Source organism: Aquarana catesbeiana, linkage group LG05, assembly GCF_042186555.1.
Source record: "Aquarana catesbeiana isolate 2022-GZ linkage group LG05, ASM4218655v1, whole genome shotgun sequence".
Lineage (NCBI taxonomy): Eukaryota > Metazoa > Chordata > Amphibia > Anura > Ranidae > Aquarana > Aquarana catesbeiana.
In genome coordinates this window covers 549373347-549445435 of record NC_133328.1, presented here as the reverse complement: position 1 = coordinate 549445435, position 72089 = coordinate 549373347, and positions in this window count along the sequence as shown.

The following is a 72089-nucleotide window of genomic DNA, read 5'->3' as shown; positions in this document are numbered from 1 at the left end:
CATCCGCCGCTCCATAGACCTGCATGGAGCGTCCGTTCAGATCCGCCTAAAAAACTGACAGGTGGACCTGAACGGTCCGCATGTGTGAAAGGGGCTTAAGAGGGAAGTTTAAGGAAAAAAAAATTTTTAATAAGGAAATGTGAAGCAAAATAAGGATCAGTGCACATCAATGCAGCCTAACCAGTGCCCATCTGCAGCCTCAGTATTGCCATGAATGCAGCCTCACCATTGCCATGAATGCAGCCTCTGAATGCAGACTCACTATTGACATGAATGCAGCCTCTGAATGCAGCCTTACCATTGCCATCAGTGCAGCTTGATCGATGCCCATCTGCAGCCTCGGAGGGGACAGAGAGGGGGGTGGGACGAGTGCCAACAGATTACATACAGGAGAATCTCCTGTTTACTCGGCGGCCTCTTTAATACAAAGTCCCGCCTCCTATGATAGACAGAACAGTCGTCCAATGCCAGCCCAGGAGACGGGACTTCCTATTACATTCTCCTGTATGTAATCTGACAGCACTAGTCCCACCCCCTCCCTGTCCCCACTGAGGCTTCCAGAACGATAAATATGGTATATATCCTTTCATTGGGGGCCACAAAAGATATATATATATCCAAATTACCAGTGGGGCCGCATTAAACCGGAACGCGGGCCACAATTGGCACGCAGGCCAAACTTTGGACATGCCTGACATAGGGGGTCATCCTCATCACCCCAAAATGAGGAGCTACACTTCCCTCCTTCCTTTCTTTCTTTCTTTCTTTCTTTTTTTCTTTCTTTCTTTCTTTCTTTCTTTCTTTCTTTCTTTCTTTCTTTCTTTCCTTCCTTTCTATCCTTCTGTCTTCATTACATGTGATTCATTCACCCAATATGCTTAATAATAATTTATAATTACTATTGGGAAAATGGTAGACATTAATAGAGACTGCCCTACCCTCATAAACTTTGTTCAGCATAAAAAGTGTTCTACACAAGCTGTAAATGAACAAGCTGAAAAGCGCTATCTCAGTCATGCAATATAAAGGAAGCTGTTACAAATTCTCAGTTTATGATCTAATTGCTCACATTATACAGCTAATGATCTAAGGGAATGCATACAGAATTCAAAAGCTATATACACTGGAATGAAATGCTGAGAAAAAAAACTGATATCTAAAGATGTTGTATGTGAAAGCTAAACACTTTTCTATGGTTTATTGAGTTATTTGGTCATTCATCAGTTGGAAGCTATTGATTTACTGCAGATGGACCGTCTCCAGCTAGTATTACTGTAATAATATACAGTCACAACCCCTGCTCCAAAGTGCACATTTAACATGTTAAGACATATCAAGAGATAATTAGATGTAATTCTTTTCGTCCGTGAGGCGATTTGATAGATTGTATTTTTCACGGCAAATTAATTTCCACAGTGGTGGGTTCTAATCCTCCAAGTCCTGTAAATTTGACAACTGAAATAAAAAAATCAGTTATTTTATTCCAGAGCTCTTTAAAATATTCAAGATTTTATCCTTTTTTTATACCCTTTTTAATGGCTTCCACCTACCTGTAAATTCTTTTTAATTATGTTTGTTTAATTTTCACTTACTTCCTGTCTGGTGTATCCATTATCACTGGTACAGTAAGTGAGATCAAACCTATTTAACTGAGTCCCAAAAAGCAAACGACAACTATTTTATTTGGCCCCACTCTTACCCCCCCCAAAAGTTCATACAGTACACTTGTTTATTAGTAAAACATGTGTGTGTATATATATATATATATATATATATATATATATATATATATATACAGTTGTGCTCATAAGTTTACATACCCTGGCAGAATTTATGATTTTTTGCTCATTTTTCAGAGAATATGAATGATAACACAAAATGACCCTCAAAGGTTTACATACCCCAGTTCTTAATACCGTGTATTGCCCCCTTTAACATCAATGACAGCTTGAAGTCTTTTGTGGTATTTGTAGATGAGGCTCTTTATCTTCTCAGATGGTAAAGCTGCCCATTCCTCTTGGCAAAAAGCCTCCAGTTCCTGGAAATTCTTGGGCTGTCTTGCATGAACTGCACTGGGAACTGAGTGGCTCAATAATACTGAGGTCAGGAGACTGAGATGGCCACTCCAGAACCTTCACTTTATTCTGCTGTAGCCAATGACAGGTCGACTTGGCCTTGTGTTTTGGATCATTGTCATGTTGGAATGTCCAAGTACGTCCCATGCGCAGCTTCCTGGCTGATGAACGCAAATGTTCCTCCAGTATTTTTTGATAACATACTACATTCATCTTGCCTACAATTTTAACCAAATTTCCTGTGCCTTTGTAGCTCACGCATCTCCAAAACATTAGTGATCCACCTCCGTGTTTCACAGTAGGAATGGTGTACCTTTTATCATAGGCCTTGTTGACTCTCCAAATTAAGCATTTATGGTTGTGGCCAAAAAGCTCAATTTTGGTCTCATCACTCCAAATGATTTTGTGCCAGAAGGTTTGAGGCCCATCTCTGTGCTGTTTGGCGTATTGTAAGCGGCATACTTTGTAGCATTTGCGTACTAATGGCTTTCTTCTGGTGACTCGACCATGCAGCCCATCTTTCTTCAGGTGCCTCCTTATTGTGCATCTTGAAACAGCCACACCACATGTTGTCAGAGAGTCCTGTATTTCACCTGAAGTTATTTGTGGTTTTTTCTTTGCATCCCGAACAATTTTTCTACCTGACTGTGGTTTGGTTTCAACAAAAGCCCTAATTTTCCACTTGATTAGAGTTTAAACACTGCTGATTGGCATTCTCAATTCTTTGGATATCTTTTTATATCCATTTCCTGTTTTATACAGTTCAACTACCTTTTCCCGCAGCTCCTTTGACAATTCTTTTGCTTTCCTCATGACTCAGAATCCAGAAACGTCAGTGCAGTACAAGGGCCTGTCAGGAGTCTAGAAACTCATTGACCTTTTACACACACACACATTAATTCCAAGCAAACAGATCACAGGTGAGGTTGGTTACCTTTAATAGCCATTCAAACCCCTTTGTGTCAACTTGTGTGCATGTTATCAGGCCAAAATCACCGGGGTATGTAAACTTTTGATCAGTGTCATTTGGGTAGTTTCTGTTGTGATTATGATTTAACCACTTACCGACCGGCTCCTGTACATATACATCGGCACTTTGAAGATGGATATATCGGTAACGGCAGCAGCTGCTGCCACAACCGAGGTATCCATCTTTACAGGAGCCGGTTCTGTGTACGATAATGGTGGTCTCTGCGGCGGGTTCACCGCGAGATCACCGTTATCGGCGGTGGGAGAGGTGCCACCCCCCCTCCCACCGCTCTTCCGCACCCTCCGCCGCTTACCGGAGCCGTCGGTAGTGGCGGAAGCAATCGGACCTTCCTGTGCCTGGGTATGGAGACGAGTGAGGCTAAGATGGCTGCCACCCATCTCCATACCATTGGACGGCTGAAGCGACGTCATTACGTCAGCTCCGCCCACTTTTCTTAAAGGCATATTTTTTTTATGTCATTTTTTTCAAATGACTTTTTTTTTTTTTTTTTTTGCATTTTGTCCAAATATGAGATCTGAGGACTTTTTGACCCCAGATCTCATATTTAAGAGGACCTGTCATGCTTTTTTCTATTACAAGGGATGTTCTAAAGGAATGTACATTGTACAAGGGATGTACATTCCTTGTAATTCCTTGTAATAGGAATAAAAGTGACACCATTTTTTTTTAAACAGTGTCAAAATAAATAAAATATTGTAAAATAAATAATAATAAAAAAAAAAATTTAAACCCCCCCGTCCCGACGAGCTTGCGCGCAGAAGCGAACGCATACGCGAGTAGCGCCCGCATATGAAAACGGTGGTCAAACCACACATGTGAGGCATCGCCGCGACAGGTAGAGCGAGAGCAATAATTCTAGCCCTAGACCTCCTCTATAGCGCAAAACAATTAACCTGTAGAATTTTTTAAACGTCGCCCATGGAGATTTTTAAGGGTAAAAGTTTGACGCAATTCCACGAGCGGGCGCAATTTTGAAGCGTGACATGTTGGGTATGAATTTACTTGGCGTAACATTATATTTCACAATCTAAAAAAAAATTGGGCTAACTTTACTGTTGTCTTATTTTTTTATTCAAAAAAGTGAATTTTTTCAAAAAAAATAAGACCGCTGCGTAAATACGGTGCAAAAAAAAGTATTTCAATGACTGCCATTTTATTCTCTAGGGTGTTAGAAAAAAAAAAACAATATATAATGTTTGGGGGCTCTAAGTAATTTTCTAGCAAAAAAAACTGTTTTAAACATGTAAACACCTAAAATCCAAAACGAGGCTGGTCCTTAAGTGGTTAAAAAGAGTAAACGCAGTTGACTGATAATAAATGGCTACAGCCAAACACTAACCATGAGAGAAAGAAAAGCTTTTGTGTTATCATTCATTTTCTCTGAAAAATGGCCAGGAAATCATACAATTCTGCCAGGGTCTGTAAACTTATGAGCACAGCTGTATATATAAGCAATTTTAACAATTATAAAATGTCAGTTTAAAAATTTTCAAACTAAAAAATGTAAATAACATTGACCCATTTGATCCAGTTTCATTTAGAGGTTTCAGTTCATTCCCCAGTTATTCACTATCCTTTTTTTCCCCTAAACGTTCTACTTAATCACACGCAAACAGTTACATAAAAGATAAAAATTGAGGTCCCCTACAAAAGAAAATGTCACACTCACATCATTGACTCATGTCTTCTCTGTTCACTCTGTTGAGGTGTTATAGCCTTCATCATACTCTTCAGCAATTTGGGAGTTACGAGTATGGAATAAATGTGATCACTGCCAGCCCTTACGCCACTACAGACCACAGCAGAGACATAGAGGTCAAAGGATGGAACCAGAGTGTGTGGTGGGGGACACAGGTATCTGACACAACAACAAGTGTCCAACACTGAAAGGTCTGGCAAAGACTACAGCATTTGGACAGAGCAAAACCTCTATTGGATCAACAGGGTCACTTTAACTTTCCATCGTCCCTTAAGCAATCAACTAATAATAAAGTCTAACAGTAGAATTTATATAGAGGGGTCACCAGCAGGAGTAAGGAGGTCTAAATTCCCCTTTGTAGATCTTTCTTTAGAGGGATCACCAGCACGGGGAAGGGGGTCCTGATTCTCCTAAATAGATCTTTAGTTAGACCTGATTTAGAATACGTTCTGGAGATCTCACAAAAAGAGGTTAATAAAAGAATAAGTTTAGAGGTCTGAAAGGTCTGAAAAAAAGAAAACATATTAGAAGAGACTTCAAGAACTTAAAATATAACTAAAGGCAAAACTTTATTTTTTATTTTTGGGTAGAGTGAAGAGGGATTACAACTCTTGTCAGTTTTTATTGCTGTCTGTGCCCCTGTTAAGTTGATTCACACTCTCTATTTGTCCTGTTTACCATTATCATTGAAAGTGAAAGTAAAGGAAAATCCAAAAAATTTAGTTTTCCTCAGAAAAGTATCAGAGGAGATATCTTCCAATAGGGACAGTAGTTCCGGTGACCTGGGGGTCCCCAAGGGAATCCTTTAATCTACAGGGATTTCCTATCACTTCCTGTTTAGCTATAGGACAGGAAGTGAAGGGAAGAAATCTCCGTAATGACACGCAGATGGCAAAAAAAAAAAAAATCTGACAGCAGTTATAACCCTTTCTTGCTCTATCCAAAATTAAAAAACAAAGTTTTGCCCATAGTTCTACTTTAAAGTGATATTAAAGTCTTGGCTTTTTTTTTTCAAAATAACAAACATGTTATATTTACCTGCTCTGCGCAGTGGTTTTGCACAGAGCAGCCCGGATCATCCTCTTCTCAGGTCCCTCGCCGGCGCTTCTGGTCCCTCCCTCCTATAAGGGTATCCAAGCCAAGCCACTGCTCTGTGTGTCCATTGAGACATGGAGCCACAGCTCGGCCCCGCTCCCTCTCTCTCCTCATTGACTCACTGACTTTGATTGACTGCCAATGGCTCAGCCAATCAGGAGGGAGAAACCTGGACAGCCGATGATCTCATGCAACATCACTGGATCAGATGGGGTTCAGGTAAGTATTAGGGGGGCTGAGGAGAGCTGCTGCACACATAAGGTTTTTTATCTTAATGCAAAGAATGCATTAAGATAAAAAAAAACTTCTGCCTTTATGCCATGTACACACAATCTGAATTTTGGTCGGAAAAAGGTATGATGGCTTTTCCGACGGGATTCCGCTCAAGCTTGCCTTGCATACACACGGTCACACAAAAGTTCTCTGAACTTTTGACCGTCAAGAACGCAGTGACGTACAACACTACGAAGAGCCGAGAAAATGAAGTTCAATGCTTCTGAGCATGCGTCGAATTGTTTCCGAGCATGCATGATTTTTTGCCCGTCCGAATTGCATACAAACGAACGCATTTTTGGATAGGAACTTTTTCAGACCGAAAAATAGAGAACCTGCTCTCAATCTTTTGCTGGCTGGAATTCCGCCAGCAAAAGTCCAATGAAGCATACACATGGTCGCATTTTCCGACCAAAACCTCTCATCGGAGTTTTGCTGGTGGAATTTCCGATCGTGTATACGGGGCATTAGAAACACTTTAATATGTACAACCTTGAGCAAAGAAAGGAAGGGGGGAACATGACTGAAACATTTAAATAGTTTAAGGGTGTGGATATGTTTCAGGAGGGTAGCATTTTCAATGTGAAACTAAGATCAATAACACAGGGACATGACCTCAAACTAGCAGGAGGAAAGAAGTAAAAATAACGTCTCTCCTGACTGCAAGAGTAATTGATGCTTGAAACAGAATTCTAGCAGGGGTAGTGAGTCAGTTCACAGTAGGTGTATTTAAAAATAATTTGGGCTAAACGGGTACCATAGCTGTATATTGAAAAGTAAATTAATAACCATTTCATCACACTTAACGTGTTGCTAAACTCACTACAGTAAAATTAGTCTGTGAACCTAAGGGGTTAATCCTCGCATTATGTAAAAAGGCTGTTTGATCCTGCCTTCTCTAATCCTTCCCTCCTTCCACTGTCCCCTATTCATTTCCTAAAAAACACTGAGTCTATGGCAGGGGGCAGCAACCTTTTTTTCACTTAAGGTCCAGATTTAATGTATGTGAATTCATGTAGGGCCGCATTCACCTGCTAATAAATGAAGATAAAAATAATTCTAACATAGTAATAATAACAGTACAGGTTTACCTCACTTTAAGGTGCTTCACTAATACAAAGCCAGTTCTTCCTGAGGGAGCATGCAGGTTCACTCCCTCGAGTCTCTGGCATTGCTGCAGGGCCTCCCCCCCCCTTCCCTGCAGAGATTAGTTTGTTCAACTTATACTTACCTTCTCCATTGCTCTCATGCAGATCCAGTATGTCTCTGGACCCTTTCTTTGTGACACCCAGCCACTGATGCTGGCGTTATAAAGTGAAAACTGCCTTGCTGCACATTAAGATAGTCCCTATCCGGATGTATGATAATAATAATCAACAAAATACAAGACACTTTGAATAACATTAACTTTTAAACATTAATAACAGAACAGTAATTATAACAGTAATACGGTGACACTGATGGCACTGATGACACTGTGGAAACTGATAGTACTGTGGGCAAAGATGGCACTGTGGTACTGATGACAGGGTGACACTGATGGCACTTATGACACGGTGACACTGTGGCCCTTATGGCACTGATGGTACTGTGGGCACTGATGACACTGTGGACACTGATGGCACTGATGATACTGATGACACTGTGTGCACTGATGGAACTGTGGGCACTGATAACACTATGGACACTGATGGCACTGTGACACTGATGGGCACTGTGGGTACTGATGGCACTGTGTAAACAGATGACACTATGGACACGGTGGGCACTGATGACACTGATGAAAATGTGGACACAGATGGTACTATGGGCACTGATGACACTGATGGCACTGTGGGCACTGATGACACTGTGAACACTGATGGCACTGTGAACACTGATGGCACTGATGACACGGTGGACACTGATGGCACTGTGGGCACCGATGGCACTGTGGACACTGACAACACTGTGGACACTGATGGCACTGTGGGCACTGATGACACTGGTGGGCACTGTGGACACTGATAGCACTGTGGACACTGATGGCACTGATGACACTGTGGACACTGATGGCACTGTGGGCACTGATGGCACTGTGGACACTGATGACACTGTGGACACTGATGACACTGTGGACACTGATGGCACTATGGGCACTTATGACACTGTGGGCATTGTGGGCACTGATGGGCACTGTTTTGGCAAGGACAAAACACTCACTCTGCTCCGATATCGCTCTCCCTCCTCACACGCTGTCTCTGTGTGAGGAAAGAGAGCTGTCAATGAGAGATGATCTCATATGTTTACATTTAAGATCATCGCTCATTGGACAAGTTCATCGCTGTGATTTGCCATTTACCACAATCTGTGGTTGGCTGTGTCCAAGGGGCGCGGGGGCATATGGGGAGTGTGTTTCCAGGAGGATGTACATGGACGCCCTCCCAGCAATTAAGGCTGTAGCCATCTTTTGGCTATAACGCGGGTAAAATGTCCGCGGGCCAGGTGCATGTGAATTCATCACGTGCCCTTTCCTTGTGACACCCAGCCACTGATGCTGGCGTTGTAAAGTGAAAACTGCCTTGCTGCACATTAAGATGACTTTTACTTTATAGCAGTGCCCTTATCCCTATCTCGCTGTATGATAATAATCAACAAAATACAATAAACTTTGAATAACATTTTACTTTTAAACATTAATAACAGAACAGTAATTATAATGCCGCGTACACACACAAGCAGACTTTTCAGCATCAAAGGTCCGACGGTCTTCTTTTTTGGTCTGCTCCAGGCCACCTGTTGATTGCAGTTGGGAGTACAAGCACCGGTCTTGATTTACTTTAGTCCGGTGTTTTCAGGTATCACACTATGACCAGTCTTCTTTTCTTCTGGGCTACCTGGGTTTCCCAATGAGCATATGGATACGTGGATACCGGAAGTGGGCTATTGAGACTTATCCCCTGCCATCCGAACACAGTGATCATCAACAAGCTTAGAGGCCTTGGCTGGGCTATAGCCATCTGCCTTTTTAAGCTTGCTGTCTGGTAAGCTCAATTAACAGCTACGGTGGTTGGGCACACTGCTTGTATATGCACACTGTCGTGGTATCAATACCTTTTATGCTCTCTATGGACATTTTGCTTTCCCTGATGTCAACTATTATGGACTTCATTTCTTAGTGCAGCTTTCCCCATTCTTTAAACTTTCCGTGTTATCGCACTGTATGCTGCTGCTTTTTGTTGTGGTTTTGTCAGCGCAGCGCGGTATTTTTGCATACCTATGCAGGGAGTGTGTTTCCAGGAGGATGTACATGGACGCCCTCCCAGCAATTAAGGCCCGTGCTGTATCGTCTTTTGGCTATAGCGCAGGTGTGAGGTGGTTAAAATGTCCGAAGGCCAGGTGCATGTGAATTCATCACGCGCACTGATGGGCTGGACATTTAGCGGTGATGGGTCGGGTGCAGCCCGCAGGCCATAGATTGCCGACCCCTGGTCTATGGAGTCAGGATGCACATGCTCAGTTTGGTGTGTATTGCTAGAGAGGGTTTTTTTTTTGTTTTTTTAGGTGAGTGCATGTGATCAGCACAGGGCCAATCAGCACTGTCCAGACAGAGGGCCAGGGGTATTGCAGCCTCATAAGACAATCAGAAAATTCCTACAAGCTTTAACCAGTGCTTGGCTGGATACTGATAGAAGTCACAAGACTGCTATATACTGCTGATGAAAAAGGTATTTAGCAGTTTATATTTACTAAAATAATTGCATTTCCATGTTCTGTGTACTGTGGGAGACCTGATATAGTGAATGCAGGGTCCGTTTAGTAACACTTTAAAATGTAGCACAGACAAAAAAACATACAAACTATTTTTATTCCCAATGTCATAAAACAAACAATTCTAAAAAAGTCAATAACATTTTGTATGTACTTGAAAATAAGCATGTGGTAAGAAAATATATGAGATCCACGAGTTTTAATCACTTCCATACATCATCACTTTACACACTTTGCATATACATCCCTTGTATTAGTTACTTTATAGAAATACTGCTATACACTCCAGAATGAAATACAATTACCAACAATGTATAAACTAAGTTAATACAAGTTATGTATATACTGTAAATATAGAAGTTGATTTACTAAAGGCATACCTTGTGTACTTTGCAAGTGCAGTTGCACTCTGCATGGGCATTTGCTCCAGAACTTAGTAAATGAGGAGAATCTCTGCTGCTCATCCGATCATGTGCAAGCAAAAACGCTGTTTTTTTTTAAATTCCTTGTATGTGATTGGATATTCTTTGCAAAGTGAAGCTTTTCCTCATTTTCTGAGCTCTGGAGCAAATGCCCTTGCAGAGTGCAACTGCACTTGCAAAGTGCATTTTATTTGCCTTTAGTAAATCAACCCCTATATGTAAGTAAATAAAAAAAGCTGTGTTTTTGCTTGCACATGATTAAATGATGGAAGTCAGCAGATCTCCTTATTTACTAAGCTCTGCAGCAAATGCCCTTGCAGAGTACTATTGCACTCGCAAAGTGCACAGTCTATCTGCCTTTAGTAAATTAACTCTGGTACAAAAAGCAGTTCTACCTCTGTGCAGAAAAGTAATTATGAATGGTGGATCTCATATATTTTCTCATCACATTGTACATGTCAAAAGTTTTAATACCTTTTTTTACAATGCTTTGCTTCATGATATTATGAATAAAATAATAACTAGTTCCCTTCCGTCCAATCAGCTATCAGAGCTTTCCTCACCGAGCTCTGCAGAGTGTAACAGCTCTCCACCGCCTGTTTTCTGACAGCTCAGACAAGCTTTATAAATCATGGACTTTGAACAGATGTAGAGAAGAGAAGACCGCAGATAAACAGGTACAACTTTTGTAGGATCACCTGAAGTGAAGTGCCTCCTCTGAGGCCAGTCATTTCACTGAGTATAGGTAAGGGTTTACAATCACTTTAAGGCAGGGGCGGATCCAGGGGGGGGCAATGGGGCTCCCCCTCGCTCCCCCTGAGAAAATAGTGAGCGGGCCGGGTGGCCAGCAGGTGAGCGGGCAGGCAGTCAGGTCAGTAGGCAGCTGGCAAGTGAGCGTAGTGGGCGAGCAGGTCTGTAGGTGGCCAGCAAGTGAACAGAGTGGGCAAGCAGGCAAGTAAACGTGCTAGCGGGTGAGCAGAGCGGGTGGGCAGTAATGGCAGTAAGCAGGCTGCTCGGTGAACTTGGAGGCAGTACAGTGAGCGGGTGGATGAGGGAGCAGACAGATGCAATCATCTCTCACTGCCCACCCTCACATGTGCTGAAAAACTGGGGAGAGAAGCCTGTTTATCTACTGTCACTGTTGTTGCAGGATAGTGACATGCTGCATCTAGTGGCAATTAACGTGGCAAGTGACAATCTGCATCTGGTGGCAATTCACGTGTCAAGTGACAAGCTGCATCTGGTGGCAATTAACATGGCAAGTGACAAGCTGCATCTGGTGTCAATTAACATGGCAAGTGACAAGCTGCATCTGGTGGCAATTAACGTGGCAAGTGACAATCCACATCTGGTGGCAATTAACATGGCAAGTAACAATCTGCATCTGGTGGCAATTCATGTGTCAAGTGACAAGCTGCATCTGGTGTCAATTAACATGGCAAGTGACAAGCTGCATCTGGTGGCAATTAACGTGGCAAGTGACAATCCACATCTGGTGGCAATTAACATGGCAAGTGACAAGCTGCATCTGGTGGCAGGCAATGTGTCAAGTGACAGTCCACATACGGTGGCAAGTAACATGGCAATTAATGTTGCAAGTGACAAGCTGCATCTGGGCTGCATCTGGTGGCAGGCAACGTGGCAAGTGACAAGCTGCATCTGGTGGCAGGCAATGGTGGCAAGTGAGAATCCGCATCTGGTGGCAAGTGAGAATCCGCATCTGGTGCCAGTTGACGTGGCAAGTGACAATCTGCATCTGGTGGCAAGTGAGAATCCGCATCTGATGGCAGGTGACGCGGCTAGTGACCAGCTGCATCTGAAGGCAGGTGACATGGCAAGTAACAAGCTGCATCTGGTGGCAGGGAATGTGGCAAGTGACAATCCACATCTGGTGGGTGGTGACGGTGGCAAGTGACAATCCGCATCTGGTGGCAGGTGACGGTGGCAAGTGACATGCTCAGGGCTCCCACTGATTCTGCATTATGGTGAGTTGAACTATTTCATTTTATATTACAATGTAATAATAGAAATAATGCGCTTCAATCATCCTGACACCATAACAACCATGGTGCCGGGATGATTGAAGCGCCAATACCAGCCACTGCCCTGACAAATTGCCCGCGAGAACCTTCATTTCTGGCAGTGCCCCTCCCGAGACTAGACTCTGGATCCGCCCCTGCTTTAAGGTCCAATAAATTGCTTTTCCAGTAAGTAAATTCAAGCATACTTGGAACAAGCATAGATCTATACTCAGACAAAAAGGTTAAAAAAGCCACCTAAAGGCTATGACAAAAAGGGCAGAATTGATGTTCTTTTTCTGTAGTCGCTCTTCAGTGTTTCTATTACTTGTTAATGTATCACTCTTACAAAAAACAGCATTTCTGTATTAAGAGAAATACTTTGTATAGGATCCTTTTTCTATATCAGCCTAAAACAGCGTCTCACTTACCTGAAATCAATTTATGATATCTTCAGAATACCAGGTGTGGAAAGAATATTTATTCTTAAAGAATAAGCTGTAATCATGCTGGGTAAGGAGGAAAATAACAGATGGGAATGTAAAGTTAAAAAGAAGAGGGATCGAGAGAGACAGCTACATGAATGCCATGCATAATTCATATTGTTCACACTGGAAGGGAAGGGTTTAGGGAATTCAAGGCAATCTTTCAAGGAAGAGTTTACTCTGGACCTTTTGGCATTGAGCATCACCTAAATTGTTTTAAACCACAGAAGTCGAATCAATAGTGAAATCTGTCTATTAGCAGCTGGTCATCTTGCTTCATGCTCCCCAATGTACTATAGCTTAATTCCTTCCCAATGAAAAAGCCATACTGACAGTGATGAAATTTGCTAAAAACTTGTTAAAGCTGTAGGTCTAGGAATGAGTGATATTGGCCATTTTTGCATCACAAAATCACAAAAAAAGGAATATTTTACCAAGAGGCCTTGAGAAGAAAAGGGTAAATTTAAGGTGATTTTAAAGGGTGCAATGGGATTTAAAAGGCTCCTTTTAATATTTCCCTTAAAGGAGAAGTACAGCCAAAGCTTGTTTGGCTGTACTTCTCCTGTGGATCACAGAAGTGTTTTGCACTCCTGTAACCCATTTTGAGCAGACAGCGGGCTGAAGCCCGCTGTAGGCCGACGCCCGCTGTAGGCTGACATCACAGAGCTGGTCCAGGCTCAGGAAAGATTGTAAACATTAGGAGCTGAGAGCCTAAGCTGGCCGCTCCCACTGGTGACTGACAGTCACCAGCTCTCTGCTCAGGGAGTTCTGAGAACCGAGCGATCAGCGGTGTTTGATCGCTCGGTTCTCAGTCTTAAAGCCGGCGGGGATGGATGCAGCATCGGACCGATGCTCCATCCACCTAGTTAGGTATGATTAAAAAAGAAAAAAATCCCTTACTTGTCTTTTAGAAGAATGCAAACTGAGAGCAGGCTTATATGTCGATCACCATTAATGGAAGAGTGGGGTACCCCACATGTAAGCTTTTTGCTTTAAATGTATTTCTAGTTTATTAATATATAACAATCTGGAAATGAATGCTTCGTGCTGGGGATACATTTATAAATGCCCCCTTTAAGAGCCAGCAACTAACACTTTGTGCAGCTACTGGCTTTCAATCCCAGCTTGGATTTATACTGAGGATCGGGAACAAATCCGAGTGGTTCACAAATATAGTAATCACAATATCAGCTATGACTTTGTAATTGAAAGCAGGCTGGAGGCTTAAAGTGGTAGTAAACCCTGGATTTTTATTTTTATTATAAGCTTACCTGTAGGTAAAATGAATATCTCCTAAATGTACATGTAGCGCTGGTAGATTTTTAATCTACCGCTCATATGTAAATTTAGTGGGTCATCTGTTCTGTACACAGATTTAATCTATGGCTAAATTAGCTTCTGTGCCAGCCTTGGTTGTGTTGCGTGCAGTTCCACTCCGTCGCCTGTAGATGTCGGTGTCACTACAGACCGGAGCTGGAAAGCAACAGACTGGGGTGTATTGAGTGCTCTTCTTTCTCAGAAGTAACTCGGCAGAGGTTGTCCCCTGTGGTGCATTCTGGGAAGGGGTATTTAAGGGACAGACGCCATATTTCTTGGTCTCTTTCTTTCCACCTGCTGGCCCTCCTGGCCAACAAGTATGTGCTAGGAGTCCTACCTCGTGGTCCTCCGGGCCGGAGGACTGCGTTGCTGCAGCGTGTGGGTGGGCCCAGAAGTCTGTCTGGGGCCTACTACAACTGTTGCAGAGATGGTCCTGTGCTGTCTGTCCTGCGGGAAGAAGCTGGACAATTGAGAAGAATCCAGGTAAGGATCATGCGGAGTGCTGGTCTGGAGAGGGGCCTGGTGACTCAATTGGAGGACGCATCCAAGTTAACCTACCACATAGTACTGCCGAGTCGGCTTAAAGGTTCTGGTACTGTGTTGCTGTTCATTGGAAACTACTACAACCTGTGGCAGAGGATCGTACAGTTTTGTTCTATTCAAGTCTATGGCAGAGACTTTCTGTTCATGCTGCGTTCAGGCTGCTAGGTCAGTGAGAGAGGCCTATCCGGGCGGGCAAAGATTTAATCCTGAACTGAAGATACATTCATCATTAAGATTTCAATTCCTTAGTGCTACACCAAGAAAAGGTATTTGAACTTCCCTGCAACTCTTCTTCTACCTCTTTCCTGCTACTTCTGCCAGTGATCTCCCATTAAAGCATTGGAAAAGTACTAAAGTGACTGTTGCCTATATTGTCGAATAATAAGCTCAACGTGGACTCTAAGTCTGGTATAGGTGAAACTACAGGTAAAAAGGTGATGGAAACAGCCCGCTTTAAATCAGCAGCTCCACCGTGAGTTAGTGTTACATACATTGTTTAGGAGATGTTTTTGCAAGCAGCACTCTGAAGGAACGGCATACCCATGCCGTTCCTTCAGAGCTGTGTGCATGTGCAGGAATGACGCCATTGCAGCTCGACCAATCAGACACCTGGAGTCCCCGAACCTGGAAGGAAGACCAGGTGAGGATGGAAGCCTCTGCAGCAGTGACAGCGCGCCACTGGAGGGCTTTACTAGCACATTATGATATTGCCTTGCAGGGGGAAACATTTTTTCGTTCCTACATAGTTTACTACTGCTTTAATCCAAATGATACTGTCATTGTCTAGCATGAAAAAGTACCTTGTAAATACATTATATAAAAACATAAAAAATTTAAAATTAAAAAACTTTTTTTGTGGTTTTGTTATCATATAATTTTAAAAAGTACACAGAGAAGACAACACAACACATGCGACTGCTGCAAAAACCTAAGCATTTATGACTTCTAGTTATGAAAAGGTTGAGACTACAAAAGAAATTTGAACATAAAGCAGAGTAACTACATCATTGCTATACTCATATAGGGAAAGAGAAGAACATTAACAATGAAATCATGAATAATGTCTAATTGTAACTAGGCCAATTTCCTGCGCAATGTAGGTGTAAACTCATATACAAACTATATTAATATGGACTGGCATAGTCCCTTATATACACTAGTTACTAATGAGTCGATATTTGTTTAAAGGTGTTTGTAGTTATAAAAGTATTGTAACTTTTCCATTAAATTCCTATCACATTCACCTCCTAAGGCATTCAAGTCCCATGAGGCATTGCACAGTTGACAGTTACAAGCATGACTCCTAAAGGCAGAGGCATGATGAGACTTGTAGTTCTGCAACAGCTGGAGAGCCACAGGTTAAGCACCCATGTCCTAAGGTATCAAGCACTGGATCTCCTTTCTAGTGAGTGACCAACGTCATTTCGAGGTTTCACTCAGAGTGCTGGCACCACAGTCAGTCTAAAGACAGTTATCCTGATCGCAGCCGCGGTTAATCAGAAGATAGCTTTCCCGATTGGCGTGGCTTCAAATTGCAAAGCATTGTATGGTTTGGTGTTCAAGCAAGGCATCACTGTGCTTTAGCCCTGCTTCTACCCTTACCTGCCCCTGTGACTCCAAGAGACCTCCTGTGCACCCCAGTGTCCCATGTTTTATCTTGGGAGCCCAGTGTCCCTGTGCAACCTTTAACTCCAGTGTATCTCAGAGCATCCTGTGTCATTTGGTGACCCGGTGCACACCTGTGTGCCCCATGACTTCAGTGCACCCCCGAGCATGTTGTGTCATTTTGTGACCCTGGTGCACCCCTTTGTGCCCCACGAATCCAGTGCACCCCACAGCACCCTGTGTCATTTTGTGACACTGGCGCACCCTTGTGTACCCCATGACTCCAATGAATCCCAAAGCTCGTTGTGTCATTTTGTGATCCTGATGCACCCCTTTGTGCCCCATGACTCCAGTGCATCCTAGAGCATGTTGTGTCATTTTGTGACCCTGATGCATCCCCTTTGTGCCCCATGACTCCAGTGCACCCCAGAGCATCCTGTGTCATTTTGTGACCCTGGTGCACCCCTTTGTGCCCCATGACTTTAGTGCACCCCAGAGCATGTTGTGTCATTTTGTGACCCTGATGCACCTCTTTGTGCCCCATGACTCCAGTGAAACCAGAGCATTTTGTGACCCTGATGCACCCCTTTGTACCCCATGACTCCAGTGTACCCCAGAACTACTTGTGTCATTTTGTGACCCTGGTGCACCCCTTTGTGCCCAATGACTACAGTGCACCCCAGAGCCACTTGTGTCATTTTGGGACCCTGGTGCACCCCTTTGTAACCCCATGACTCCAGTGCACCCCAGAGTCACTTGTGTCATTTTGTGACCCTGATGCACCCCTTTGTGCCCCATGGCTCCAGTTCACCCCAGAGCATCCTGTGTCATTTAGTGGCCCCGGTGCTCCCCTGTGTGCCCCATGACTCCAATGCACCCCATTGCTCCCTGTGTCGTTTTGTGACCCCAATGCATGCCTGTGCACAGTTCAACAATAAAGCTCACTGTGTTATTGTACATCATTATAGTTCATAATTGAACTATGTTTAAGAAATCTAAAATCAATACTCAGAAAGTCAGTGAAGGAGACATATAGAGTCTATTTATAAAGCAGTGAATTGGACTTTCAGCAAGCATTCTCTGGTGGAGAATCTTCCAGGTCCATGAGCTTTAAATGACAGTGATTGATTCTCCATCAGATAATATTTGGTGAAAGTCCAATTTACTGCTTTATATACTGTATAGATCTCTTGGTGTAACTGTAGCAAACAAAAGTGAATGTATAATGAGTTACCCCTCCTTGCCTGTTCTAGAGGAATGTGCACAAAACAGCATTAGTACATTGTTTCTCAAAAGATTTTATGGGTGGTTTTAATAATTCATGGAAGGAGAACTATTTGGCTGTGCTGGGCAAGAAATGTTTGAGCAGCTCAGAGCATAGAAAATGAGGCAAGTTCTACAGCATAATCTGCTTTTCTGAATTCATTACTTATTCATCAACAAAAGCTATATTAAATCTACATTCCAGTATGTTGCTTTTACATGATTCTTTTTCACAATAGCTTTAACGGCTAACTAGGCATTCATTTTGCAACTTGTTGAAAAGACAAGGTTTTGTTCTAATTAAAAGTCTTCCAAAGCTTAGTAAGAGTTCTCATTCTATCCTAAATTTTCAAAGAAATAAAAATTGTAACAGAATTCTACAGGCTATATGTAAAGCAGTCATCCTATGCGTCTGAGCATGTGCAGAGGCTTTACGGAGGAATAGCAGAAGACTCCCTCTTGCAAGGAAAAGAGCATATATTAGGGTTTACTTATAATTATCCACTTGAAGACCAAGACTTTTCTAGCACTTTTTGTTTACAAATTTAAATCAGTATTTTTTTGCTAGAAAATTACTTTTAACCCCCAAACATGATATATTTATACTTTTAGCAGAGACCCTAGGGAATAAAATGCCGATCTTGCAATTTTTTATGTCACACGGTATTTGGGCAACATTATATATTTATATTTTTAGCAGAGACCCTAGGGAATAAAATGCCGATCTTGCAATTTTTTATGTCACACGGTATTTGGGCAGCAGTTTTTCAAACTCACTTTTTTGGAAAAAATACACTTTAAAGCACAACTACAGCTTTTCCTCCCTAAAATAACAGATGCATTGTGCATGTGAATGAATCACAACTCCACTGTAATTTTATCTGTATCTTACCTTATTTAGCTGTAAAAAGGAAGTATGTGTCTGTGATGTCACTCCTTCTCCTGGTTAACCACTTACGGACCGCCCAACGTCGTTATACGTCGGAACTTTGAAGAGGGATACCGTTGTTATGGCAGCAGCTAGCTGCCATAACCCTTATATCCTCATCTTCAGCGGGTGGATCGCTTTTAGATAAAAGTGGTCTCTGTGGCTGATTCACTGCGAGATCCCTTTTATCAGCGGTGGAATAGCCCCCCTCCCGCCGCATTCCGGTGCACTCCGCTGCTTACCGGAGCTGTCAGTAGCCACGGAGGCATTGAGTGAGGGGAAGATGGCCTCCACCCGTCTTCCAAAACGTCACGTCCACCCATAGCTCTTAAAGAGACATTTCATTTTTCTTCTTTAGTTGCATTTTAGTGTAAATATGAGATCTGAGGTCTTTTTGACCCCAGATCTCATATTTAAGAGGTCCTGTCATGCTTTTTTTCTATTACAAGGGGTGTTTACATTCCTTGTATTAGGAATAAAAGTGACACTTTTTTTTTAAAGAACAGTGTAAAAATATAAAATAAAAGGTAAAATAAATAAGAAAAAAATAAATAAACGAGCCCCGTCCCACCAAGCTCGCGTGCAGAAGCGAACGCAAACGTGAGCAGCTCCCGCATATGAAAACGGTGTTCAAACCACACATGTGAGGTATTGCCGCGATCATTAGAGTGAGAGCAATCATTCTAGACCTAGAACTCCTCTGTAATTCAAAACATGCAACCTGTAGAATTTTTTAAATGTTGCCTATGGAGATTTTTAAGTGTAAAAGTTTGTTGTCATTCCACGAGCGGGCGCTATTTTGAAGCGTGACATGTTGGGTATCAATTTACTCGGCGTAACATTATCTTTCACAATATGAAAAAAATTGGGCTAACTTTACTGTGTTTGGGGGTTCTAAGTAATTTTCTAGCTAAAAAAATGTTTTTAACTTGTAAACACCAAATCTCAGAAAGAGGCTCGGTCCTTAAGTGGTTAAATTTCAAAGTTCTCTGACTTCCTGTTTCCTTCCTTTACCAGTCCTGATACTACATGCCCCATCATGCTTTGAGCCTCGTTAGTTTCAGGACAGGCTATGGGAGTCACTTGTAGCAATTCTGGGAGTTGATGTGGGTGGGTCCGATCACTCTTCAGTCTGCAAAGCAGGTGTAAGGCTACTTTCACACTGAGGCGCTTTACAGGCGCTACAGCGCTGAAAATAGCGCCTGCATAGCGCCTGTAAAGAGCCTCTCCTGTCTCAAGCGGTGCGCTTGCAGGACCGTTAAAAAAGTCCTACAAGCCACATCTTTGCAGCAATGTAGAAGTGGTGTATACACCGCTGCTAAAGTGCCCCTGCCCATTGAAAACAATGGGGCAGCGCCAACAAACCGCCGGTGGTTTTAACCTTTTTTTTGTCTGCTAGCGGGGATTAAAACCACTCCGTAGCGGCCGAATAGCGCCGCTATAACGGCAGCGCCCACCCGCTCAGTGGGAAAGTAGTCTAAATGTGTCATTGCTGTCTTGCAACATGCCAAAGAATAATGGTAGAAAGTGGTTGGAAGGCCCTCAGTCTACATGCAGACTATACAGATTGTCACATGGTACAAAGCCTCAACTAAACCCACAATATCAGAGGATCTGCAGATATCAGAGCAACATGGTACAGAGGTATGATCTATGCTGGGACTGAGCACACTCATGGAATGGCCACAAATTATGATACTTAAGAATCTCCATAGGCAAAGCCTTAAAATGAAATATGAAATTGTAGCGCTAAAAGGAGAAAACCACCATGTGTAGTATAAAGTAAATGTCTCTGCAAACATATATAAATATCCCAATAGGAGAGTGTTGTCGGAAAACAAAGTCTATGACAAATGCAGTGAAATCAGTGTAGAAATTCCATCAGCTTTCCAAATATCCGCTCAGATGTCATCAAAGCAATAGGTGGATGTAAGTGCGCTTACCGGAACTGTTGGACTCTACTGCCATCAGCATAGAGTCAATCGAGCAGTATGCCACCAAGGGCAGATGTATGAATGACCAAGGACCGATGGGACGTCTGCAGGCCAAGATGTCACCGCTGGATCACCAGGAAGGAAGCCAGGACCTGTTCCAAGGTTCAAACATTTTCTCAGATCCCGGAAGTATGTGGAAAAAAAAGGGAATGCCTCCACATAGTGCAAATCAGGGTTGTTTATTACTAAAAAACGTGGTACATAAAAGTGATCACAGGTAAAAAATGAAACAGAGTGTCAATGTATAAGGTTAAAGCCGCCCTACGCGTTTCGATTGATAGACCTTCAACAGGGGTATTGTTGAAGGTCTATCGATTGAAATGCGTAGGGCGGCTGATTTGCACTATGTGGAGGCATTCCCTTTTTTTTCCACATACTTCCAGGATCTGAGAAAATGTTTGAATCTTGGAACCAGTCTTGGCTTCCTTCCTGGTGATCCAGCGGTGACATCTTGGCCTGCAGACGTCCCATGGTCCTTGGTCATTCATACATCTGCCCTTGGTGGCATACTGCTCGATTGACTCTATGCTGATGGCAGTAGAGTCCAACAGTTCCGGTAAGCGCACTTACATCCACCTATTGCTTTGATAACATCTGAGCGGATATTTGGAAAGCTGATGGAATTTCTACACTGATTTCACTGCATTTGTCATAGACTTTGTTTTCCAACAACACTCTCCTATTGGGATATTTATATACAGTATGTTTGTAGAGACATTTACTTTATACTACACATGGTGGTTTTCTCCTTTTAGCGCTACAATTTACTTATTTCATTGGTTCACATTTGTCACATTGTTTGTAACAGCTTTTTTCCCTAATTAGTTGAAGGTAGCGCATTAATCATCCCCTCTTTTTACTAAAGCCTTAAAATGTTTTACCTGTTTAGAGTTACAGAGCAGGTCTAGCACTACAATTATTCCTCTTGCTCTAACATTCGTGGCAATACCTCACACGTGTGGTGCAAATACAATTTACATATGCGTGTGTGACTTACATATGTGTTCACTTCTGTTGCAAGCATAGAGGGATGGGAGTGCTTTAATTTTTCCTTATTTATTTATTTCTTTTTTACACTGTCCCTTTAATTATTATTTTTTTTTAATCACTTTTATTCCTATTACAAGGAATGTAAACATCCCTTGTAATAGAATTAAGGATGGCAGATCATCTTTATGGAGAGATCTGGGGTCAAAAATACCCCAAATCTCTTCTTTACCTTTAAAAAGCAGAAAATAAAAAAAAAAAATTTTTTTTTGATCTTTTGTTTTTAAAAAAAAGAGTTTACTTCCAACCTAGACTGGAAGTGAGGTAAATACGTCCTCCAAAGCCATAGACGCCAGAGATGATCTGGTCTCTGGCAGCCTCTGTGACCAGCTGGTGGATCATTTCTCCGGCGCACCGGTAAAAACGGTAATCTTGAGTAACACCATCCAAGGGCTGAAAAGAAAAATACCAAGGATATGGCTAATAACTTTTAGCCATAACCTTGGTAAACCACTTGCAAACCACAAAGTATACTGTATATAGGTATTGCATTTGTCAAGTGATTAAATACTAAAATTTATACTTTCTTGTCTCCTTATCTTTTCTGTACTCTTCAATCCCAATACAGTATTAAACTATTAATATGTTCTAATCATTATGTTTAGAGATGGGATTTTTTTTTTACCCATTTATATTATGCAGAGCTCCCCCTTACCAAAAGTAGGAAGTGAGCACTGGTTATCAAATTAAAGCAGAGCTCCACCCAAAAGTGGAAGCTCCACTTATCTGCCTCCTCCCCCCCTCAGGTGCCACATTTGGCACCTTTCGGGAGGGGGGGAAGGAGGAGCGGGTACCTGTTTTTACCTGCTCCCACTTCTGCGTGATTTTGCCATGGGGAGACCACCCAGAAGTTCGCCCCCCCCTCCTTCTTCACCTGCTGCTGGGCTACTCAGAAACCACAGCGTGATTCACACATGCGCAGTAGGGAACTGGCTGTGAAGCCAGAAGGCTTCACTGTTGGTTAGCTTTAGAAGCAATGACAGCCGAGAGCTGATGGGAAAAATCAGCTGGGGTGCTGACATTGTGGGATCCCTGGACAGGTAAGTGTCCCAAAATTAAAAGCCAGCAGCTCCAGTATTTGTAGCTGCTGACTTTTATTTTTTTTCTGAAGGAGGCTGGACCTCCTCTTTAACCAGTTGCCGACTGCCGCACGACGATGTACGTCGACAGAGTGGCACGGGCAGGCAAAAGGACTTACAGGTACGTCCTTGCCTGCCCGTGGGTGGGGGGTCCGATTGGACCCCCCCCCGGTGCCTGCGGCGGTCGACAAATCTCCCCCGGCGATCGGTGGTGAGGGGGAGGCCATCCATTCGTGGCCCCCCCCTCGCGATCGCTCCCAGCCAATGGGATCATTTCCCTGCCTCTGTAGTGTACACAGAGGCAGAGGAAATGATGTCATCTCTCCTCGGCTCGGTAATTTCCGTTCCGGCCCGAGGAGAGAAGACAGGTATGTGAGTGCACCAACACTACACACACAGTAGAACATGCCAGGCACACAAAACACCCCGATCCCCCCCAATCACCCCCCCCCTGTCACAAACTGACACCAAGCAGGTTTTTTTTTTTTTTTTCTGATTACTGTATTGGTGTCAGTTTGTGACAGTTACAGTGTTAGGGCAGTGAGTGTTAGGCCCCCTTTAGGTCTAGGATACCCCCCTAACCCCCCCTAATAAAGTTTTAACCCCTTGATCACCCCCCGTCACCAGTGTCGCTAAGCGATCATTTTTCTGATCGCTGTATTAGTGTCGCTGGTGACGCTAGTTAGGGACGTAAATATTTAGGTTCGCCGTCAGCGTTTTATAGCGACAGGGACCCCCATATACTATCTAATAAATGTTTTAACCCCTTGATTGCCCCCTAGTTAACCCTTTCACCACTGATCACCGTATAACCGTTACGGGTGACGCTGGTTAGTTCGTTTATTTTTTATAGTGTCAGGGCACCCGCCGTTTATTACCGAATAAAGGTTTAGCCCCCTGATCGCCCGGCGGTGATATGCGTCGCCCCAGGCAGCGTCAGATTAGCGCCAGTACCGCTAACACCCACGCACGCAGCATACGCCTCCCTTAGTAGTATAGTATCTGATCGCATCAATATCTGATCCGTTCAGATCTATACTAGCGTCCCCAGCAGTTTAGGGTTCCCAAAAACGCAGTGTTAGCGGGATCAGCCCAGATACCTGCTAGCACCAGCGTTTTGCCCCTCCGCCCGGCCCAGCCCAGCCCACCCAAGTGCAGTATCGATCGATCACTGTCACTTACAAAACACTAAACGCATAACTGCAGCGTTCGCAGAGTCAGGCCTGATCCCTGCGATCGCTAACAGTTTTTTTGGTAGCGTTTTGGTGAACTGGCAAGCGCCAGCGGCCTAGTACACCCCGGTCGTAGTCAAACCAGCACTGCAGTAACAATTGGTGACGTGGCGAGTCCCATAAGTGCAGTTCAAGCTGGTGAGGTGGCAAGCACAAATAGTGTCCCCCTGCCACCAAAAAGACAAACACAGGCCCGTCGTGCCCATAATGCCCTTCCTGCTGCATTCGCCAATCCTAATTGGGAACCCACCACTTCTGCAGCGCCCGTACTTCCCCCATTCACATCCCCAACCAAATGCAGTCGGCTGCATGAGAGGCATTTTTATGTCCTCCCGAGTACCCCTACCCAACGAACCCCCCCAAAAAAGATGTTGTGTCTGCAGCAAATGCGGATATAGGCGTGACACCCGCTATTATTGTCCCTCCTGTCAATCCTGGTCTTTGCATTGGTGAATGTTTTGAACGCTACCATTCACTAGTTGAGTATTAGCGTAGGGTACAGCATTGCACAGACTAGGACACACTTTCACAGGGTCTCCCAAGATGCCATCGCATTTTGAGAGACCCGAACCTGGAACCGGTTACAGTTATAAAAGTTACAGTTACAAAAAAAGTGTAAAAAAAAAAAAAAACACAAACAAAAATATAAAATAAAAAATAATAGTTGTCGTTTTATTGTTCTCTCTCTATTCTCTCTCTCTCTATTCTCTCTATTGTTCTGCTCTTTTTTACTGTATTCTATTCTGCAATGTTTTATTTTTATTATGTTTTATCATGTTTGCTTTTCAGGTATGCAATTTTTTATACTTTACCGTTTACTGTGCTTTATTGTTAACCATTTTTTTGTCTTCAGGTACACCATTCACGACTTTGAGTGGTTATACCAGAATGATGCTTGCAGGTTTAGATATCATCTTGGTATCATTCTTTTCAGCCAGCGGTCGGCTTTCATGTAAAAGCAATCCTAGCGGCTAATTAGCCTCTAGACTGCTTTTACAAGCAGTGGGAGAGAATGCCCCCCCACCGTCTTCCGTGTTTTTCTCTGGCTCTCCTGTCTCAACAGGGAACCTGAGAATGCAGCCGGTGATTCAGCCAGCTGACCATAGAGCTGATCAGAGACCAGAGTGGCTCCAAACATCTCTATGGCCTAAGAAACCGGAAGCTACGAGTATTTTATGACTTAGATTTCGCCGGATGTAAATAGCGCCATTGGGAAATTGGGGAAGCATTTTATCACACCGATCTTGGTGTGGTCAGATGCTTTGAGGGCAGAGGAGAAATCTAGGGTCTAATAGACCCCAATTTTTTCAAAAAAGAGTACCTGTCACTACCTATTGCTATCATAGGGGATATTTACATTCCCTGAGATAACAATAAAAATGATTAAAAAAAAAAAAAATGAAAGGAACAGTTTTAAAATAAGATAAAAAAGCAAAAAAATAATAAAGAAAAAAAAAAAAAAAAAAAAAAGCACCCCTGTCCCCCCTGCTCTCGCGCTAAGGCAAACGCAAGCGTCGGTCTGGCGTCAAATGTAAACAGCAATTGCACCATGCATGTGAGGTATCACCGCGACGGTCAGATCGAGGGCAGTAATTTTAGCAGTAGACCTCCTCTGTAAATCTAAAGTGGTAACCTGTAAAGGCTTTTAAAGGCTTTTAAAAATGTATTTATTTTGTTGCCACTGCACGTTTGTGCGCAATTGTAAAGCATGTCATGTTTGGTATCCATGTACTCGGCCTAAGATCATCTTTTTTATTTCATCAAACATTTGGGCAATATAGTGTGTTTTAGTGCATTAAAATGTAAAAAAGTGTGTTTTTTCCCCAAAAAATGAGTTTGAAAAATCGCTGCGCAAATACTGTGTGAAAAAAAAAATGAAACACCCACCATTTTAATCTGTAGGGCATTTGCTTTAAAAAAATATATAATGTGTGGGGGTTCAAAGTAATTTTCTTGCAAAAAAAAATAATTTTTTCATGTAATCAAAAAGTGTCAGAAAGGGCTTTGTCTTCAAGTGGTTAGAAGAGTGGGTGATGTGTGACATAAGCTTCTAAATGTTGTGCATAAAATGCCAGGACAGTTCAAACCCCTCCCAAATGACCCCATTTTGGAAAGTAGACACCCCAAGCTATTTGCTGAGAGGCAAGTCGAGTCCATGGAATATTTTATATTGTGACACAAGTTGCGGGAAAGAGACAAATTTTTTTTTTTTTTTTTTGCACAAAGTTGTCACTAAATGATATATTGCTCAAACATGCCATGGGAATATGTGAAATTACACCCCAAAATACATTCTGTTGCTTCTCCTGAGTACGGGGATACCACATGTGTGAGACTTTTTGGGAGCCTAGCCGCGTATGGGACCCCGAAAACCAAGCACCGCCTTCAGGCTTTCTAAGGGCGTAAATTTTTGATTTCACTCTTCACTGCCTATCACAGTCTCGGAGGCCATGGAATGCTCAGGTGGCACAAAACCCCCCCAAATGACCCCATTTTGGAAAGTAGACACCCAAAGCTATTTTCCAAAATGGGGTCATTTGGGGGGGGGTTTGTGCCACCTGGGCATTCCATGACCTCCGAAACTGTGATAGGCAGTGAAGAGTGAAATCAAAAATGTACACCCTTAGAAATCCTGAAGGCGGTGATTGGTTTTCGGGGGCCCGTACGCGGCTAGGCTCCTAAAAAGTCCCACACATGTGGTATCCCCGTACTCAAGAGAAGCAGCAGAATGTATTTTGGGGTGCAATTCCACATATGCCCATGACCTGTGTGAGCAATATATCATTTAGTGACAACTTTGTGCAAAAAAAAAAAAATTAATAAATAAATTGTCACTTTCCCGCAACTTGTGTCAAAATATAAAATATTCCATGGACTCAACATGCCTCTCAGCAAATAGCTTGGGGTGTCTATTTTCCAAAATGGGGTCATTTGGGGGGGGGTTGTGCCATCTGGGCATTTTATGGCCTTCAAAACTGTGATAGGTAGTGAGGAGTAAAATCAAAAATGTACGCCCTTAGAAATCCTGAAGGCAGTGATTGGTTTTCGGGGCCCCGTATGCGGCTAGGCTCCCAAAAAGTCCCACACATGTGGTATCCCCATACTCAGGAGAAGCAGCTAAATGTATTTCGGGGTGCAATTCCACATATGCCCATGGCCTGTGTGAGCAATATATCATTTAGTGACAACTTTTTGTAATTTTTTTTTTTTTGTCATTATTCAATCACTTGGGACAAAAAAAATGAATATTCAATGGGCTCAACATGCCTCTCAGCAATTTCCTTGGGGTGTCTACTTTCCAAAATGGGGTCATTTGGGGGGGTTTTGTACTGCCCTGCCATTTTAGCACCTCAAGAAACGACATAGGCAGTCATAAATTAAAGGCTGTGTAAATTCCAGAAAATGTACCCTAGTTTGTAGGCGCTATAACTTTTGCGCAAACCAATAAATATACACTTATTGACATTTTTTTTACCAAAGACATGTGGCCAAATACATTTTGGCCTAAATGTATGACTAAAATTGAGTTTATTGGATTTTTTTTAGAACAAAAAGTAGAAAATATCATTTTTTTTCAAAATTTTCGGTCTTTTTCCGTGTATAGCGCAAAAAATAAAAACGGCAGAGGTGATCAAATACCATCAAAAGAAAGCTCTATTTGTGGGAAGAAAAGGACGCAAATTTCGTTTGGGTACAGCATTGCATGACCGCGCAATTAGCAGTTAAAGCGACGCAGTGCCAAATTGGAAAAAGTGCTCTGGTCAGGAAGGGGGTAAATCCTTCCGGGGCTGAAGTGGTTAAGCATTGGCTTCCTGCCACTGTGTAATGTCTGATCACCAAGCAGGATCCAGTAGGAATTTCAGTTTCTTAGGCCACTGAGAAAATCTCCATTCCTGTGAGATACAGTGGGTGAAGAAAACCCCCCCCCCCTTTAAAATTATCACATTTACCTGTAGGTGAAAGTGACCAAGCGTAGTTTACTACCGCTTTAAACAATTTTGCACTGTCATCCAGAAGAATTATTTAAAACCAAAATATGAAAATTTACATAAATGTTGCTATGCATAAAATCTTTTCATTAAGAATTTCCATAATAACTATACTTCTCTGCTGTCTCTGTCGCTGCTCATCTAACAGCTCTGAAAATTCAGCTGTATGACAGGGAGTAAATCACTATTTATTACTGGCAAATTTGACCACTTTATGCATCTTCCTCATGCATATTAAAACTCAATTAGAAATCAAGTGTTCAGAATGGATAATAATGATACAATATACAAGAGTGAGGCCACCAAACACACAGTCTAGACACAGGAGTCTCAGCTAAGTTTAACCGTTTTCACTATATGTTCTGTTTACCATTTAGCGGTCCAGGTCTGTAGAATTGTAAAGTGTATCTAAAGCCAACATTTTTCCATTTGAATGGAGTACAGAAGGTTAAAAACCAGTGTAGGCCCAATGACTTACTTACCTAACAGTGCAGAGACGCAGTGGTGGCCGATGGTATTTTTCTTGGGTGGGCGGCAAACAGTCCACAGCCAGCCCCCCCCCCGGTCGGGTCACACACACCTTCCCCTACCCTGGTTGATCGATCACCCAGCCCTTACAGCGCTTACCCTGGGCAGCCGGCTAGCTTCCTCTGTGTCTCCTCTCCTCCTGTCTCCTCCCTCCTCCTCCTGGAGGCCAGCATGGCATCTCTTTTTGGCCAATCGGGAAATGGGCCTATGTTGCAATAGAGAATATTCATTCACTAGTGTCACACAATTGGGTGGGCTCAGAGTGTAGTGCTCTGCGCCCCGAGCCCACCCTATTTTGAAGCCTATTAGAGCTTCTGGCTCTAATCACTTGCTTCAAGAGAAAAAAATTGGAATCCATGCATCTCCCAGGAAAGCAGATTATGGGCCGGATGCATAGATAGTTTGGTCGGCGCTTGTGCGCCTCTTATGGACGGGCTGCCACTGCAGAGACGCCTCTGGATCACCCCTTCCTCCAGCCAATGCAGTATTGGCTGTACTAGAGGAGTTTTGAAAACAATTTAAGGTATAAGAATAGATTTACTTAGTATGTCATTTATAAACGCAGGGTATGCCAGTAGGGGGCCATTGTTCAAAGTGGTCAGAATAAGTCCTCAAAATTCTCCTTCAAAGGAAACCTACACTGAGAGATTTACAATGGTGGTTGCCATTGTTGATCTCCTTATCAAAATATTAGTTATTTGGCTGTCATGCTGACCCCCTGGCTTTGATGACTTATGAGTTTGTAGATGGGGCCTGGGGCAAGGGTATCCAATCTAGGAGAGATCACATATAGCCCATAAAGTTGTATAACATCTTGTAAATTGTAATAAAGTTAACAGAGGTATTTGCAGGTAGTAACTATAAGCATGGGTATTCATGTAGGATGTTCACTGCAATATACACTTAGCAAGGCACAATATTGCAGCAGTGTATTACTAGTCAGTGGCACAGTATTGCAGAGTGGCAGTTTGCCAGGCTTAAAGTGGAACTTCAGTAATTTTTTTCATCTTTCCATCTATTAAATCTTCTGCCCTTGTTGTTTTAACTTTGGATAGTAAAATTTTTTTTTCTGCCAGTAAATACCTTTTACAGCCCACTTCCTGTTTCTTGTCTGGTCATTAGCCTATGCACAGCTCTCTCTCTCACTCTCGTGAGAGTTTGCCAGGAGGGGAGGGGGGGATGAGTCATAAGAGGGCCAAAAAGAGCTGCAGAGCTGGAGGTGTGCTTATGTGTATCTGTGTAAATCCAGGAAGTGAACAGGCAGCAGCTTCAGCTGCCAACAGTTAAAATGGATGCAGACAGACTCATTGGAGGGAGATTTATATAGCATATTTGGCAAGTAAATAATCACAGTATATATAAAATAATATGCAAAGTGGTTGGAGGGAAGCTTCGGAAATAGTAAAGATGTTTTTTTTACAAATCATGTGAGCAGACTGCAGTTCCTCTTTAACCTGTTTACCAGAAGACAGCTTTTGCTAGAGGGGAGGCAAACTGGAGTATTAACTTAGCAGCACTCCATGTTGCTAAGGAGTCTCCCAATTTTCTTCTCCAGGTACCGGAATGTCTGTGGAGAGAAAGCAGTATATCTGTGTTGACCCTACTCAATCAGGAACCTCTCCCTGCATTGAAACCCCCCCTCCCCCCGACAAATGGAGTCTCTGTCCCTCATCTATCCACTCACTCCAGGAGCGCCTGAATGATACACACACTCTAATTTATAGAGTCCCACACCAAGATGGCTGCCTGATGTTATCAGAAGTTGCTGCGTCCAATCAGACAGCTGAAACCTCTGTGACAACTACGGGATCTCTCAGGAAACAATTTTCCCTAAAGATTCAGCTCCATCTGTATAGTGGCACAGTGCCACCCACTGGATGAAGGCAAAATTGCACCTGCCTGACAGGTCAGTTTAGTTTTCCTGAGACTTAACTGGTTTCATATTTGCTCTGAGGCAACAGGGTTGATTTACCGAAGGCAAATAGACTGTCCACTTTGCAAAAGAAATTACATTTGAAAGGGCTTAGTAAATTATGTGAAATTTCACTTTGCAAAAAATACTCAATCAAGTGCAAGGAAAATGAAAAAAAAAAGAAAAAAACAGCATTTTTGCTTGCACATAATTGGATGATGGAAGTCGGCAGTGCTTAACATCATTAGGAATGCTGGCTGCGTGTTTTTGAGATTGTTTCTTTTCTTTTCTCCCGCTGCAATCCAAAAACAGTGTTAGGTTAACTGGCTTTTACCTATATTTGCCACAAATGTCTAAGACTATCACAGTGAAATGGGCATTAGATTGTGACGTCCTTCAGGGGACATGGATTGATGTGAAGAGTGATGTCTTTATATTTTATAAACCCTTGTCTTATATGTCAGTTCTGTATAGATATGAGAATTTGAATAGATAGATCAATTAATACATTGTAAAATACTTTTGTATATTTGGATCTGTATCTTTTTTTAATACAACCCAGGATATTGCAAACCTTCTCAGCAGGTGTCTGACACTAAGACCCCTTTCACACTGGAGGCATTTTTCAGGTGCTTTAGCGCTAAACATAGCGCCTGTAAAGCGCCTGAAAAAAGCCTCAGCTGCAAACCCAGTGTGAAAGCCCGAGTGTTTTCACACTGGGGCGCTGCGCTGGCAGGGCGTCACAAAAAGTGCTGCAAGCAGCTTCTTTGCAGCGCTATAGGAGCGGTGAATACACTGCTCCTATAGCGCCCCCGCCCATTAAAATCAATGGGCAGCGCTGCCGAAAAAGGGTTAATACCGCACTGCAGCGGCGTTTTGCGGGTGTTTTTAACCCTTTTTCGGCTGCTACTGAGGAGTTAAAACCGCCCCGCTAGTGGCAGAATAGCGCAGTTAAAACGACAGTAAAGCGCCGCTTTACCACCGACACCTGGGCACTTTCAGTGTGAAAGGGCTCTAAGTACTCCATAATTTAGCATTTATCTATATTTAATGTCTTTTGCTACTTATGTGGCTTATTTTTCTAACATTTCTAAAGGGTTTAATGTTTTTATTTGCACTGATGTTGCATAGTTTGGTGATATCAGCAAATGTTATTTATTTAATTCATCTAATACTATCAATTTATGGTTTGATGAATACCTTTAGTACTATGGTATTAATATTATTATTATTATTATTATTATTATTATTAATAATGATAGTTTTTCAGGTAAAAGCTATTCCTTTTTCTGATGTCAGATACTTTAGTGAAACCTATACTTCTTGTAAACATAGGTGTGTGCAGCCTTTTGCATTAGGGTGTGCACCCCAAAGCTCAAACACACATGCGTGTATATATATATATATATATATATATATATATATATATAAATATATATATATTATTTACACTATATTACTAAAAGTATTGGGACACCTGCCTTTACACACACATGAAATTTAATGGTATCCCAGTCTTAGTCTGTAGGGTTCAATATTGAGTTGGCCCACCCTTTGCAGCTACAACACCTTCAACTCTTCATGTTGACCATTCTTCTAGAAGCGCATTTGTGAGGTCAGGCACTGGAGGGAGGTTGGATGAGAAGGCCTGGCTCGCAGTCTCACCTCTAATGTGAAGGCCAGTCAAGTTCCTCTACCCTAAACTCGCTCGTCCATGTCTTTACGGACCTTGCTTTGTGCACTGGTCCAAATCATTTGGTGGAGGGGGGATTATGGTGTGGAGTTGTTTTTCAGGGGTTGAGCTTGGCCCCTTAGTTCCAGTGAAGGGAACTCTTAAGGCATCAGCATACCAAGACATTTTGGACAATTTCATGCTCCCAACTTTGTGGGAACAGTTTGGGGATGGTCCCTTCCTGTTCCAACATGACTGGGCACCAGTGCACAAAGCAAGGTCCATAAAGATATGGACTTAGCAAGGGTGGTGAAAAATGAACTTCAAGTGCAAAAATTCACATTATAATAATAATTAAAACATATAGATTTAAATGTAACAATCTAAAAAAATAAATAAATTCCAAAGTGCTATAATGGTGCGAACCACCCAACTAAAAAGTTGTTGCACTTGAAGTTAATTTGTATTGTAATTATCTGTAGAGGGGTTTCCACCATCCCTGCTGAGATTCATATTGTATTTCTTTTTCAGTTTGATGTGTATTATATGTGACGTTACATATCACCAGTATTGTGGTAATATTGAAGTTTATGGAGATTTCCATACATTAGAGATTCCACCATTATTGTTAAGTTGTTGATTAGTAAGTTAGCGCTACACTTTTTTTTGTGGTGTGGGAACATGTAACTGTGCTTAGCGGCAGGCCTTTTACTGACACTTTTTATTTTACCTGCAGAAGTTTATTGTAAATAGTAGTGTGGTGATTACCTATTATACTAAAGACCGGCATGTAGCATTAATAATCATCGATAGATTTCAGTTGCGCCCCACCAGGCCAGCCCCCATGGACAATGTGCCCGTTTGCTGAGTTCATTTCCCCATCCCTGCACTCAGTGCACTGATGGGCATTGATTGGCAGCACTAATGGGAACTGATTGGCACTGATAGGTGACACTGATTGGCAGCACTGATGGGCACTGATAGGTACCACTGATGGCCACTGATTGCCAGCACTGATGGCCATTGATAGGCTGCACTGGTTGACAGCACTGATTGGCACTGGTTGGCAGCACTGATGGGCACTGCTTGGTGGCGCTGATAGGTGGCACTGATTGGCACTAATTGGAAGCATGGACAGGCAGCACTGATGGGTGGCACTGATGGGCGGCACTGAGAGGCAGCACTGATTGGCACTGATAGGCAGCGTTTATTGGCACTGATTGGCAGCACTGATGGGCAGCACTGATAGGCAGCACTGATGGGCACTGATAGGCAGCACTGATAGGCAGCACTAATAGGCAACACTGATTGGCAGCACTGATGGGCACTGATTGGCACTGATAGGCAACACTGATGGGCAGCATTGATAGGCAGCAATGATGGGCACTGATAGGTGGCACTGGATGGAAGCACTGATTGGCACTGATAGGCAGCACTGATAGGTGGCATTGGTTGGCACTGATAGACAGTACTGATTGGCTGCACCAATAGGCAGCACTGATGGGCACTGATTGGTGGCATTGGTTGGCACTGAGGCCGCACTGATAGGCAGCACTGATGGGCACTGATAGGCAGCTCTGATAGGCACTGATTGGCAATGATAGGTGGCACTGATTGGAAGCACTGATAGGTGGCATTGGTTGGCACTGATAGGCACTGACAGGTGGCATTGGTTGGCACTGACAGGTGGCACTGATTGGCACTGACAGGTGGCATTGGTTGCCACTGATTGGCACTGACATGTGGCATTGATTGTTACTGAGAGATGGTACTGGTTAGCACTGATAGGTGGCATTGGTTGGCACTGATTGGCACTGACAGGTGGCACTGATAGGTGGTATTGGTTGGCACCGATTGACACTGACAAGTGGCACTGATTGGCACTGATAGGTGGCATTGGTTGGCACTGACAAGTGGCATTGATTGGCACTGATAGAAGAGAGGAGGAGTTTCACATTGAGCAGATCGCCAGGCTTGAAGGAGCCGCTCAGTGCCTTAAACTGTCATGTAATATCCCTACTTGCAGAGACCATCTGTCAAAACTTGGCGGTGATGTCAGGGGTGGGTGGGGCCAAACAGCTATCATTCACCAGCTAATGGGATAGGGGCTGGGCAGGTCCCTCCATGTATGTGGCTCAGCCCTTTTCTATCAGCTATCAAACACCAGCCTATGATTGAACTGCTTAAAAAGGGGCGGAGTCACATACACGGAGTGGCCAGCTATCCCGTTGGCTGGAGTATGATAGCTGTTCGGCCCCGTCCACCCCCAACATCACCGCCATTTTTTGACAGATGGTCTCTGCAAGCAGGGACATTGCATAACAGTTTAAGGCACTGAGCGGCTCTTACAAGCCTGGCGATCTGCTCGATGTGAAAGAGCTATACACTCTTGCAGCATTTCAGAGGAGAACTCGGGAGACAGCCAGCATGCAGCTACACTAACAGGGAGCGATTAGGGTGTGCCCATGCACACCCGGCACATCCCGTGCCTACGCCTATGCTTGTAAATCAGTTTTATGTAGAGAAAAAAAAGAAATGAACAAATTCATATTTAAAGCTTAGCTACATACATTCAAAGACAAGTGGGTAAGAGCTTCAGACTTTTAAAGCCTGCAGTGTTAAAATGTTTAAAGCATAACTATCAAAGGCTCTAACTGTCTTACTGGTGCAAATGGGGAGTGCCATAATAAGCAGCTGATTAGACCATTTGAACAGGTGGTGAGAAGATCAATAACGTCTCCTAGCAACAAAGCTGCATGCTGAGCGCTCCTGTATCCACGGGGATCAATGACTCGTAGACAATAGTTAAATGGAAGCTGTATTCCTTCATGTCTATTGTGCAAAATTCACAGCGACCTCTTTTTTCTGTAATACAAATCTGAATTCAGTCAATAAATTCTAAATCTACATCTGATGCACAAATCTAACATTCAGAATTTTCCCCATCAGTTTGTGTATCTTTGTATTCAGAATCTGAATCATTACATGCATACAGGTTTAAAGGGTAACTATACTGTCATATAATTATTCTTTAATTACCCTATTGTATTCACTGATACACACTCTTGAGAAATGTATGCTTTGCATGCTTTTCCAACCACCACTGCAAAGTTACCTAATCTGATCCTTAATGTTTTCTGCTCATGTGCAGAAAATTCCTATGCATTCCAACTGAGGTAGGAATTTAAATTTAACAGAGGAAGGATTTTAATTAATCATGACGTGCAGAAAAAGCAAGGAGTTAGTCTGGGCTATCCGGTTCCTTGCATGGTGTGGATCTAGCAGAAACGGGACAAGTGAAGCTAAGACTGTGGGGGGATGTGTCTTATCATAAACCTGCCATAAAGGAAATATGGAGGACCTCATTGTTGCTCTCCTTCTGAAAAATTCTGTTATTCTGACCCTCTAAGTCACTTTTTGAAAAACCAACATAAAAGTCAGAGAAAAGTCAGAAGTCCTTATAGTAGAACTATCTACTTGTTCTGGATCAGTTACTTAAAGCATAAAACAACAATGTTTATTTCAATCTGTCAAACATACCACAATCACATTCTCGTCTACACCATAATTCTAAAATTATGTACAATAATTAACTGAAGACTTTGATATTTCTATAGAATGTATCTTGATCAAACGTATGATCTGTCTGATCCATGATCACATTAAAGAATTCTGTAAATGGCACATAAACTTTGTGTAATCATTGATGTGAGCCAAGTGGACTTAACTGGATGAGACAGTCCCTGGGGACATCTGTCTAAACCGCATTGACCTCAATAACAGAAAACTGCCTGTTTCCTTTCTCCAATCTCCTGCCTGTCACATTTCTTATACACAGATCAACCTAATACAGAGTGCAGCAGCTATGTTCTGAAGTTCTGCAGAAAAGATGCACTGCTTTTAAAGCCAAAAAAGCACATTGGCAATGTGCATTATTTACTAAACTGAGAACACACAAATGAAACATGCTTAAACAATGGAGAAAAAGCTGACCCCTAATTAGCCTCAGTTTTATCCATAAGACCTCAGCTGTGTTCAGTGGAAGGACCAAGGTCACTGGAGAGAACTGCCAAGACCCTGGCACATTGCCAATTTTTTTCCCATTGGTGTTAGTAATTATAGTTTGCATGTCCTGATTTTAACAAAGGACCAATGTAGAACCGCAAACCAGTAATCATTTCTCTTTACTGGGAGTTTACCCAGGCTGGGCTCAAAGCTGTGCTACCCCTACTAAATAAATTGAATATTTTCTTAGCAATGTGTTACAACATTATCATTCTGCATACATATTGTTATCGTTTATTGTCAGTTTATTCTGGTTATGCAATCAATAATGTTTAGTATTCTGGAAAAAAATTCAGTTTGTTTTCTTATATCTCGATATTGTTTCATTATCCAATATTGAAAACAAAAAAGGAAAACAAACAAAAAACCCACAGGTTTTTCTGTTTGCTGTTGTATACCCAGCCGGCATATGCATGACTTTCCTTTATTTCAAGATGATCCAGTCATAGTCATGACGAAACGCATTAGGAGGCCTGCTGTTTTGATGTCCACAGCTGAACTATGGGTTAAATCCAATATTTTTCCTATGGTGCTTTTATCTCTCTGTGACCCCAGTTGCCTTCCCCATTTTTTAATGTATGGTGGGATCTCCACTTCATCCACAGTTAATCATAGCTTATATAATTTTGAAATAATATTTTTGGTATTATCTGCTATGCATAGCCGTTCCAGCGCAGTCAGGTCTTCACTCGATCTTATTGGATGAGGTAAATTCTTAATAAAGTGGTTCAGCTAGAGGTAATGCCATTCATCAATCACCCATGAATCTTTATAGTGCTTTAATTCTTGAAAAGGTATAAGTTTCCCTTTTTTTATTATATCTCTAAGTTGAGCCCTTTCTTTTTTTATCCAATTCCCGCATATTGTCTTTTCCCCTGGTGCAAAATATTCATTATCTTTCAGTGCAATTAAGGGTGAGTTATATTTCCCATTGAGTTGTTTGTACATCGTGTCCCATATTTTTAAAACAATCCTTGTCAGTGCATGAGTGTTTTCATCAAGTATTCTATAGTGTGGCGGGTTCCAAATTAAATTTCCCAATTGTGCTTTACAAAGTGTTTTTTCTATGTTAACCCATCTTTTTTCATTTTTTTTCCCTAACCCCTTCAACAACTCTTGACAGTAATACCGCTTTGTAGTAGTTTAGAATGTCGGAAACTGCCAACCCTGCTCTTTTTTTTCTGCTTTAATGTTAAGAAGGAGACGCTAGGTTTTTTATTTTTCCATATAAAGTTCATGACTATAGATTTTAGTTTTCTAAGGTATGGTTGTGGTAATGCCACTGGCAACATCTGGAACTTGTATGTAATTTTTTTGGAGGAGGACCATCTTTAGTGTGTTGATATGTCCTATCCATGATAGGGGCCTACTTGTAGGTCTTTTACTTTCAGGTTTCATTTCATTCAATAGGAGTATATAATTTATTTTGTATATCTTCTTTGTTGAATTAGCTAGCTTTATTCCCAGGTAATTTAGTTCTTTCCTCCAAGAAAATTTGAAGTCCCTTATCAGCATCTGTTCTTCTAGCTTACTTATGTTTATATTTAGGATTTCAGATTTAGCTAAATTTATTTTAAAATTTGATAGTTCACCATATTGTTTCAAAATTTTTAGCAAGTTGGGCATTGTAATCCTGGGATTAGCTATGTAAAATAAAACATCATCCGCAAATGCTGTAAGTTTATGTTCCTCATCTCCCAACTTAAATCCACTTTTATCAGGGTTGTTTTCCGTATCGTAGAGAGTAATGGCTCTAAGGACAGTACGAATAATAGAGGAGATAAGGGACAACCCTGTCTCATCCCGTTTTTCATCTCAAAGGGGGGGGACGGTATTCCATTTATTTTTATAGTTGCTGTAGGGTGGTGATATAGTGTTTTGATCCAACAAATCATTCTTGGCCCGACTCCCATTATTTCTAACGTCTGCATCATAAGCCCCCAGTCTACCCTGTCAAAAGCCTTTTTGGCATCTATTGACAGGAGTAGACCTGGGGGTCCACTTTCTTTTATCCTCTGAAGTAGGAGCACTGTTCTCACCCCATTATCCCTCCCCTCCCTTCTTGGAGTGAATCCTACCTGGTCAGGGTGAACCAGTGTGTTCACCAGACCTTTCAACCGTCCTGCCAATACTTTAGCATACAGTTTTATGTCTGCATTTAGCAGCAATATTCATTTCGAAATCAGCTCTCAGACCATTCATGTATTGACATAACTTTGGGATTAAAGATTCCTTATATATTTTATAATAGAACATTGTAAACCCGTCTGGACCAGGGCTTTTCCCCGGATCCGACCCAGACAAGGCTTTGTTTATTTCCTCCTCAGTTATTGGTTCCTCTAAGGTCTCTTTTACATTTTCAGTAATCTTTGGTAATATGGCCTTTTTTAGGAAATCATTTATTTTCCCTCTTTTCTCCCCTGGCTGACTCACCCGCTGATCCACTGAGTATAGGTCCTTATAATAGTTTTTAAATGCTTCCACTATTTCTTTTGTCGTATGGACCATTTCTCCTCTCTTGGTTTGATTTTTTCTATATAGTTTGTGGATTTTTTCTTTTGCAGCATTCTGGCTAAATATTTACTTGCTTTTTTCCCCCACTGATATCTTTTTTTAGCTATTCTGTTGTATGTTTTTTTTGCCTCTTGTTCCATGAGGTCTTTTAATTCGTCTCTTTTGATTACTACTTTTTGATACGACACTAAATGTTGGCCCTGATGTTTTTTATGTTCTTGTTCGGCTCTAGATATTTCTTCAATTAAATTTTTAATTTTCCCTGATCTCTCCTTTTTTTTCTTTGCTCCTGCCTCAATCAGGATCCTCCTAATGTAGGTTTTGTGAGCCTCCCATAGGGTAGAGCCCGATATCTCTTCTGTATCATTTATTGCAAAGTAAAGTTCTAGTTCCTTTTCCACAATTCTTGAGCTTGCCTCATCTTGGAGTAAATCTTCATTTAGTCGCCAGGAAAAGGGTTATCTATAATTTCCAGGTATTGTCATTTTCATTTTCACTGGGGCATGGTCCGATAACGTTGATATTTCTATACTAGTATCTATTACCCATTCTAGGGCTCTATGGTCAACAAGTATGTAATCTATCCTTGAGTGTTACCCGTTCACAGGGGAGTAAAACATATAATCTTGTACTTTAGGATGGAGAATCCTCCATATATCAACCAATTGACATGTATACAATTTTTGTTCTATCATTTTTAGTCGTACGTTATTCGTTCCATGTGCCCGGGCCGTACTATCAATTCCTGGTTCCATACAAAAATTCATATCTCCCATCAAGATTACGTGTCCACTCTTAAAGTCCATCAGCTTCTCCGAGATATTTTTAAGATATTTTATCGGGTTCCTATTGGGTGCATAAATGTTTGCCAGTGTACATCCCATTTTGCTTAATTTGCCTTTTAGGAAGAGAAATCTTCCTTCTGGATCAGTTATCCTTTCCGCTAATTTAAACCGAGTTCCTTTCGCAAATCCTATTGCCACCCCCCTTGCTCTCTTTGTAATTGTATCTCCATAATACCATGTCGGGAAGTTATTAGAGTGCAATTTCACGTTTGATTCTTGTGATAAGTGGGTCTCTTGGAGAAAGACCACCTCTGCCCTGAACCATTTAAGTTCTTTTAGTATCTTATGTCTCTTAGTGGGTCTGTTTAATCCCCTTATGTTATAAGTCATGAAATTTATTGTTGTCATTTTTTTTTCCTGATTCCCTATGCGGCTCTGACTTCTCCTGTCTAAACCCGGGGTTTTTCAATTCTTTTATGTAAACTACATGAGGTGTCCCCTCTCCCGCCCTTCCACTTCCCTCCCCCTTCCCTCTCCCCCCTTCCTCCCCCTCCCCCCCTCTCCCCTCCCTCGTTGGCCCCGAACAGGCCACTAGATCGCCAAAGGCCCTGGATACCATGGCCCTCTCCAAATCTCATTGTCCCGAGGTGAGGCTCTGAGTGTGCCATCCCGCCTCCCCCCTACCAGGTTAAAGTGGGGGGTGTTGGGGAGGTAAGCCGGTCACTTGTAGAACACCACTCCTGGGTCAGCCTATCTCAACCCTCTTTGACCGTCCCTCCCCCCGCCCACTACCCCCTCTCTATAAGCCGGTACAAAGGGAGGGGAGAGAGAGACAGAGAAAAAAAAGGGGGAAATGTGGAAAAGACAACAGAAGGGGAAAGGGAGAGGAGGGTGCTGGGCGGGAGTTCCACAACTTTCTGTGGCTGTAATGATTTAGGCTTTGTGTTCCAATTCCACTCCAGCAAAGCTAGTTTAACCACAAAGAAGTGTTTGTTTGTATCTTGTGTCCTGTGCAAGTCCTTTACAGACTCCAAAGGGGCTACTATTCAATATGTCAACCCGGAGTGGCCTGAAAAAGTTAAACCACACTAATGTTATATGCTTATCCAAAGTTCAGTGCTATGTACATACACCACGACTCCTGGAGGTCAGTCAGCCCTCCATTTATAAGTCACTTAAGCGCCGCTAGTTACAGAGCCCTGATTGATGTGTTCTACAGTCCTCTGTGTCTTAGCGCTGCTGAGCTTATTAGCTTCTTTAATCCTCAGTAAGCATATAAACATCCGAGACACTTCACAACTCCTCTGTAATTTACCACAGTCTATTCTGTACATTCAGTGGGCTTTTGCAAAGTAAATTCTCTTTTACATAAATGTACCCCGTCAATCCACCAGGTTTGCTTCACATATGCTGGCTGGGCCACCCGGTAATCAGCAAATGACTTTATGTATGGTATCTAATACAGGTATTAACTTTTACAGCCTCATATGGAGCACCTCCTTTTTCTGCCCTTCAAAGCTGTCTCCTTTTATTTCCCAGCTTACCAGTACCCACCGGGATTCAACCTGCCTTTGTGGTGGATTCTCTCACTTCCGTGCAGGGGAGATCTAACAGCTAATCTCCGTAGGTCCAGGGATAGCCACAGGAATCAGAATTAGGGTGGTGGGAGGTGGGGTTGGGGGGGAATACGCTGATCTCAATCCCCACACACCGCCGCTCTGCACAGCCCAGTAGTATCACCCACTGTTATGCGAACGTGCGGCATCCAGGTGAGTGGGTTCTGGAACGGCCAGTGTGGTTGTCATCTGCGGCCTCAGATCCTCTTCCTCTCCCTTCTCCGCGTCCGCCACGGCTCTCCCCAGGTTGGCGCTTGCTTGTACACCAGCCAACACACTCAGGCCCCTCCCTCCGTGACCGACGTTACGTCCTCACGTCCATCCCAAAGCTATACAGGGATATATCCTAAACCGTGCAGGTTTAGGAGATATCCAGTGTAGCTACAGGTAAGCCTAATTATAGGCTTGCCTGTAATAAAAAGTAGTTGTAAAGGGTTTACAACCAATTTAAAGGTAGACACCAACAGCATGACATTTATCGTGGTTCTGGCTCCACTACCTAGTAAACAACAAGTCTGTCAGTGAAGACTGAATCTTGAGCTCCTGCCCTGAATGCCTGTTTATGGCCCATAACGCAGTAGAGTGAAATCAGTATTAGAATAAGAGCTTCATATTCTGCAATGGCAGATCCCATATTCCCATCCCCATGCGTTTCCTTTAAATAACAATAAAAGAATATTGGCATTAATTATCTATTGTCTGTTTTACTGAAAAAACACATATCAAAGCATCCAAAATGTCCAAACATTTTTGGGCAGCATTCATAAAAATGCAGTATAACTTGTTGACTGTTTGAGCTTGGAGCTTTCACTGTCACATCAACCGTTCTGAATTAATTGGCATGGATTTGTGTGGTGATAAATGCTGTCTCTCTAATATGTCTCTCTAATGGAAGTCTTCTGTATCCATTGTCCTGTATTCTACTACATAGAATTACTGGCTTTTTATAATGCTTTTTATTTTTAATGAGCCATGAAACAACAGACCAGGCACCTCGGCAATCAGTTCAGAATTCAATTATTTCGTAATGTTTTGGGGTTTAGTCTGTTTGAGGTATATGGTTAAACTCTACTTCATTAATTACACATACAAATGAGAAAGGCAACATTCATTACTTGTCACTAATGCAATTCTGATGAGGACAAATATGTCCATGTCTTTATTTTAATGGAATGAAAAATAAGATCTTTTTTTTAATCTCTTGTCAATGAATGTGAAGCTAATTATTTGTGGGAAGATGCCAGTACTTTTAATTTGAGAATTCATCTTATCAATAATGGCCAACGCATGTTAAATATGAAGGTATAGCATGAATAATTAATCAATAGAAAATGACATTCTGGTAATCTTCTGGATGTTCTTTGGGAAATTATGGGTTTCAAAGAGCCTTGAAGGACTTGATTTCTGGCCAGTCAGTTTATATACGTAGGGAAGGGATGGAAAGATAAGCACAAGCAGAAAAAAAAGTCCATTCACTGTTGATAGAGCAGTGTGCATAACAGCCAATGATATTTTACCTATCACTCATACGATCCTTTATATGCTAAAATCTAATTATGGATATAGATTACATCACCTTGCAATTCATCATCGCTTTAGACGTTGCATTATAGAGTAAGTGTAAATTGTTTGTGTTTTAGGTTTTATCTGCTAAATTGATTTAGATTTGACAAATTATTTTAGGATTCCTAAATGAGAAGATTCAGGCACTGTTAAGTGGATTTGGTATACGATGGCAAAACAATCATAACTTTCTGTCTGTTGTATTTGTTAAATACAAGGATTTGTATTTGATATATCGACTTAAATGATGATCAAACAGTATTTACAAAGTCATTAATTGAGAAATCTAGTTACTAATTACGAATTACTAAGGGCTCATAAACTGTACTCACTGCTATACATAAGGAGTCTATTTTAGAAAACTTGCACAATGATCATCACATTTACTCTATTTACAATAGGATGAATGTGTTCCAGGTGACTGCAGCAGTCATTAAATAGCCTACAAATCTAAAGTAAATGTTAATAAAGGCATTTAAAGCTTATCGATATCAAAAAGAAAAAAAAATACATTTCAATACATTGCAGATCACTAGTTCTTATATGCAGTGGTTGCATTAGTTTTTTTTTCCAGAAATTTTTTCCTCTTATTTTACCACAGTAATCCTGCAAATACCAATGCTGAAAATGTGCTAAAAAACTAATATTACTTAACCACCACACCAAATCACTGAAAGTCATGGTGCTGTGTGTGCATTGTAGGATGCAGAGCATGTGCGGTTTTTGGGGAAAAGGCAACTCCCACCCACCAGAGGTGATGTAATCAGTGGGATAGGGCAGGGGAGGGAGAGTTACAAGGCAGTGGATAAGTGAGTGGGGAAAACAGAACTCTCACTGCTGGTGTATTGGTGGGTGGGTGTGGGGGATTGTCATCATTTGCCTGGGTGGCAGAGGAGACTTTTCATTGGTAAGAGTGAAGCAAGGGTGGTGTCTCTGGTGCCTGTTTCTCCAACTGTGCTGCCTTTTTTGTCTGCTCGGCAGGATTACACCTTGTGGATAGAGCATATTTCGTAAGCTTGTAAACAGAGAGGAGTTAATTATTGTTTGTTTTTATCTCTAAGGGACATTTTTTTCTTATATCCCCGGTGCAAAGTATATGTTGGAATTCCCTATTCAGTGTAAGGTCAGTTATATGGACCCCAAGTGTGATATACATACAGTGCCTTGAAAAAGTATTCATATCCCTTAAAATTTTCCACATGTTGTTATGATACAACCAAAAACGTAAATGTATTTTATTGGGATTCTATGTGATAGACCAACACAAAGTGGCACATAATTGTGAAGTGGAAGGAAAATGATAAATGGTTTTCAATTTTTTTTTACAAATAAATATGTGGAAAGTGTATTGAGCCTCCTGACTCAATACTTTGTAGAACCACCTTTCGCTGCAATTACAGCTGCAAGTCTATTTGGGTATGTCTCTACCAGCTTTGCACATATAGAGAGTGACATTTTGGCCCATTCTTCTTTGCAAAATAGCTCAAGCTCTGTTAGATTGGATGGAGAGTGCCTGTGAACAGCAGCAACAGTCTTGCCACAGATTCTCAATTGGATTTAAGTCTGGACTTTGACTGGGCCATTCTAACATATGAAGATGCTTTGATTGAAACCATTCCATTGTAGCTCTGGCTGTATGTTTAGGGTCATTGTCCTGCTGAAAGGTGAACCTCCGCCCCAGTCTCAAGTCTTTTTCCAACTCAAAAGTTCAGATTTGGTCTCATCTGACCAGAGCACCTTCTTTCACGTGTTTGCTGTGCCCCTCAGATGGCTTCTCGCAAACTGCAAACAGGAATACTTATGGCTTTCTTTTAACAATGGCTTTCTTCTTGTCACTCTTCCATAAAGGCCAGATTTGTGCATGACTTCCATAAAGGCCAGATTTGTGCACAACTAATAGTTGTCCTGTGGACAGATTCTCCCACCTGAGCTGTGGATCTCTGCAGCTCCTCCAGAGTTACCATGGGCCTCTTGCCTGCTTCTCTAATTAATGCTCTCCTTGCCCGGCCTGTCAATTTAGGTGGACAGCCATGTCTTGGTAGGTTTGCAGTTGGGCCATACTCTTTCCCTTTTTGGATGATTGATTGAACAGTGCTCCATGAGATGTTCAAAGCTTGGGATATTTTTGTATAACCTAACCTGCTTTAAACTTCTCCACAACTTTATCCCTGACCTGTCTGGTGTGTTCCTTGGCCTTCATGACGCTGTTTGTTCACTAAGGTTCTCTAACAAATCTCTGAAGGCATCACAGAACAGCTGTATTTATACTGAAATTCGAATGCACACCACAATTTTCAGACATTTATTTGTAAAAAAAAATTGAAAACTATATATCATTTTCTTTCTACTTCATAATATGTTACTTTGTGTTGGTTTATCAAATAAAATCCCAATAAAGTACATTTATGTTTTGTTTGTAACATGACAAAATGTGGAAAATTTCAAGGGTTATGAATACTTTTTCAAGGCACTGTAATTCTTTGTCATTGTCTATTTTGTTGTGGACAAATTAGTGATTTGTTGCCTATTGTTGTAATTAGCATTAAATTAAAGTAAAGATCACTAAATCATTTCTGTAGAGATTATTGAATATCATTGATTCTTTTTACATTGGTCCTGAAGAATTGTACTTATAAAACGCAATGTTCTTTTTTCTTTTTTCTTTTTTATGGAATACTGACAGTGTATTAATATGTAATGTAATGCAAAAGTGGTCAAATGATCAAAATGTATATCTGATTTGTATCTGGAAGTCTTTTTTCCCATGAATGTCCTTACATGTCTATTTATGCATTAATACATTTTTTTGTAAATTTATAAATATTTGTGGTATAATTTTTGGGTAGTAGATTTTAACCTCTTGTCACCCATGTAATGCATATGTACGGTAGCAAAGCGGATGGACTTTAACCTCTTCCTGCCGATGTAGCGCATATATGCGGCCTCTCGGCAGGTGGGCTTTAACGCCAAGAAGCCATATATACAGCTCTGGCTGTATGTTTAGGGTTTTTGTCCTGCTGGAAGGTGAACCTCCACCCTAGTCTCAAGTCTTTTGTAGACTCTAATGCCCCGTACACATGAGCGGAATTTCCATTGGAAAATTCTTGGATGGGTTTTCCGACAGAATTGCATACACACGGTCACACAAAAGTTCTCTGAACTTTCGACCGTCAAGAACGCGGTGATGTACAACACTACGACGAGCCGAGAAAATGAAGTTTAATGCTTCTGAGCATGCGTCAAATTGTTTCCATGCGTGGTTTTTTGTGCATATAGACAAACGGAATTTCCGTCAAGAACTTTTTCCGTCGGAAAAATAGAGAACCAGCTCTCAATCTTTTGCTGGCGGAAATTCAGACAGAAAAAGTTGGACGGAGAATCCCATCACACTTTTTTTTACGGAAATTCCGACCGTGTGTATGCAGCATCATAGGTTTCCTTCTAAGATTGCCCTGTATTTGGCTCCATCCATCTTTCCATCAACTCCGACCAGCTTCCCTGTCTCTGCTGAAGAAAAGCATCCAGACAATAAGATGCTGCCACCACCATGTTTCACGGAGGGGATGGTGTATTCAGGGTGATGTGCAGTGTTAGTTTTCTGCCACACATAGAGTTTTGCTTTTAGGCCAAAAAGTTCAATTTTGGTCTCATCTGACTAGAGCTCCTTCTTCCACATTAAATATAAAGAGAAATAAGCTGCGCTTCAAACAACAAATGACAAAAATATGTGAATGAAGGGAGCCGTGATGGGCCCATACAGTATCAAAAAACAAATAACATTGGTGCCAATGAGAGTGACAGAGTGGGTTAAGAACACTGACCAGTGAATCATTGAAAATAAATAAAATAAAATAGAACAGATGTTCTCTCCAATAAGACAAGAAGGGCTCAGCTATGTATTTACATTTTTGGTTGTAACATGATAAAATGTGGAAAATCTTTAAGGGGCATGAATACTTTTTCAAGGCACTGTATGCAGCCCAATGTAAACACACTGCTGTGCTGAGAGAGCCCTGCGCGCTCCCAGCACAGGAACCCAAAAACTCCCAATGCATACTTGCAATCGGGAGCTTTCCGATCATGTGATCGCTGTGACAGCCATTCACAGTGGTCACATGACCCGAATGCCCACCTCCGCCTCCCTGTATTTAGAAGCTCTTAAAGGGTCGGAAGACAATGACAGGAAGGGGTTACACCCACACACCATGCATCTATGGACAGCAGATGTTTCTCAGAGACTGAGATGTCAAGATACCTCTTGGTCTGTATTTGTAATGGGAAATGGCGAGACTGGTTTCTGATCATGTGACCACTGTGACAGCAAATCACAGTGGGCACATGACTAGGCAGACCATTCCAGCCCCCCTCCCCCCCCCCCCAGGCGTACAAATTAAAGGGATACCAGGGCAGGTGGGAAGCTGGTAAAGTCCCTTTGAAATAATTTATTAATATATACATTTGGGATTTGGGATGATAACATTTCAATATATATTAGCAATTATATGCACCACTTGGTTATTTTATTCAAATGACTGTAGGCTGCCACATATTACGTTTCTCTTTTGGGGTTAGTATACTCTTTAACCTGAATTGTGCCACAGAAGCTCTCCATGGTGCTGAAACTATGCTTAGGGAAAGTTTCAGCACTAGGAGGGCTAAATGTCACTTTCTTTAAAGGTAAAACAAATTTGACCAGAATTCTTTGGTAAACATTCAGCCTATTAAGCCAAATTAGTGCATTTTGCTTTAGCTTTGCTCAGTGAAAATTACATTCGCTGACATAAATTCCGTTCTTCAATAGAAAAAAGGTATTTCCTGTAACATTCACCCAATGTATAAAGTAAGAATAGTGTAAAATAAATGTTATCTCCCCTGTACATTCACCTTTAATTTTTAGGGATTCTTGTGAATTCCTCTGGTTAAGCTGTCAGCACTTCAGTGGTTAATTATACTCCCGCTGTAGTCCAAGAGACTAAGAGGTCAGGTAACAACACTCAGAATGCTGATACTGGGTGGGAATGAATGGATACAATTTGCATGTAGTACATTCCTGTCCAGTAACACCTGCTAACTTTCTAGTAGTAGACTAAGCAGTAATGGGCTGTGAGCAGTGATAACATTACATTACTCCTCTTTGACAGCTTATCAAACCACCCAAAGCCAGACAGAAGCTACAGGAGTCCCAAAAAATCATGGGACATGTAGTTTCAGGAAATTTCATCAACAGCACACTAGAACAACCTCCTGGTGCCCTCGACTTTCAAGAGGCTCAGGACAGAAGTAATGTCAAACAGATTTTGTTCTGTTTTCACACATGCAACTGTAATAATATTGCGTAACTTTAACCGACAGTATGTTTATATTCAGTTAGAGGCTGATTGAGACTGAATGTCAGTAAGGGTTCCCGTGTTAGATTTGTCTCATGGGAAAATCCTTAATTGGGGGTTTAGTAGGAGTGGATCGAGTTATGTATCTATGTGTTACCCCAGAGCTATCATCATTTGTCTCTCCTCTCAATATTATGGTGCTGCAACGTTCGGTCTAAGTTTGCTCCGGATAGGATATAAGTGGGTTGTGTTGTCGGTGGCATCCTGTTCAGGCCATTAATCTTAGGTTATATATTAACTTCTGGGGAATGGTGGGTAGGAAGTGGAGAAGGTGTGGGGGGTGAGTATGACTCGGGTGTATCTGAGGATGGGGGAACTGATGACATGAGTTTATGAAGGTGGAGAGTAGGGATGAGCCGAACACCCCCCTGTTCGGTTCGCACCAGAACTTGCGAACAGGCAAAAAATTTGTTTGAACACGCGAACACCATTAAAGTCTATGAGACACGCCCCTGTCTTCACTGTACTTATATCTGACGGTGGCCCACGACGTTAAGCCCACTCACACATTTGACAAATGGAGGGAGGACATCCCGGAGTTGGGAGACGACGAGTGGGAGGAATGTGTATTGACCTATATCCCAACAGTGATAGCGGCTAAGGACAGGTTCATACAGCTAAAATTTCTCCACAGGGCCTACTTTACTCCGCATAGGATGGCTAGAATCTATCCTCATATTGACCCTTTGTGTCCCCGGTGCAGAACCGAAGAGGGTACATTCTGGCATATGGTGTGGGCCTGCCCGAAGCTCAGACCTTACTGGGAGGGAGTGACGGAGGTGCTTAACGACATTTGGGACCTCAGGTTGACACTTGACCCTAAGCTGCTTCTGTTGAGCTATCTGGTAGATGTGGAGGGGGACAGATACACCAAACTCTCTATTATGTTCCTGTTATTTTACGCTAGGAGGGAGATCATGCTGCATTGGAAGTCGGCTGAGCCCCCTACCCTTAGATCCTGGAAGAAGGCGGTGGACTCGGTGTTGCCACTGTACAAACTTACCTACGAGAGTAGGCAGTGTTCGGCTAAATATGACAGGGTTTGGTCGACCTGGCTGGCGGCACGTGGTTGAGGGCCCGGGAGTGGGGGACCTACTGATGGAATTCCCCCCTCGCGGAAGGGACGCTGTCCCCCCTCGGACACGAGGCGCAGTCGGGTCATTTTGAAGGAAGATAGTCCTTATCTGCCGAACTTCTTCGGCACACGCACACGTGCTAATTTTTAACGCTTATATGCAAGTTATTGTCCTAAAAAGTGTTTGGGGACCTGGGTCCTGCCCAAGGGGACATGGAGCAATGCAAAAAAAAGTTTTAAAAACGGACGTTTTTTCAGGAGCGGTGATTTTAATAATGCTTAAAGTGAAACAATAAAAGTGTAATATTCCTTTAAATTTCGTACCTGGGGGGTGTCTATAGTATGCCTGTAAAGGGGCGCATGTTTCCCGTGTTTAGAACAGTCTGACAGCAAAATGACATTTCAAAGGAAAAAAAGTCATTTAAAACTACTCGCAAAACTACACATAAAAGTTCATTGATAAAAATGGCATGGGAATTCCCCACAGGGGAACTCCGAACCAAAATTTTTAAAAAAATGACGTGGTGGGTCCCTCTAAATTCCATACCAGGCCCTTCAGGTCTGGTATGGATATTAAGGGGAACCCCAGCCAAAATTTTCAAAAAAAATGGCGTGGGGGTCCCCCCAAAAATCCATACCAGACCCTTATCCGAGCACGCAACCTGGCAGTCCACAGGAAAAGAGGGGGGGATGAGAGAGCGCCCCCCTTCCTGAACTGTACCAGGCCACATGCCTTCAACATTGGGAGGGTGCTTTGGGGTAGCCCCCAAAACACCTTGTCCCCATGTTGATGGGGACAAGGGCCTCATCCCCACAACCCTTGCCCGGTGGTTGTGGGGGTCTGCGGGTGGGGGGCTTATCGGAATCTGGAAGCCCCCTTTAACAAGGGGACCCCCAGATACCGGCCCTCCCCCCTGTCTAAAATGGTAAGGGGGTACAAAACTACCCCTACCATTTCACAAAAAAACTGTAAAAAATGTTAAAAATTCCTTTATTTAATTCCTTTATTTAAATGCTTCTACTTTCTTCTTTCTTCTATCTTCTATCTTCTATCTTCTATATTCTATCTATCTTCTATCGTCTATCTTCCTTCGGTTTCTTCCTCCATCTTCTTCTTCTTGACGGGGTTACGTACCGGGTGACCCCACCCCCTCTGACATCACAGGGAATGCCACAGGGAAGTCCCCGTCAAATCCCCGTGTGTCAGAGGGGGCGGGGTCACCGGGTGGCCCCGCCCCCATTATTTAACCGGTTCAATACCGGGCAATTTCACCCCCTTCCTTCCCAGGCCAATTTTTAGTTTTCAGCACTGTCGCAATTTAAACGTCAATTGCGCGGTCGTGCGACATTGTACCCAAAAGGAATTGATGTCCTTTTTTTCATAACAAATAGAGCTTTTTTTTGGTGGTATTTGATCACCTCTGCGGTTTTTATTTTTTGCGCTATAAACAAAAGAAGAGCGACAATTTTGAAAAAAACACAATATTTTTTACTTTTTGCTATAATAAATATCCCAATTTTTTTTTTAAAAAACACATTTTTTCCTCAGTTTTGGCCGATACGTATTCTTCTACATATTTTTGGTAAAAAAAATCGCAATAACCGTATATTGATTGGTTTGCGCAAAAGTTATAGCTTCTACAAAATACGGGATAGATTTATGGCATTTTTAAAAAAAATATATTTTTTAATTTTTTTTAGCGGCGATCACAATTTTTTTTGGTGACTGCGACATTATGGCGGACACATCGGACACTTTTGACACATTTTTGGGACCAATCACATTTATACAGCGATCAATGCTATAAAATTGCATTGATTACTGTGTAAATGTGACAGGCAGTGAAGGGGTTAACCACTAGGGGGCGGGGAGGGGTTAATATGTTTCCTAGGGAATGATTCTAACTGAAGGGGGAGGGGAAGCACTAGGGGAGGAGACCGATCTGTGTTCCTCCGTTCTGGGAACACAGATCGCTCTCCTAAGAGCTGACAGGCTGTGGATCTGTGTGTTTACACACACAGATCCACATGCCGGCCCGGTTAACGGGCAATCGCGGGTGCCCGGCGGACATCGCGGCCGCCGGGCACACGCACCGGGTCCCGAGGAACGCGGCGCGCGCTCCCGGCGGCGCGCGCGCGCCCCCTAGACGGCTGGGAATCCCAGGACGTCATATGACGTCCACCCAGGATGGGAGATCCCATCTGTGGACGTCATATGACTATGGGCGGGTAGGGAAGTGGTTAAGAACCGTCAGAAAAGGAGAAGCGTCACACAGCAGTAACATGACTAAATCTGAACTACATTTAGTTTGTAGTAACTAAACTATGGTCCGATGTGAAAGTCACATCCTCAGATCTTGGATTCTACAGTCCAAGACATTTTTACCTTCTTCTTCCATCCCAGCATGGAACGTATATTATATAACTGTATACAATAATTGTCTTTCACAATGCATACATAAACCTTTCAAAGTGAGAAGCTGTTTTTTGTACACTTTGTAAATGGTCAGCTTTATGATTTTTCTGTGTTCACGTTTTAAACATTTGCCTTAAATTATTTACATTTTATCCTCATAAGTAAAACAATCTTACCCTTGCTTAACTGTCTTTGCTCCTAAAGTCCTTAGAATATCTGTGTTTGAGTTAATGTGCTTTGGTTCCGGATAATGTATTTGGCTAATGTACTGTAAAAGATGTACATTTCACAAGCAAGACAGAAGACAGCACATGCTTAAAATGCTGTAAACGTTTTTGTCTACATATGTTATACTAATACACTTATATACTGTACCAATACTTATACACTGATTCATATCAAGTTCATATGTGGGGTGGACAGATTGAGCTGAAACATACATGTATGGGGCTGTAGTTAGATATCATACTGCCTTGGTCCATCTGAATTATGTCACCCTTTTGTACAAAATCTTTGGATCGTCCAATCAATGTAGTAACAAATAATGCTAGAATGTGTTATTGGAGTAATCATGTACAGACTATTATAAAAAAATTGGTTTGTTGATACAACCTGCCTGTTCACCAGCAAGCAATTAACTTCATCAGCGTTTGCCCCACCAGGAAACCTAAATTTAATACTTCACTCTTAGACAATCTCTTACACCACAACTGCCTCAAGCTCTCAGATATTTACAAACCCATGAACTCTCGCCTCACCAAGCCACTTCTGCCACTTCACCAAGCCACTTCTGCTCGACCGCCTCTTGGGCTAAAGAACTGAACTCACCAGTGGCCGTGGATCACATCCTTGTTGGATATATTTAAAAATTGTGGAATGGCAGTACGTGTATAGCCTGGTCTAGTAGTAGTAGTAGTGGGGGCGGAGCCTAGTCCCGAATCACCTCGCCACCAGTACGTGTGTGGCCCACCCCAATGTGTGGCCCACCCCAATGTGACTGTATCATTGTATTAATGCTTTAATATGTTTACATTATAGAACATGTATGCTTTAGATGACATAGAGCCTATGAAGAAGGACGTATGAGTCTGAAACATGTCAGGCATCATTCTTAACAGCTACGTGTATCAGCCCATTTAGGGGGCAGCCACTGCTACGTGTGTATTTTTGTATGGATATTGATTTTAATGTTTCTACTGTTTCATTACAATATGAAGTTACTTTTTCAATAAAATATATTTTTTAAATACTTTCCTGGTCTGTCCTCAAAATCCTGAGGAGTTATGCTGTGCCTCTGAGCTACCTGTCATTTCATCACCAATGAGTTCTGGCAAGAGCAGCAATTCAAAATTATGCACTGTGCCTACATCTCTTTCCTGCCATCCTCTCAAATGATGGGGCAACAGCTGTGCCCCTGGTGCGGTTATACCAAACCCTCACTGCTCCACAGATTGTGGTCCTGCCAATGCATTTCCTGTTTCTGGGAACAATTGGATAACTTTGCTGCCATGGTCACAGGCTACCAGCCCTGCAAAGACCCTTTTGTCTTGCTATTGGGCTTCCTAGATGGTTACTGCCCAGGGCACTGGAATGCACAACGGTCAACTGTATCCAGCCAATAAAGCTTGGCTGGCGACCTGTTTTATGGCGGCCAGAGGAGCCATCCTCAAACAGTGAACTTCCATTTCCCCTACAAACATTGCAGATGTTAAAGCGGACCTGTTAGGCCTATTTAGTAAAGACAAGCTGAATGTAACCCCTGTTAGGCCTATTTCGAAAAGACAAGCTGGATGTAACCCTATCTCACCAGGATCTAACTCCATGTTTCCATTGTAAGTGGGACAATTATATCGCCAAAGTCCTCCCAGCTTCGAACAGGCCTCCCGACACCACTGCAGCATTGTGCTCATCAAAAATCTCACTTAACTAAAGGTCCTAGATTTATTGCCACTAATGAAAGGACAGCTAGGTCTAAGTGTTTGCTGAATTACACTAATATTCTAGGATACTAGAGTATGCTTTGTTATTACTTGTGTACCTCTGTTTTTCATCTGGGCTAACTGTTAGCTCCTGTCTTGGAAGTTCTTAACCTCAGGTTTATTGCCCTTCTCCCTTTAACCTCCCCCTCCTATTCCCCCCTCCCATCCCCCTAATCCTATTACCCCCTTTCTACTTGTTATTCTGTATGTATTATTTGGTATATGCATGAGATAATACTTATGATGTCATGTTTGTGTCTCTAATGGTGTAAAACTCAATAAAGTTAAAAAAAAAAGATGGGTTTATAGCTCCTAAACTATAGAGAGTCTTCTGTGTTCTCTATGCACCCCTTGCACACGCTTCACTATAGTTAAAGTCAATGTAGACCTCAAGTGAATGCTATTTAGCTTGCTAAAAAAACTGTATCACAAACATTTTTGAAATACTGGTGGATCTAAGGCAACTACCAATGAAAATACAAATATAATATGATTATTATGGGCAGTTCTCTGTGATTATATTGATGTCTTCAAAAAACTTTGAACTGCTGTTCATACAGAAACAATATAGGTTGGCAGCCCTACCATAATAAATGTAAAACAGAGACAGCTGTGGAGGAACATTCAAGTCCAATAAAAGCATAGTCCCTGAAAAGCAGGGCAGTTAGGAGCCATGGTACTGATTGTTGCTGGTAATGACTATATTATGTATTGTTGAATATATTGTAGGGTTGTGCTGAGCTAAAAGTAACTGTATGTAATCTCTGGGCAGGGATAATTTAAATCAAATTCATTTTCTATCAGCTGGAGAATGAGCTTATAACCATTTTCATAGGAAGAAATGATCCTTATCCTCATTTGTAGAAACAACATACATTTAAATGACTATGTGAATTTCCTACAATACCAGGTGATATGCTATGGAAGAACACTCACATAAGCATTCCAAAGTGCCTCCTTAGCAGTTCCTTGCATTACTAAGCATTCCCTTAATGTTTATGAATACCATTAGGGGTTAATTCCTCACAGTTATAGCTTAGTTGTCAGCACTGTTCGGTTAAAGGATATCATTAGACAATGGCATTTATCAGTTAATTGGCTCTCTCAAAAACTATAAGTATGGAATAAGTGTTGCATTAGGGACATGCTAAGAATACATAAGTGGGAGATGTTATGTGCCATTTCCTTCAGATGGAGAAAACTGCCTGACAGGACACAATTTTCCAGTAACATGACAGCAGATTGTATTTGCCGATAGTTCTCATTGGTGGAAACATCTTCAAGATAGATAGATAGATAAATAGATAGATAGATAGATAGATAGATAGATAGATAGATAGATAGATAGATAGATAGATAGATAGATAGATCTTAACCCGCCCATATACATGGATCATATTTTGGTTGGTTCAGCAGGAACCAGCCCGGATTTGACTCATGTATGGGCAGGCTGGTTGCACTGGAGTCAATCAATCGACTTCAGCCTGTCAGATTTTTGACGTGCACCTGCTGCCAGCAGTAATCGTTGTGATCTCCCAACCGAAAATGCTGCCCACCAACCTATACGACCCCACCCCCCCAAAAAAACACAATAGCGCTACAAGGAATTCACCAATCAATGCTGAAAATGTAATCATCTATGGCGTGCCTTAAAAACAAATATATGCCAGATATCCAAGGCCTCCACTGTAGAGGTGGCTATTGCTGAGCTCAGCGTGTTTGGAGCCCCGAGTGGAGGCAAACAATAATTCCTAGACTGAATGGTCTAGAACAGAGGTCCCCAAACGTATTAAGCAAAAGTTCAGAATATGGTTCCTCTTTAGGAAGTCTTTAGGAGCACCAGACTTTTGCCAGTGGAGTAGAAAATGTTCTGGCATCAGTGGGAGTAAGTAATGCCTTAGGCTTGGTGGTCAGTGGGAGTAAAAAAAATGAAATAGCTACTATAGTTAGTAGGAGTTGGAATGGTGCCCAATCATTGGTAATAGTTGGAGGAATAGCGCTCCATGATTGGTGGGAGAAACAGTGCCCAATTGTTTATATATTAGTGGGAAGAATTATGCTGCATTGTAATGAAAGTAATAGTGCCTCACATCAATGGTAGCAACAGTGCTCCACAGGCCACAGTTTGGAAACCACTGGTAAAGAAGATAAACAAATTCAGCTAGATCTAACTGAAGGCTTTAATTTTTAAAAACAAATATATCTGCAATAATCTCAAATTGTTTATATTAAATATTTCATATATTATAAGAAAATGGTCCATATGGTACCACATCCACAATATAAGTACAAGAAAAATTAACCAGAGTTTACAGGTGCATAGGGTGTGAGTGGAGGCAGACGGAAAACCAGAAGTGATGCACGCAGAAGCGTAATCCAGTACTAGTGGTGTTCTATGCAATAATACAAGTTTTAACTTTGTAAATGTGTATTTTAGCTTAATAAACCAGACTGATTTTATAAAAATACTACACTATGGGAAGATTTCTCTGCATTTTCCTATGTTTTGGGCAAGATTAACCAGCAGAACAGATACACAGGAGTATCTTAAAGGAGAAATTACCTACCACCTAGACCAAGAAACTAGGAGCTTTCTTTGGAGGGTCCCTAGTGGAGAGTAGACATAGGAGGACTGACATATTCTAGAGGATTACTAGTACATGTTTAATACAAGTATGAAGAAGGTGAGAGTTCAGCAAGCACAGTGGTGATAGATACAGTATCTCTCACAAGTGAGTAAACCCCTCACATTTTTGTAAATATTTTATTATATCATTTCATGTGACAACACTGAGAAATTACACTTTGCTGCAATGTAAAGTAGTGAGTATACAGCTTGTATAACAGTGTAAATTTGCTGCCCCCTCAAAATAACTCAACACACAGCCATTAATGTCTAAACTTCGGGCAACAAAAGTGAGTACACCCCTAAGTGAAAATATCCAAATTGTCATTTTCCCTCCCTGGTGTCATGCGACTCGTTAGTGTTAAAAGGTCTCAGGTGTGAATAGGGAGGAGGTGTGTTAAATTTGGTGGAGTTGCTCTCAATCTTTCATACTGGTCACTGGAAGTTCAACATGGCACCTCATGGCAAGAACTCTCTGAGGATCTGAAAAAAAAATTGTTGCTCTACATAAAGATGGCCTCGGCCAGGGATCTCTAAATGATGGCCCTCCAGCTGTTGTGGTACTAAATGTCCCATGAGACATTGTAAAACTCTGACATTCACAGACATAACTAGGCATGATGGGAATTGTAGTTCCTGAACAACTGGAGACCCCTGGCCTAGGCTATAAGAAGATTACCAAGACCCTGAACCTGAGCTGCAGCATGGTGGCCAAGACCATACAGCGGTTTACCAGGACAGGTTCCACTCAGAATAGGCCTTGCCATAATGAACCAAAGAAGTTGAGTGCACGTGTTCATATCCAGAGGTTGTCTTTTGGAAATAGACATATGAGTGCTGCCAGCATTGCTGCAGAGGTTGAAGGGTAGGGGGTCAGTCTGTCGGTGCTCAGACCATACCTTGCACACTGTATAAAATTGGTCTGCATGGCTGTTGTCCCAGAAGGAAGCCTCTTCTAAAGATGATGCACAAGAAAGAGCAGACAAAGGACAAGGATTACTGGAACCATGTCCTGTGGTCTGATGAGACCAAGATAAACTTATTTGGTTCAGATGGTGTCATGCGTGTGTGGCGGCAACGAGGTGAGGAGTACAAAGACAAGTGTGTCTTGCCAACAGTCAAGCATGGTGGTGGGAGTGTCATGGTCTGGGGCTGCATGAGTGCTGCTGGCACTGGGGAATTACAGTTCATTTAGGGATCCATGAATGTCAACATGTACTGTGACATACTAAAGCAGAGCATGATCCCCTCCCTTTGGAGACTGGGCCGCAGGGCAATATTCCAACATGTTAACGACCCCAAACACACCTCCAAGGCGACCACTGCCTTACTAAAGAAACTGAGGGTAAAGGTGATGAACTGGCCAAGCATGTCTCCAAACCTAACCCCTATTGAGCATCTGTGGGGCATCCTCAAATAGAAGGTGGAGGAGCGCAAGGTCTCTAAAATCCACTACTACTCCATGATGTCATCATGGAGGAGTAGAAGAGGACTCCAGTGGCAACCTGTGAAGCTCTGGTGAACTCCATGTCCAAGAATGTTAAGGCAGTGCTGGAAAATAATGGTGGCCACACAAAATATTGACAGTTTTGGCTCAATTTTGACTTTTTCACTCTGGGGTGTACTCACTTTTGTTTCCAGTGGTTTAGACATTAATGGCTATGTGTTGAGTTATTTTGAGGGGACAGTAAATTTACACTGTTATACAAGCTGTACACTCACTACTTTACATTGTAGCAAAGTGTCATGACAGTTGGATACCAGATGTTACTCTAACCATCTCTATACCCCCCTTTGATCTTAAACCCCTTATAATTAAGACCACACCATTCGTTGGGGTATAAAAGGCCGTAGCAGCCAACTTTATTTATATAAAAATACTTTTTCAAAAATAACTTATGGAAAAATTATCCATCAATAACCAAAACAATAACTTACGGAAAAAAGAGAGCGTTGGTCTGGGCAATAAAACCTTGACACTCAAACCGATGGCCATCACCAAAAATTTATGGCACTGCAGTCCATCTCAAATATCAAAAATTAGGCCTCAAGCCGACAAGCTGGCTCAGAGACTGCCAGTGACCGCAGTGCCCCCATATCACTTCCCGGCTAACCTCCGTTAGCCGGGAACCAGCATCTGGACCCATACAACGTCAGGTCCCACTCTTACTTGCCATCTTCCTTCCCTTGCGCAGACCAACGCCCGCCACTGCCACGACTTCTCTTCATCTCACACCTGTAAAACAGTTAAAACAACCACCACGCAAAACATAAAAGCACAACAACCTTAGGGAGGGTGGGCGGGAACTTTCCACAACTTTCTGCTTGTACCTCCCAGGGCGGGCCTCCTATTTATCAGTCCCTCCCTGTGTTATCCTCCCCCTCGGCACCATGTCTCCACCCTCTAATTCATTAACCCTGTTACCTCCGTCATGTGCGCCTTGCACATACCTCATTTCGTTCGGCTGCTCCAGGCTTTTCTTGACAGTTGGATACCAGATGTTACTCTAACCATCTCTATACCCCCCTTTGATCTTAAACCCCTTATAATTAAGACCACACCATTCGTTGGGGTATAAAAGGCCGTAGCAGCCAACTTTATTTATATAAAAATACTTTTTCAAAAATAACTTATGGAAAAATTATCCATCAATAACCAAAACAATAACTTACGGAAAAAAGAGAGCGTTGGTCTGGGCAATAAAACCTTGACACTCAAACCGATGGCCATCACCAAAAATTTATGGCACTGCAGTCCATCTCAAATATCAAAAATTAGGCCTCAAGCCGACAAGCTGGCTCAGAGACTGCCAGTGACCGCAGTGCCCCCATATCACTTCCCGGCTAACCTCCGTTAGCCGGGAACCAGCATCTGGACCCATACAACGTCAGGTCCCACTCTTACTTGCCATCTTCCTTCCCTTGCGCAGACCAACGCCCGCCACAGCACCCTAAGAGTAAAGCCTTACTCGCGGGTGCCCTCCCAAACCCGAAAAGCTCGCTGGATCCCGTCCTGCAATCCCAAGTTCCATAAATCAATTCCCACCTCATTGAGGTGGACGCCGTCAGCCCTCAAGTACCTCCAGGTCTCAAATTCCAACTCCATATGCCTTATGGCCAAACCCCCATTATTAACTACAAATTTGCTCACTTCCCGGTTAATCTTTCTCCTGGCCCTGTTAACGCCTGCCACCGACCTGGCCATTCTCCACGAACTGCGAGCCACCATATCTGACCACACTATAATAGTATGGGGGAATTCCGCCATTAATCGCCGCACATCACATTTTATGTCCCGCGTGATATCCACCATTGTACGCAAACCAAGGTCATTACCCCCCGCATGAACTACCAAGATGTCTGGTGGTCTGTCTCGCTGGGCGTGGCGCTGCACTTCTGGTACTAATCGACCCCATAACATGCCCGGTATCCCCAACCATTTTATGCATACTTCTCTCCTGTTAAACCCCAACTGCCTGCCCCCATGTCGAGCATCTCCCCTTCTTGCCCCCCAACACACATAAGAATGGCCCATAATCCAGACCAATCTTGCCACCGAACCTGAAATTAAAAGAAGACAATAAAAACTAACCACTAACAATTTAGTGATGAAAACCCACTAACATCTATAACTGAAACAGTAACGCCGTAAAACTTGCTGCAATATTTCTCTTCCTCTTCCTTACCTTCTTTTTTTTTTTTTTTTTTTTTTTTTTTTTATATTCCTACCACCAAATGAGGACGTACATAAGATTGGAACCTGTTGGATTCCCACCTCCCAATACGTTTTACCGACTCCACGTCGAGACCATGCTTGGATGCCTCTGTAGCAGCCCCAATCCTGAACGAATGTGAAGAAAATTCCTTTTCTTCCAAGCCTACCCCCTTCAAACATCTTCGAAAAACTACTGCAAACTGAAACCTGGATAACCAACTCCCATCCCGATGCACTAACAAGGAACCTTTGAAATCTGGACGTACCGCTAAAAATTCCCTGACCGTGGCCACCGGACACAAAGAGGAACCATGAACCGGAAAAACTTGGACCATCTTACCTTTTCCAACCTGATCCGTTTTTGACCTCTTGAAAAACACCTGCAAAATCTCCTCAACCAACTTTACATCCTGGCAACCCAAACCCCCTTCTACCTTTTTTGAAGGACTAACCAGTTCCCCTATCCTAAATGCCCCAAAGAACGCTAACACGAAAGCCACTTTAAACAACAAAACTTCGTACTCTGATGAACACACCACCTTTAATTGATCAACAACACCCCCCAAAATTTCGAAAGTAACCGGTCTCCTGGAGTCCCGCTTCACCACCGACCTCCTGTAGCCCTTTAGCGCTTGTCTCACTCGAAAGTCTTTTGTTACGTCCGGCTGTCCCTGTAACTTGAACAGGAAAGCCAACCCTGCTAAGTTCGCGCTAATCACAGATGCCGACCTACCTTCCTCCATTTTCCTAATAATGAAATATAGCAATAACAAATTCACTGCCTGCCCGATCGGTTCCTCCCCAATCCCTGCCACAAAAGCCAACCACTCCTTCCATACCTTTTGGTATGCCGACCAGGTGCCCCCACTTACCGACCGCTCAATCCATCCTGCGGCGATTCTAACGCTATGTCCCACATCCACTCGGGACAAGGCACCCCGCGTTGCTCCGCTTCCGGCGCCAACTCTCGGAACCTGTCCCACTGGAATCGAGACAACGCGTCAGCTATCACATTTTCCACCCCCGGTAAGTGAACAGCATGAATAAAAATATTCAATTGTAAACATCTTAACACTAGATGCTGTAGCAACCTGATCACTGGCGGAGAGGACGCCGTGATCCTATTAATCACCTGCACTACCCCTAAGTTATCACCATCGAAACGCACCTTCCGATCCTTGAAAGATGCTCCCCATAATTCCACCGCCAGCACCACTGGAAACAGTTCCAGCAGCACTAAGTTCTTCGTGAACCCTCCTGCTACCCAAGATTGTGGCCAAGGACCAGCACTCCACTGCCCCTGAAAAAACGCACCAAAACCAGAGGCACCCGCCGCATCAGTAAAGAGCTCCAAGTCAAAATTGCTGACTGGGCCCGACATCCACATTGCCCTGCCATTAAATGACTCCAAAAAGGTATGCCATACCCTTAAATCTTCCCTGTGCGTTTTTTTGATCCTAACGAAATGCCTTGGTGATTGTATGCCACTTGTGCTAGCCGCAAGCCTGCGGCTAAACACTCTCCCCATTGGTAGTATCCGGCACGCAAAATTAAGTTTTCCCAACACAGACTGTAACACCCGCAACTGAACTTTGTGCAAACCTATTAAACCTGCAACCTCTTTTTTTAGATCCTCCAGCTTGTCGTCCGGCAGCCTGCATTCCATTGCCTCCGAATCCAAAATTATGCCCAGAAATTTGATGACCGTGCATGGTCCCTCCGTCTTGTCCGCCGCCAATGGAATGCCGAATCTGTCAGTAATATGTGCCAACGTCGCCATGAGCACCGCGCAAATTCTGGATGCAGCCGGGCCGATACAAAGGAAATCGTCCAAGTAGTGAATGACTGAATTCACCCCTGACACGTCCCTCACCACCCATTCCACGAATGAGCTAAATTTCTCAAATAATGCACATGACACAGAGCAGCCCATTGGCAAGCACATGTCTACGTAGAATTCTTCATTCCAATGGCAGCCCAGCAGCCGGAAACTTTCCGGGTGAACCGGCAGTAGTCGAAATGCCGATTCCACATCTGCCTTTGCCATCAAAGCCCCCTTGCCGTAATGCCGTACCCATCCTACTGCCGCATCAAATGACGTGTACGTCACTGAGCACTCCTCCTGGCCAATAGCGTCATTCACCGACCCACCCTTAGGGAACGATAAGTGGTGAATTAGCCTAAATTTGTTGGGTTCCTTCTTCGGCACAACTCCCAATGGAGATACAACCAAATCTGCCAGAGGTGCTTCGGCGAAGGGGCCGCCCATTCTACCCATTGCAACCTCCTTCTTCAGTTTCTCTGAAACCACCTCCGGATGTTGCAATGCAGAACGTAAATTTTTTGGCACAGGAGGAACAACCGCTAACGTACATGGGATCCTAAAACCTAACGAAAAACCTTCCTCCAACAGGACTGCCGCTCTTCTATCCGGATACCTACCTAGAAACGGCCGCATCCTTTCCACTTTCACCGGAGTCCTCCCTCTTGTTTCCAGCGTCAACTGTTCGACCCTTACTTTGCTTAAAGCATCTTGACGCTGGGTGCGTTCCCCCGCAGCCTGTACACTCGTGTTTGTACTTGCACGTGGCCCCAAATTTGCAGGCCCCTGTGTTGTACTGCCAGCAACTCCCTTTTCTATTTCCTGCCGAATGTCCCTGGGCTGAAGGTCCACCGGCTCCCCCCTGAAAAAACTGGTTAGGAGCCCTCACCGTTGTCATCAGGCGCATCCACAGGCTGATGTCCTTGTGGTCCCAACGAAGCTCCGGACGCACCGCTCTCCTCTGCCTGAACTGTTCATCGTACCGGAGCCAAGCTGTGCCCCCGTAGACTCTGTACGCTTCCCCTATCGCATCTTGATAACAAAATAACGCTGAACAGTGTTCCGGTTGCTTTTCCCCGATCACACTTGCCATGATAGCAAATGCCTGCAACCAATTCGTAAATGTCCTAGGTATTAAACGATATCTCCTCTTTTCCTCGTCATCTTTTTTGGAGCTATCGGGTTTCACCCTGTCCAAGTTAAATTTCTCTAGGGGCAACAATGAAAAAATTTCTATGTACTCACCCTTCCACAGCTTCTCTCGAACCTCCTGCTTCAGGTGAGCTCCCAATGGCCCCTCAAAACACACATATACCTCACAACGAGCTGCGTCCCCCAATCTAGTTATATCCTGCCTACCCGCGACTTCCTTAGCCGCCACAGCATTGTCCGTCCCCTGCTTATCCCCGCTCACCACTGCCTCCAGCACTGCAGGTGGTGCCGCCACCGCTGGCAAAGCTACTGTTACATCTGCACTCCCCGTAGTCGGGACCCATGCCGCCGCCGGTACCGGAGCCTGCCGTTCCGCCGCCTCAAACTTCTGTACCAACTCCTTAATGCCCGCCAAAAACCCCAATAAACCAGAAACCCCCCCAGCAGGCCCAACGCTTACTGTACTAGCACATGACCCCCCGACTGTAACCCCCATCCCTGCCATGTCAGCACTAACTGTAGTATGTCCTGATGTACAAGACTCACCGGGCTGCACAGGTACGATCCCATCAGCCGACCTTCCGCCCGCTGCTGCTGCTGCTCTCCTGGAAGGGGGGGGCGCCTCCTCTTCCGATCCGGATCCTTCCTCCACCACGCCAGGGATGTCCTCTTCCTCCTCAGATGAGGGCCCGCTAGGCCTGCCGACCATAGCTGCCGCAGCGACCTCCATGTTTCCCCTCCTCTGCGCAGGAACCGTTCCGCCCGACTTCCGGACAGCCTTCCCAGGACCGGTGTTGGAAACCACAGTCCTGCCGGCCTCCGCTCTCCTGTCCACCATGCCCGATCGGCCTCTCTCTCCTCTCTTCTGGTCCCCTGCTGCAGATGCAGGTGTCCCGGGCACTCTCCCTCTGGTCCTGGCCTGCGTTCCTGCTAGGCCGCCCGCCATGTTCCTGGGGGCGGGGCTTGCGTACCTTTCCGATCCTCTCCTCCTAGGCCTCAGCTCCGCTCCGTCCTCTTCCCGCCCCGCTGTCCGGTCCACTGCGGTCGCATAACCGCTGCTTCCTTCTCCCCCAGCCGCTCGTTTCGACGGTGGGCCCGCCGGGAGCCCCGCACCGGGACTACCCCGCTGCCGCTGTGCTGTCCCTGGATGCTCTGGGGAGAAACGCTCCGGCGGCCTAGAGCGGCGCGCTCTGTTGCCGGTTCTCCCACGTTCCACCGATAACCGCTCCTCACCTGCCAGTGCTGCACCGACCGCTGCCTGGAGCCAAGCTGTGCCCCGCACCGCCGCTTCATCCCTCAGCTGGGCCATGATCCGCTCTATCTCTGCCATGCTGCCTCAAAACTTTCCACAACTTTCTGCTTGTACCTCCCAGGGCGGGCCTCCTATTTATCAGTCCCTCCCTGTGTTATCCTCCCCCTCGGCACCATGTCTCCACCCTCTAATTCATTAACCCTGTTACCTCCGTCATGTGCGCCTTGCACATACCTCATTTCGTTCGGCTGCTCCAGGCTTTTCTTTTCTTCAGTGTTGTCACATGAAAAGATATAATAAAATATTTACAAAAATGTGAGAGGTGTATTCACTTTTGTGAGATACTGTATATAGTCACAGATAGGGATGAGCTTCGAGTTCGAGTTGAACTCATGTTCGACTCGAACATTGGCTGTTCGCAAGTTTGCCGAACAGCGAACAATTTGGGGTGTTCGCGGCAAATTCGAATGCCGCGGAACACCCTTTAAAAGTCTATGGGAGAAATCAAAAGTGCTCATTTTAAAGGCTAATATGCAAGTTATTGTCATAAAAAGTGTTTGGGGACCCAGGTCCTGCCCCAGGGGACATGGATCAATGCAAAAAAAAGTTTTAAAAACGGCCGTTTTTTCAGGAGCAGTGATTTTAATAATGCTTAAAGTCAAACAATAAAAGTGTAATATCCCTTTAAATTTCGTACCTGGGGGGTGTCTATAGTATGCCTGTAAAGGGGCGCATGTTTCCTGTGTTTAGAACAGTCTGACAGCAAAATGACATTTTGAAGGAAAAAACTCATTTAAAACTACCCGCGGCTATTGCATTGCCGACAATACACATAGAAGTTCATTGATAAAAACGGCATGGGAATTCCCCAAAGGGGAACCCCGAACCAAAATTAAAAAAAAAAAATGACGTGGGAGTCCCCCTAAATTCCATACCAGGCCCTTCAGGTCTGATATGGATATTAAGGGAAACCCCGGCCAAAATTAAAAAAAAAAAATGACGTGGGGTTCCCCCTAAATTCCATACCAGACCCTTCAGGTCTGGTATGGATTTTAAGGGGAACCCCGCGCCAAAAAAAAAAAAAAAAAACGGCGTGGGGTCCCCCCAAAAATCCATACCAGACCCTTATCCGAGCACGCAACCTGGCAGGCCGCAGGAAAAGAGGGGGGGACGAGAGTGCGGCCCCCCCTCCTGAACCGTACCAGGCCACATGCCCTCAACATTGGGAGGGTGCTTTGGGGTAGCCCCCCAAAACACCTTGTCCCCATGTTGATGAGGACAAGGGCCTCATCCCCACAACCCTGGCCGGTGGTTGTGGGGGTCTGCGGGCGGGGGGCTTATCGGAATCTGGAAGCCCCCTTTAACAAGGGGACCCCCAGATCCCGGCCCCCCCTGTGTGAAATGGTAAGGGGGTACAAAAGTACCCCTACCATTTCACTAAAAAACTGTCAAAAATGTTAAAAATGACAAGAGACAGTTTTTGACAATTCCTTTATTTAAATACTTCTTCTTTCTTCTATCTTCCTTCATCTTCTGGTTCTTCTGGTTCTTCTGGCTCTTCTTCCGGTGTTCTCGTCCAGCATCTCCTCCGCGGCGTCTTCTATCTCCTTCTCCTCGGGCCGCTCCGCACCCATGGCATGGGGGGGAGGCTCCCGCTCTTCTTCTCTTCTTCTTTTCTTCTCTTCTTCATTTTCTTCTCCGGGCCGCTCCTCACACATGCTAGCATGGAGGGAGGCTCCCGCTGTGTGATGGCGCTCCTCGTCTGACAGTTCTTAAATAACGGGGGGCGGGGCCACCCGGTGACCCCGCCCCCCTCTGACGCACGGTGACTTGACGGGACTTCCCTGTGACGTCACGGGGAATGCCACAGGGAAGTCCCGTCATGTCCCGTGCGTCAGAGGGGGGACGGGGTCACCGGGTGGCCCCGCCCCCCGTTATTTAAGAACTGTCAGACAAGGAGCGCCGTCACACAGAGGGAGCCTCCCTCCATGCCAGCATGGGTGCGGAGCGGCCCGGAGAAGAAAATGAAGAAGAGAAGAAGAAAAGAAGGAAGAAGAGAAGAAGATGAAGAAGAAGAGAAGAGCAGGAGCCTCCCCCCATGCCATGGGTGCGGAGCGGCCCGAGGAGAAGAAGATAGAAGACGCCGCGGAGGAGATGCTGGACGAGAACGCCAGAGGAAGAACCAGAAGAGCCAGAAGAACCAGAAGAACCAGAAGATGAAGGAAGATAGAAGAAAGAAGAAGTATTTAAATAAAGGAATTGTCAAAAACTGTCTCTTGTCATTTTTAACATTTTTGACAGTTTTTTAGTGAAATGGTAGGGGTACTTTTGTACCCCCTTACCATTTCAAACAGGGGGGGGCCGGGATCTGGGGGTCCCCTTGTTAAAGGGGGCTTCCAGATTCCGATAAGCCCCCCGCCCGCAGACCCCCACAACCACCGGCCAGGGTTGTGGGGATGAGGCCCTTGTCCTCATCAACATTGGGACAAGGTGTTTTGGGGGGCTACCCCAAAGCACCCTCCCAATGTTGAGGGCATGTGGCCTGGTACGGTTCAGGAGGGAGGGGGGCCGCACTCTCGTCCCCCCCTCTTTTCCTGCGGCCTGCCAGGTTGCGTGCTCGGATAAGGGTCTGGTATGGATTTTTGGGGGGACCCCACGCCGTTTTTTTTTTTTTTTTTTTGACGCGGGGTTCCCCTTAAAATCCATACCAGACCTGAAGGGTCTGGTATGGAATTTAGGGGGAACCCCACGTCATTTTTTTTTTTTAATTTTGGCCGGGGTTCCCCTTAATATCCATACCAGACCTGAAGGGCCTGGTATGGAATTTAGGAGGACTCCCACGTCATTTTTTTTTTTTTTAATTTTGGTTCGGGGTTCCCCTTTGGGGAATTCCCATGCCGTTTTTATCAATGAACTTCTATGTGTATTGTCGGCAATGCAATAGCCGCGGGTAGTTTTAAATGAGTTTTTTCCTTCAAAATGTCATTTTGCTGTCAGACTGTTCTAAACACAGGAAACATGCGCCCCTTTACAGGCATACTATAGACACCCCCCAGGTACGAAATTTAAAGGGATATTACACTTTTATTGTTTGACTTTAAGCATTATTAAAATCACTGCTCCTGAGAAAACGGCCGTTTTTAAAACTTTTTTTTGCATTGATCCATGTCCCCTGGGGCAGGACCCAGGTCCCCAAACACTTTTTATGACAATAACTTGCATATAAGCCTTTAAAATTAGCACTTTTGATTATTAATGTTCGTGTCCCATAGACTTTAACGGTGTTCGCGTGTTCGAACGAACTTTTTTCCTGTTCGCATGTTCTGGTGCGAACCGAACAGGGGGGTGTTCGGCTCATCCCTAGTCACAGACAACACAGAAGCATTATTCATATAAAGGTGACGGGAAAGAAAGAATACAAGAGACTTTTCAACCACATTAACTTTTTATTATAGAACATGGGTTTATTTTAAAGATGAATATAGATTGAATGAAGTCATATTATTTGACCAGTGAATACTTTATAATTATATATATATATATATATATATATATATATATATATATATATATATATACAGTATATGCATGTTTGCATGTTTCATTTATTGCTTCATTTGCACAATTCTGTTGATATGTTTACACATACAGTGGATATAAAAAGTCTACCTAATAATGTGGCTGCATAAGTGTGTACACCCTCTTCTAACTGTGGATGTGGCTGTGTTCAGAGTTAAGCAGTCACATTCAAAATCATGTGTCAGTACACACCTGCCATCATTTAAAATGCCTCTGACTTTTTATTATAGAACATGGGTTTATTTTAAAGATGAATATAGATTGAATGAAGTCATATTATTTGACCAGTGAATACTTTATAATTATATATATATATATATATATATATATATATATATATATATATATATACAGTATATGCATGTTTGCATGTTTCATTTATTGCTTCATTTGCACAATTCTGTTGATATGTTTACACATACAGTGGATATAAAAAGTCTACCTAATAATGTGGCTGCATAAGTGTGTACACCCTCTTATAACTGTGGATGTGGCTGTGTTCAGAATTAAGCAGTCACATTCAAAATCATGTGTCAGTACACACCTGCCATCATTTAAAATGCCTCTGATTAACCCAAAAATAAAGCTCAGCTGTTCTAGTAGTTCTTGCCTGACATTTTCTTAATTGCATCCTAAAGCAAAACCCATGCTCTGCAGAAAGCTTCCAAAGCATCAGGGGGGTCTCATTGTTGAAAGGTATCAGTCAGGAGAAGGGTAGAAAAGAATTTCCAAGGCATTAGATATACCATGCAAAACAGTGAAGACAGTCATCATCAAGTGGAGAAACAATGGCACAACAGTGACATTACCAAGAACTGGACGCTCCAAAATTCATGAAAAGACAAGAAGAAAACTGGTCAGGGAGGCTGCCAAGAGGCCTACAGCAACATTAATCACTTGCCGACCAGTGCACGCCGATGTACGTCGGCAGAATAGCGCTGGTAGGCAAAAGAGCATACAGTTATGTCCCCTTTAAGAAGCGCTGTCACGAGTGCGATGTCCGCCGAGTGCCTGCAATCATGTCATGGATAGGAAGAATGGGGAGATGCTTTTGTAAACAAAGCATTTCCCCATTCTGCCTAGTGACTGGACAGTGATCACAGCTCTCTCTCATCGAGAGCAGTGATCACTGTCCTGTGTGTTGAAGTCCAGCCCCCTCACAGTTAGAATCACTCCCTAGGACACACTTAACCCCTTCACTGCCCCCTAGTGGTTAACCCTTTCACTGTCAGTGTAATTTGCACAGTAATCAATGCAATTTTATAGCATCGATCGCTGTATAAATGACAACGGTCCCAAAATAGTGTCAATAATGTCCGATGTGTCCGACATAATGTCACAGTCCCGAAAAAAAAAAATTTAAAATAAAAATGCCATAAAACTATCCGTTATTTTGTAGACGCTATAAATTTTGCGCAAACCAATCAATATACGCTTGCTTTTTTTTACCAAAAATATGTAGAAGAATACATACCGGCCTAAACTGAGGAAAAAAAATGTTTTTTTATATATATTTGGGGGATATTTATTATAGCAAAAAGTAAAAAATATTGCATTTTTTTCAAAATTGCCGCTCTTTTTTTGTTTATAGCACAAAAAATAAAAACCGCAGAGGTGATCAAATACCACCAAAAGAAAGCTCTATTTGTGGTGAAAAAATGATGTCAATTTTGTTTGGGTACAACGTCGCATGACCGTGCAATTGTCAGTTAAAGCAACGCCGTGCCGAATCGCAAAAAGTGCTCTGGTCAGGAAGGGGTAAAATCCTCCGGGGCAGAAGTGGTTAAAGGAGCAGCAGGAATATCTGGCAAGTACTGGTCGTGTGGTACATGTGACAACAATCTCCCGTATTCTTCATATGTATGGACTATGGGATAAAGTGGCAAGACGAAAGCCTTTTCCTACGAAGAAAAACTTCCAAGGTCAGCTCAGTTTTGCAAAAACACAGCCTCCCAAGAGCATGTGGGGAAATTGTGTTATGGTCCGATGAAACCAAGACTTTTTTGGCCATAATTCCAAAACATATTTTTGGCACAAAAACAACATTGCACATTACCAAAGGAACACCATACCCACAGTGAAGCATTGGGGTAGCAGCATCATGCTTTGGGGCTGTTTTTCTTCAGCTGGAAGAGGGGCCTTAGTCAAGGTAGAGGGAATTATGCAGAGTTCCAAAAACCAGTCAATATTGGCACAAAACCTTCAGGCTTGTTAGAAAGCTGAACATCATCTTTCAGCATAACAAGGACCCAAAGCATACATCCAAATCAACAAAGGAATGGCTTCACCAGAAAAAGATTCAGGCTGGGTTCACACTAGTGTGAATCGGATGCGACTTTCACTGCATCCAATTCGCATATCATTAGACTGTGACCAGCTCTCAATGGAGCCGGTTCACATAGCTCTGGGATGGCTACGGAGCGGTTTGCAGAATAGTCCTGTACATCTTCTGCTTTGTTTCAGGTCCGAATCCAGCCAAATATTCAGGCCTGATTAATCCCTGAAATGGAGAACAGGGACACATCGGACCCCTGCTGTGAGCTGCTCCGCACAGCAGTGTGAACCCAGCCTCGTTTTGGGATGGCCCAGCCAGAGCCCAGACCGGAATCCGATTGAAAATCTGTGGGGTGATTTGAAGAGGGCTCTGCACAGGAGATGTTCTCGCAATCTGACACATTTGGAGTGTTTTTACATAGAAGAGGGGGCAAATATTGCCAAGTCAAGATGTGTCTTGCTCATACCCAAAAAGACCGAGTGCTGTAATAAAATCAAAAGGTGCTTCAACAAAGTATTAGTTTATGCACACTTATGCAACCATATTATTTTATTTTTTTTATTTTTACTTACCTCTACCTAAAAGATTTCAATTTGCTGTTCAACTAGGTTATACAGTTTATAGGTTACGTTAAAGGTGGAAAACGTTCTCAAATTATTTATTTTTATCTCATTTTTTTTACATCACAGAAACCTGACATTTTAACAGGGGTATGTAGACTTTTTATATCCACTGTAGATATTACAACAGAAGTTGCACATGTATTTTAATTCTTCAATATTGCACGTGTATTACATACTTTGTGTATAAGAAGCTCAGCACAATTCACTTATTATAGGCTGACAGGAAGAGGATCTAAAATGTAGCTGATATCAACGGTGAGTGATTCATATCTGGTGTCATTCACAGAGGTCTAATAGTCATATGTTTCAGGCTACTTTACACAAATGGACACATGTACGAAGGTGGAACAGAGAAATTATAGCAGGTATTCACAATGTTGTTTCACTCTTACGACAAAGAGGACTTTGAAAGAATTAAAGAATTACTTTGCTAAAAAAAAATATAGGAATACCCCACTTTTAAGTACACAATGGGGTTTATTTACTAAAGTTGGAAAGTGCAAAATCAGGCTCACTTCTGTATAGAAACCAATGAGCTTCTAACCTCAGCTTGTTTATTTTAGCTTTGGAAATAAAACCTGGAAGCTCATTGGTTTCTATGCAGAAGTGAGCCTGATTTTGCACTTTCCAACTTTAGTAAATAAACCCCATTGTGTACTTAAAAGTGGGGTATGCCTTTACTGGAAAATGGCACTGTAATTGCTTGAAAAGTTTTTTTGTTTTGTGTAGTTGTAAAACTGACCAGATGACAAGCTACTGGGAATAAACCTTATTTCACAAACAATGACAAGTGTGGACACAAGCTTTGCAGTTGTCTCTGCACCTAGGGTGACATAACAACTACGACAAGCTGTAACATAATATCACATAGGAAAATAAATCAGGAATAAATATGAAGCACTAGAATCCTGACACCATGTAAAGTGATATCTCTGCATATCTCACATCTGCATAACCATTTTCTCTTTCCATAAGCAGGTTATTTCTATGTGTCAGCATCTCATCTTAAGATGTCACTAAATGGTATAAATGGCATAAAACCCATCTTATTAGGAAGACTCTGGATTCCACTTTTCTCAAGGTCATATGATATTCATTAATCTTCCTACAAGAGGCAGATGTTGCTTCCTAGCTGTGGTCTTTCCTGTCAGAATCCCCTTGCTGTGCAGATATTTTCTTTCATATTTGCTGCCATTGTTTAGCTGTGAGAGGTTAGTACAGTATAAACCTGCAATATCTCCAGCAAAGAGCTGCGTGCAGTGAGGACATTCATCAAATACAAAGCAGAGCAATAAAGATGAACGCTATATGAGATATTGATAAAAATAATGTAATGCAATTGTAAACATATGTTACAAGTCAAGGTTTTTAAAAGATTATAAAACGTATACAGTATATACTATACGTGTCATTAGCTCCTTGCCACACGCTCCCATTGACTGTAAATGGCCACACAGTGGTGACATAATTGGCGATTGATAATGAGCTGCCTTTGACAGCTCAGCCACAAGTCTGGGGGTATATGTAGCAGCTAGTTAATTTTTTATTCAAACACATGAATGTCATGTGCCATTGTGGTCATCATTTATACACATTTAGGAGCTTTGGAAAATAGACTTTACTAAAATAGGCCTAGAAGGTTCCATGATGAAGATAAGTTGTCGGACCTGTCTTTTTTTTTTTTTTTTACTTTTTCTTTTAGTTCTGGTGACCTGGGGGTCCCCAAGG